Here is a 72,089-nt window from a genome sequence, read left to right as displayed (position 1 = left end):
AGCCTTTTATTTGGAAGAGATTTAAACATGCAGAACAAATCAAACAAGTAAAACACAGCAGAATAATAGAACAAACAACCATCCAGTTGACTGTTCAGAATTAACAAATATTTAGATTTCCTTATTTTGCCTTACACTCAAGAAACAAAACATCCCACAGGTAAAAATAAAGCTCTACCTCACACAGCTCCCTCCTCTTCAGCTCACCAGAATGTTACATATGTGACTGTGTGTGTCTGCGTGTGTGTGTGTGTGTGTGTATGTTCAGCGGAAAAGGCTGTCACACATGCCTTCCTTTCTTGCTCATGGCACCATTCTTACCAAGAGGTGAAATCTATTTCCCTTCCCCTTGAAACTGTGCATGTGACTTGTATTAATCAGCAGAAGGCAGAAGAGGTGACAATTGGGGTTTCTGACCCCACGCCTTAAGAAGTCTGAAGGCTTCTGAGTCTTCCTTCTGGAAAGCTAGCTGCCATGTAAGATGGCCAACTTCCGTAAAATTGCTCATTAGAAAGGAAACCCAAGCTGGTCACATGGAAAGCCCAAGTGGAATAACATCCAGGTTCCAGATATGTGAATGATGTTTTAGAACTTCTAGCCCATCTGCAGCTGAATTCAGGTAGGTGAGAGACCCCATTCAATGGCACATGGAGAGCAGAAGACCCTCCTGGATAAGCTAGTTCATCAATAGAATTGTGAAGAAGAAAATGTTATTATTTCAGATCACTAAGTTTATGTTGTAATATGTAAGTGAAATACGCTTATGGGTGTATACCAATAGAATTATAATAGCGTGAAGCACAATAGCCACTGCCACTATTGGCCAAATAAACCTCTATCAGACTGGCCTTCTCATGGATGACAATAAACAATGGACAAAATGTAAAAGAAAAAAACAACAACTTTGAGGCAATGGAGAATGACCAAAAGCAGGTATGTCCTGGATGGTGAGTTAACACTTGAATGAAAAATGGCACCTCCTTTTCATTGTTTATCTTAGCATGAGGACAGTCTCTAGTCTACATCGTGTAGGGTGGTTAAAACTCTGGGAGAATGCTCACAGTCCTGCTGTGGCTTCAAAAGCAGAGGTTAGGTAGAGTTTGGAGCAATCTTATTTGCTAGAAAGTGAGGGGTAGATCTTTGAGAGGACAGAGCTAGAGAAGGAAAGCCCAAATTCTGTACCTACACTTTCCCCAAATCCCTTATGCACGAGTGATTCCCCAAATCCCTCATGCATGGAAGAGAGCTTAAATAAGCTGCCTGTGGCTGAAAGAACTGAACTTTGAGCTGCTATCCAAGAGACAGACTTTGTATTTGGCCCAACCACATCATCTGCTAAAGCAAAGCAAACAAAATGCCTCCCTCTTGGAAAGAATACAGCAGAATCTACCATCTCCATAACATAACATTTTCAATCTCCAGGAGATAACCATAGAATATTCTATATAGGAAGAAACAGGAACATGGAACACATCCTCAAGGGCATAATAACTGTTCCAATGGCAGAAGCTGACACTGAAGGGAAGTTTTCTATGTACCAGGGCATACCTTTATGCTTATGATATGAATCCTCATGCCAACTTTATTAGGTTGATACACTTGCTTTATCAGTTAATATGGAGTCAAGAAAGCAGAAACCAGTTTAGGTACTTTAGGCAAAGAGAGATTAAATATACAAATACATATAATTGTGTTACTCAGTAGTTAGAAGGACTTTCTGACAAAGGGCAGTGTTATCCTGATATAAAGACGTGTGAGAAGCCGCTGATGCCCTAACTCACTTCGCCAGGTCATTTGCTGCTGCTGTTGCAAGAGGTGGCTCTGGTGTAGCTACTGCAAGAGGCTGCTACTGCTGCCACCTCCACTGGATGAAAATGTCCTGCCTGTTGCTACCAGCATCCCAGCCACCGCAGGAGTCCACCATAGGCGGCTGCCACCACTGAGGCTGGTATCAAAAGAAGAATGGCTCTTCTTGCCTCTTCCCTATAATCTTGCAGAAGTGCTTTTCTTTGGTGGAACCTAGATCGGAACAAGACCGATAAGGGGTATAGGAAATATAGTTTCTAATCCTGCAGGCCTTTTAAGAAAGGGGAGAAATTAGAAAGGCAGGAATGATGTAAATATGAACAGACACTATTCAGCACAACTGCCATCATTATGTTACATTTGAGGAAATAGAAACAGATTCTAAGGTGTTGTCTAAGATCACACATCGAGGAAGTGGTGGTTAGCATCTGAACTCAGGAAGAGGCACTCCAGAGGTTGTGTTTTAATATAACGGACATTTACCCTGTTTTTAATTATTTACAAGTATAAGCAAAGTCACAGAAAATACATTTGTCTTTGGGTCCACATGCTAATTATCATTTTGATGATAGTCTGGAAGTAATTAATGTTGGCATTCCTTAGATTTTCTGAATTGCAATATTATAGCCAAGACTACCATTTAATTTCAAAGCTCACATTTGTATTTGTTTTTCATAATTACATCAATGCCAGGTTATGATGCCAAGTGACAGCACTTAACTTTTAATGTATTGGTAAGCAAGTATGACAGCATGTAGTTTGCACGTCCTAATGTCAAAATGACAATATTTGTTCTGCATCTGCAATTGTAGTCATTAATACTTTAACATTTGTAATACAAAATTACTCTTTCTCAGCAATGGGTTGTAATCAAAAGATATTTTCATGGACTAAGAAATTAATTTATTGATTCAGTTCATAAATTAAGAATTTAATTTGACATCATGAAAATGATTCAGTGAAGGGGAGTGTCACACCATCTTAAATGTTGCAGGCTAATGAGAAAACCGTACTGTCAGACACTTTGTAATAAATGGTACATTTGAGAGCCAAGTAACCTCATGATAATCCATAGGGACAAACAGTCCTTGGCAGTTTGAACAAAGATAAGTAGTGGGAGAGTTGAGTCATAAGAAGGTATACAATGGTATTCCTAAAACAAAACAGAATAGAACAAAATACATGCCTTTGTACTTATTCCATGTTCTAGTTTTGGGCAAAACTACAACAGACCTTTTCTTTGTACACATTTAGTATGAATTTAGCAATAAATTTGTGAGTAAAAACCTTATAAAGAATTTATATATATAAATGTGTATAAATAGACATATACACATTTAGTTACCCATTGTATTTTTACTGAGGCTAGTTCTGCATAGGAACTGGTAGATTCCAAAATTTTAGTTTGTAATCCAATAAATGTTTATTTCTCACTGACATAAGCATCTATGGGGACTGTTCCGTTTGATATGTGTCTCATGTGCCTAAGGTAATACAGTCTTCTTATACCTTGAAACTCTGCTATTCCTTGGGCCTCCTCAACCTCATCACCTTACTTCCAGCAAAAAGAAGGAGAGAACTTGGAAGCTTACATGAGTGAGCACAGAAGTGAAAAGGGCTGTTTTTGTTCATATGCTTTGCAGATCAAACAGAATACGCAGTCTGATTTGCCTAAAAAAATCAAATGACAAAATTTGGGGATAGCAGAGCAACTGGAAATTGAAGGGGAGGAATTATGGAAAAAGGGGAGCTACAGAAGAAGGAATTCTAAAATCTGAATGTAAGCTTCCCTTGAATCCCTGATTGACTTCTAAGCTGTGCAGTGTGAACATTAGTAAAAGGAAACCCTCACTATAATGTAGTCAGGGCCAGCAGAAGGAAGTCTCATGCCCTACCACTCCTTGTCAGTTACAGACCCAACAGGAAGAGACATACCTTGCAAGTCCCTACTACATTAGCTATTACTTTACTATCCCAGAAGGAAGAAGAAAGATCTTCTCTCCATCCTGGCAACAGCCCAGCCAATGAGACATTGCTACAACTCAGCCAATAAAAAGCCACTATCCTTCAAATTCCCAGCCTACTGCAATGAAATTTTAGTGTATAACAGCCCTTCCCAATGCCCCCCTTCCTCTGTAAAAGATCGTATCCTCTATTTTGTTCTCTGGACTTGCCTATGGTTTTGCTGTAGCCTGATTGTCCTATATTGCAATTCTCTGCTACTCCTGAACAAAATTATTTTTGCTGAGAAAGAGTAACTTTGTCATTACAAATGTTAGTGAATATAATGAAAGATGCAAATAACCGGCCGTTTTATTTTTAAGGTTAACAGCATCAGTGGTACCTGAATCCAAGTAGTATTCAGGCAAAATAGCAACCAAAAACCCTAAATTTCTTCAGAACTTCAGCAGCAGCTAAAATTTCAGAAGCTCCCTATCTCATGGGAGGCAGATTTTTGGATTCAGTCAAGTTATATAAGAGGGAATTGGTAAAAACCTTGGACTTTCATTGAAATTAAGTGGTTGAACAAAATAACAAGTCTCAGGGCTAGAAGATTTGTTATAGAACTCAGGGAACAAACAAATCTATAATTAATCATTTTTCTAAGCCCAAATTTAAGTCTTCAAAAGCCAGTAGATCTCTAATAATTTAACTATCTAGTAGAACAACACTCAATACTCTATAGAGGAAGACAACAGAATCCAGAACCTTCACAACTTATTATCTACAATATCTGGTTTTAAATTAAATAATTAATAGACATACGTGAAAATAACAATGTGATCTGTGGTCAAGAGAAAGATCAGTCAATAGCAAGAGACCCACTGACAATCAAAATGTTGGAATTTGCAGACATGGTATTTTTTTAAAGAAAATACATTAAGAAACTTTCAAAAATTGATAAAGAGTTGTGGAATTCAGGAAAAAATACTAAAACCATAACAATAAACCAAATAAACAAATAAATATTTATTAATAAATATAAACAATTATAACAAATACATAAATACAATATAATATATAATCATAAATATAATGAATAAATAAATATAAAAATTTGTTACCTGAAACTAAAAAAAAAATCATTGGAGGGGATTAGCAGTAGCTTGAACAAGATATAACAGAGCCTCAATGACCTGTGAAACAATAGCCAGGCTCCACACTGTCAGCGCAGAGCCCGACACGGGGCTTGAACCCAGGAACCGCAAAATCAAGACCTAAGCCCAAGTCGGATGCTCAACTGACTGAGCCACTTGGGCACTCCTATAGTCTGTTTATCTATGTAATCAAACTAACTTCTACCAGTGATGAGTACATAAGACCTATACCAAAGATGGAGGGAAAAGATATCATCTGTGACATACTTTGGAGCACAAGAGATTGGTGAAATAAAGGCAGATCTGATAAATAAAATGACTTGAGGAAGTCAAGGAGAAAGTCTAGAAAAGGCAAAGGAAGGAACAGAAGAGGTTAAATATCTTTTCAGAATAAAATGCTGCACCACCCACTCTCTGGGTTGCCTGGACAAGACTCTCTCCCTTCCCCATCCATACAGTGCGGGAAGTGGAGAGACAGATCTTAAGGATGGAGTCCAGGTCAAAATTGCCATCCTTCTTCAGGCCCGGACTGCCAGTTTCCCCATGCCAAGCACAGTGGCCAAAAATGTACTGCAGGATCTCGGCGAATCTGTAGCAGCAGGAGAAGCAAGGTGGAGAAAACCACCTCGGGCCAAACTCGTTAACAGTTGTTTCATTAATCACAGTTTGTGTTTCAAATCCAAAGACAATCTGTCCAATTAACATTAAAGCTCTGGCAGCCATGGGGAGACCTTTAGGAAAAGGCAATTTGATACAATTGCTAATAATGCTCAGATTCAGGAAAGTGGCTCCCAAATAGAACATTCTCCTGGTGGCAGCTTGAGTCCAGTCCAAAGTAGGAGCCCTGGCTTCAGCCGCCTCTACAACTCGACCCCTTCTCTCTACCAGCCTCACTGGCCTGGAGGCTTGTCATGTGGCTGCTGTCTCAGAAGGGCCAGTTTTCCAGAACACACCACTATCATTCGCACCTTGGTACCCTGTCCATTTAGACCCACAACCCACATACTTTCTCAATATTTCTGTGGCCTTGTCTACAGCTCATATTACATTTCTAGCAGCACTTACTTCAACAAAAATTCTCAACAGATGTTGAGACTTGAGTGTGTCACTTGAATTTTTGTTTTTATTTTTTATTTTATTTTATTTTTTAAATTTATTTTTATTTTAAAGACAGAGAGAGACCATGAGTGGGGGGGAGGGGTGGGAGGGAGGGGGAGAGAGAGAGAGAGAATATCCCAAGCAGGCCCTGCGCTCAGCATGGAGCTCTATGCAGGATCCTGGGATCATGGCCCAAGCAGAAACAAAGAGTCAGATGCTCAACTGACTGGGCCACCCAGGTGCCCCCAATCAATTTTTTAAAGAATTTTAAGGTTTATTCATATTTGAGAGACAGAGCATGAGTGGGGAAGGTGCAGAGAGGGAGACACAGAATCCAAAGCAGGCTCTAGGTTCTGAGCTGTCGGCACAGAGCCGGACATGAGGCTCGAACCCATGAACAGAGAGAGCATCTGAGCCTAAGTCAGATGCTTAACCGACTGAGCCACTCAGGTGCCCCTAATTTTTAATGTGGGCATGCTTTAGTTTTTGTTGTTGTTTTGTTTTTCAGTTTTCATATGCACATATACATATACACAGACAAAAACATTCACATTGTATAAAGGGTTACAGTGTGAAATCCAAATCTTCCTTTCTCTCTAACTTCTAGAATTCTCTCTGGATGTAATCTTGTATTTTCTTCAGAGTTGCTAATACAATAGTGTAAATAAATAAGCTTTCCTTGATACACAAATAGTAATATATTAGTCATACTATTTTACACCTGGCGGAACAATGTATCTTGGAGTCTGTTTCATATCAGTACACACAGAGCTTACCAGTGTCTTTATAACCTTGGGCACATAAATGACTTCTTTGAGCATCAGTGCCCTTATAGGTGAGAGCGTGTAATAAAATGATTGAAGACTAACTCGTGGGTGTCTACTCTGGGTGCATGCCTACTCCTGGGTACATAGCACTTAGGGTACATTATTGCTATTGTCTGTTAGTATTTTGTGCAATGATGCCAACCAATTATTGATATTTATGGACTGAATGACAGTGAATCTAAGGAACTCTCTGCGTATGTGATGGTTACTTTTATGTGTCAATTTGACCTAGCTAGAGGAGGCTGAGAAAGAGCTGGTAAAGCATTATTTCTGGGTGTGTCTGTGAGGGTGTTCTGGAAGAGATTAGCATTTTAATTCATAGACTGAGTAGAAGTAAAGGTCACCCGCAGCAACATGGGCAGTGTCATCCAATCCACTGAGGACATAAGCAGAACAGAAAGAAGGGCGATTTTGCTGTCTTTGCTTGAGCATCCGTCTTCTCCTGCCCTCAGACATTGGTGCTTTTCCTTCTCAGGCTTTCAGAGTTGGACTAGGGCCTACACCATGGATTCCCCTGGTTCTCAGGCCTTCGGACTAGACATGAATTACACTGCCAGCTTTCCTAGTTCTCCAGCTTGTAGATGCAGGTCCTGGGACAACTCTCCTCCATAATGACATGAGCCAACACACATGATAATGTCCTCAAGAACATCTATATGCCTGTATCTCTATCATCTCTCTATCTCTCTATCTATGTATCATCTATCTATCTATCTATCTATCTATCTATCTATCTATCATATATCTATCAACTATGTCTGGTTGTGTTTCCCTAGAGAAGTCTGTGTACTATAGGAAATTGCACAAGATCAATGCACAGGCATCAAAACAAGACCTGACAAGTGGAAGGTATGTAACATGATAGTCTGCTTCCTTTTCTCTGAAATTCCATAGTAGGCATAGGCTAAACTGCACACTGGAGTACCACACTCTATTCTGCCCTATTAACCAGTCCGGTGCACGTGGTACATGCGTGTGTGTGTGTGTGTGTGTGTGTGTGTGTGTGTGTATGTGTGTGTGTGTCCTATTCCTGCCATGATCTAATGACACATTGGAGGCACCAAGACTGGTTGTGGCTTCGGTCGTGGTAATTATATCCAGCAATCTTAGGACTTCTCTTAGGATGTGTCACTCATCTGCATAATGGGAGCAAGGGACCTTTCCTGGGTTGGATCACTGTGAAGCCTAAATCAGATAATACATGTGAAATCATGTGAACGGTGAAACAGCTTTAATGGTGACAACATTATTGAGGGGATCTTGTATTTGATCTTGATACAGTCAATCCTTTCCTTGGACACTCTTGCCAGACTGTGTTCCCTACTTCTAGGATATCCCCAAATAGGGACCAGGTAGTAGAAGATTCCAGGCAGACAGTAAAAATAGAGATTCAGGCAGAATTGCAAGGTGGTTTTTGTGACTATCCCATTCATAACAATAGCAATTCCTCTTAGGGATATGGTGAATAGGAGGCCACTGTACCAGGAATATGTACTTCTTTTACAGATAATCTCTTAGATCCTGGCATAGTTTTTGGCACCGATACAGAGACAGCCTATTTCACAGGCGCTGGTTTATTTCAGTGAGAAGTAGGGTGACAGGGAGGGGAAGAAACTTTGCAACTTTGAAACTGCCTGGTATATGTCTGGCTTGCCCAAGACATCCTGAATATGGAGTCTGGAACTAATGGTATATTTCCTGTCCTGGAAAGAAACAGCTCAGGTATTGTTGAGGGGCGGTGTCCTTTGGAAGAAACGCATGTAGAGAAGGAAGCAGGGATCTACCAGGAAGCCTCAAGCATGGCTATAAACTTCCCCAGAGCCTGGCCTTTTTGGAGGGTTGGGCATCCCACTTCTTACTGGTAATTACCAGATGCACTCAGCTGCTTGGCAGGCTGAGATGTCAGGCGGTGGTGCCTCCCCCACCCCTCCCCCCTCTTCCCGGTGGCTGACTCTCCTTGGGCACCCTTGCCATCTCATCTGCAGACTTTTGCTGGCCCCGGGGGGGGGGGCAGCAGACAACACAGGCATATCTTGTTGATTATTTTCTCCTTTCCACATGGAATAATTGAAATACAGCTAGGGAAGAAGAGTAAAAGGAAATGAAGCGGTCATTAGATACTGGGAGAGGAGGGGGCAGCCTTTGAAATAATCTTTTCTGGGTGACACCTGAGCAATCCAAGCCTGCAATTTCCTCCATGAATGTTCAGCCTCTTCACAAGAGTCCCCTAATGACAGTGTGGGCGATGGATGGAGACAGGGCAGTCGAAGCTTAAAATATATGCTAAGGAAATATTAAAAGCCGTATAACCTCCTAGGAGTGGGGGAGAACAGGCAGGAGAGCAGCAGAGATGGGACAGAAGTTCTGCCACTTGCCTGTTAAGATGCTGGGATCACCTTTTGTTCATTCTTCTATTGTCTGCACACCTTCATACTGATTCCTCATAATGCCTTCTATATCTCTCCACGTGTCTCCACTCCCAAAGACACCATGCTAGCCTAGACCTTAATTACCTTTCTCCTTGACAATTACAGTAATAGACTCCCTGCCCCCAGGCTCTGCCAATTCCAGTCTACCCTGTAGATGTCACCAGATTGAACTTCCTAAAATATCTCTTTGCACATGTCAGTTTCCTGCTTAAAAACTTCAACGGCTCCCCACTGTCTGCAAAGTAAAGGCTAAATTCTTAGTCCGGAAATCAATGCTGCCCAAAGCTTAGACATTTTGTGTCCATCGTCAAGGCTGTGACCAGATCGTATTCATCTTTCTGCCCTCCATTTCTGAGATGTAAGCTCTACAAGGGAAAATAAGATTTATTCTTCGCTGCAGACCCATAATAAGCATTCAGATGATAGTTGTTGGATGAATACATTAATTAACTCATTAGTAGTGTATGGCATATGGTAGATGCCTAGAAGTCTTTGTTGAAGAAATGGATGAAGGGAGACAGGCAGAGAAGAAGGATGATGCTGCATTAAAAGAGGCACAGGTTGTAGATGGATGGCAGCTGCGGTTTGGGGCCTCTGGAACTGGGACCAGCAAGGGAAAACTTAACAGAAGGCATTAGAGGTATGGATGAAACAGGGGCTTAAGACCTCCTGAGGTTCAGACCAGGTATTGGCCAGGGGGAGACTGGTATGTTGAGAGAGACCACCAGAGGGACTATATGGGAAGACTGGTAGCTATACAAGCAAGTCCGAAGAGGGGGTTTGGGAGCCTGGGTAAGAGGACCCGGAAGTGATGAGCCGATTGGGTGAGGAGCCAGGGACTCAGAGTTTGCACATCAACCAGGATGTGCTGAGTAGGTTGTAATAGCCATCATGTGTAACTTTTATATGGGGGACACTTCCATTTTGGATATCATGAATGTCTGAGATTTGGATGACAGCTGAGGACCCATTTGTCAGAAAAATAAATAAACCCGTATGATTTTGCATACAACCGAGTTGAGAAATTCCCCTGAAGTCAATCCCCAGGTTAAGAAAACCTGTGTTTATGTAGTCTGGAAACCTCTCATTTACATTTTACCACCTATTAACTTGAAGGTTTGTATCATCTGGTAATACATTGAATCCTTGCAAGTCTCTGAGATTGGTAATAAATTATTCCTATTGCGAGATCTATGCCTTGCCCAAGAAAGAAGTAAATGGTAATATATTTAGAGTAAAAATCAGACATTTTGGTTTCAAATTGAGTGTTTTTTTTTTTCCTATCAACTATCCCCCAATACAAACTGTGCTAATATTTCTGTGTGGGTCAGAAACCCCTTACAAATACCAACTGAGTACCTGCTATGCATTGGCACTGTGCTAGGCACTTGGGATACACCAGGGAACAAAAATAGACCAACGTTACTCCCACTGTGGAGCTCCAGACCCCAAATGAGGTCAGTGACTTCTCAGCCTGAAAGCCTGGATCGAAGCATGTTCTGGTCATGAAGCATTGATTTGAGTGTTTGATGCTTGAAAAACTGTAACCCAGTAGGTATCATCCTAGGTACAGTTCTTGTCAAAGGTAAGTTTTGTGCCCCCTGACACTGCACATTCTGCGTCTTTCATCACTGACTAATCATGAACTCCACAAATTTTCATTTCTTTTCTTTCACTGTTCTTCCATTTGAAAGTTTTAAATCTGCAAATCTCTCTGTTTCCCATCTCACCAAAAGAAATGCAGCCCCAATACAACATGGAACTCATGGTTGTTCAGAAGGAAAACCAGACTGAGTGCTGAGGGACCCAGCTCCCTAGCACTCTACTGGCTCTTTCGTTTGTGGTGTTCCTGTCTCTTCCTTGGGCCTCAGTTTCCTCACCTGTAAAGCAAGTCTGTGTGATTCTATGCTCCTTCTCTGTCTAATAGGCTAAGAGGCTACAAGATGCCCAAGAGCATTGAGCCTGAGAGAAAACATTTATAACTGCAGGGTGGTAAAACACAGATGATGAGAGAAATATTGGGCTCACAATTAGTAGCTGCCTCCCTGGCTCTAGGAACCAAACAGCTCCTAGCTGAGTGGGATGGAGGTGGCAGAAAAGGTGAGAGGAGAGGCAGCATACAAGACTTTTGTTTTGTTTTTTTTTTTGTTGTTGTTGTTGTTGTTGTTTGTTTTCCAGCTGAAAAGGAGCAGGACAGATCAGTGGGCCGCTCATGAATGCAGGATGTCAGGGTGTATTTCTTCCTGAAAAGGTCAGTACCCTGCCAAACCTGGGCTGCCACATGGTGGCCTTTTAAAAAGCAGACAGCCAGAGAGGCTGCCACCGGGCTCGAAAGTGTGGGGCAAACTCAGATTCCTGGCGGATCCGAGCAGAAAGGGGTCTGACTGCGTTGGTGCAATCCCCATCATTTACTTTGCAGGTAGGGATACTGAGGTCCAGAGGGTGGGGCGGGGGGAAGTGACATGTCCATGGTCACAGATCTTGCAGTCAGCAAAGATGTGCCTACAGCCCAAGAACTTCCCGTGCTTGTCTAAATCAAAGCAAACTTTTTCTTTGTTCTGCTAATTGCCGACTTTAATAAAACCATTATTTTTCTTACTGGCTTAGTGTCTCGGAATAAACAAAATGCAGTAATAACAGTTATCCCTTCTTGACAGCATGGGAACTGACACTTAAAAATTGAAGGTGTGACTCATTAGACATCTAAGTATGTTTTTAAGGGTTTTGTAAATGATTAAGTGTTTATGATGAGAGTTGACAAAATTATATCTTTGGTTTGAAATTTCAATTTACATATATTCTCCTCCATTTAATTTCTTTCTCACTCTCCACCTGGCCCAAATTATCTCTCCAATGAAAACATTAAAAGCTTTTCTCCATGTGTACCTAAAACATCACATTGGATTCTCACAAACCCCCACCCCATTCATGCTTGACCCTCCTGAATTGATTTACATTCCATGCCCCTCCTCTCTTGCCAACCCTCCCTGATCTACTGAAATGCAGTTATTGGATAAAGCAATCCAGAGGCACCTATGTGGCTCAGTCTGCTAAGTGTGGGACTCTTGGTTTTGGCATAGGTCATGATGATAAGGTTCATGGGTTTGAGCCCCACATTGGACTCTGTGCTGTCAGTACAGAGCCTGCTTGGGATTCTCTGTCTCTGTCTCTCTCTCTCTCTCCCTCTCTCTCCCCCTTCCCCACTTTTAAAATATATTAATAAATTTAAACATAAATAAAGCAATCCAGACAGCCCAACTTGCCTTTGTGCCTTGGGAGCAAAGTAACCCTGGACAAATTATTCAACCTCTCTGTGCCCAGTACGATCTTCTGAAAGATGAAGATCAGGATAATTCTTATCAGTCAGGTTATTTCAGGGCTAAATAAACTAATACCTAATGTTTCTCCAACACCTGTTCTGTGCACAGCAAGCATTTTATGCATCTGAATTAACTCACTTATCCCAATTTTTCTTGCCACCATCTCCATTTGATAGCTGAGGAAAAAGGGTCAGAGAAACCTCAGGACTGGCAGGTGGCACAGCATTTGAATAACCAAGTCTGTCTAAGCTGAAGAACCATGCCCCTTTGCTAGCATATTGCATGAATTACTATAAAGCATTGGTTTTCAACCTGGGCAATCTTGCCCCCCAGAGGACATTTGGCAATGTCTGGAGACAATGTGGGTTGTCACAAATGGGGAGAGGCACTACTGGCATCTAGTGGGTAGACACCGGGGATGCTGCTAAGCATTCTATAATGCGCAGGACAGTGCCCCACAACAAGGCATTATCTGGCCCAAAATAACAATAGTGTCAAGATCGAGAAACACTGCTGTGTTGTATTTCATTGTACGGATTTACCATCATTCATTCTGCTAAGCGGACACAATATGGTGCATGCAAAGGGTCAGGTGCATGGTAAACATTCAATAAATAATAGCTATCATTATTATTATTGCTATTTCTTGACCTCCTTCATCCTTTACCTCTCCTCTTTTCAAGTTATTCCTGATACCTGCAGGACAGAAGTAACATTTCCCTCATCTCTTTCAATTACCCTTTACTTTCTTTAGTATTTGATAGTCATTATTTATTATAGCTGTTTATTCATGTTCTTTGTTCTCTTTGACAGGTTGTGAGTTTCCCAAGGGAAGAAGTTGTGTCTCTTTTTTATCTCCCACATGTACTTAGTACAGTGCCAGTCCATCCTCACTGGTTTCAAGAAACTGAGCAATTTTCTAAACAAAAGGTAGGCAGGAACTATTATCCCTATTTTATATCAGAGGAGACAAGCTTAGAATGTCCAAGTTATTCAAGGCTGCTGACTAACAGGTGATGAAGCTTCTCCTGGATCCCACCTCAGAGTCCAGCATTACCTTGTTTAGCTGCTGTTTATATAATCAACTAGAAACCACCAAGATTGTGGCTCGTTCTTTTAGAGAGAAGCATCTAAGACAACCTTTGGAATCAACCAGCAAAATAGATAAGGAAATCAATTCCAATGTGCATCTGATCGGGAGACGTCTGTTGTGGGGTCCACAAAATATAGCTGGGGAGAGGGGTCACCACAAAGGCCAAACTATTGCAGAAAACTCATTGTAAGGGGGTCCAGGCATCTGGATATGAACCCAAATGTGACTTAACTAGTTGTGCAGCACTGAAAAAGCTATGGTACCTCTTTGCCCCACACTTTCCTCATCCGTCAAATAGGGACATAATGCCCATCTTAGCTAGCCTACTGGTGGCTCTGGGGAAACGTATGTCAGGTATGGCCCATCTGCATTATTTACTATTGTCATGTTCTATAAAATTGTTGCAAACCCTGAATTGGTGAATACTGAACCATTGCTCCTAAGGGAAACACAGGTTTGCGTTGCTGTGAGGCTCTGATCGCATTTTCATCAACCAATCAATATATAAACTTGGTTTATGTGTGTTTATTTTAAAGACACCTTATTTACCATATATTGTTGATTATTAACATTGAACTCACAGCTAACAGTACTATAACTCATGCCTGAATGAAGCTTATCTAACATACTTATTTTCTCAGTAAGGCAGACCTTACAATAGCTTCCTGAGCTCAGGAACACTTGGACGGCATTTCAGCACTATGCTTGGGTGCCATTTCAAACAGCAAAATCACCAACAAAAAGCACAAAATGTGACAAACACAGCACCAGATGTATCACAAAAAGGACACTTGTTTATGGTATGTGAGCCGCAATAAAGCAAGGCGTGGCGACCTCAGCTGGGAACATGCATGTCAGAATAAAAGTTTCATCACTCTGCACATGTCTGTGAATGACCATGAAAGCACGTGAGTGCTGGTTTGGGGTCACAGATAAATTTTAGCAAGTAGGAGAATTTGAGAGTATGAAACTCACGAATAATGAGAATCAATTGCAAGTAAGTTTTAAGAATTTGGGTGTAAGAAAATGATGGCAAGTAATTCACAAGGGAAGATAACAAAAATGGCCCCAGTAAACAACATATGGGAAGATGTTCAGCATCACTACACATTGAGGAAGGGAGGATTAAGATCAAAATGCAATACTGCTACACGTCTACCAAAATGTCCAAAATGTGAAAGACTGATGACATTAAATGTCAAAGATGCGAGCAATGAGCACTCTGCATACTGCTGATGCTCATCTGCCATTGGTGCAGCCATTTTGGAAGCCATTTTACAGAATATATGGAAGTTGAACACAGGCCAATGATATGGCCCTAGAACCCCACTCCTAGATAGGTACTCAACAGAAACGTACACACATGTTTACCAAGTTTAAAAAAAAATTTTAATGACTTTTATTTATTTTTGAGAGACAGAGACGGTGTGAGCAGGGGAGGGTCAGAGAGAGAGAGGGAGGGTCCAGGCTCTGAGTTAGCTGTCAGTACAGAGCCTGATGAGGGGCTCGAACCCACAAACTGTGAGATCATGACCTGAGCCGAAGCCAGAAGCTTAATCGACTGAGCCACCCATGCGCCCCCACGTTTACCAATTTACATGTGTATGAGGCAGTTATTTCTGATCGCCTCAGAGTAGTCAGAAACTACATGTTCACCTGGTAGAATTTAAGAAAACAACAACAATGAAATATAATACAAGGGCAAGAATGGAAAGTCTGCCGCTATCCTCAATAATACGGATTCCTTCCATAGCATAATTTTGAGCCAAAGAGGATAGACGTAGAGAGTGTATGGTGTATAATTCGATTTACGTAAGTTCGAAACCAGGCAACATCTACCTATAGATTTAGAACTAAGGTGAGTGTTCGCTCTTGGGGCAGCAATGACTGAAGTGGGCATGGGTCCCCTTCCAGGGGGCTGGTGACTCTCTGTTACTTGATCTGGGTGTTATACAGAGAGCATCCTCAGTTTCTGAGCATTTATTGAGCTGCATACTCATGAGCTATGCACCTCTCTACATGTACTTTCTACTTCCATAACTTTTAAAAACTAATTTGGTTAGTTTTGGAGGTAGAGACAAAACACTTACTGAACACCTACTATGTGTCAAGCATTTTACTCTGTGTCTCCTTTAATTCTTATAACCACCCTATGTGCTTTCATAGCTGGTCTAATAATAAAAGTCACTGATAATACTTCTTAAAGTTAGAAAAATGACAGATCTCGTGCCAGGTTTAGGGGAAAATATGGACATCAGTCTTTTAAATAGGTGATTTTACATTCAGCCAAGTTTGACATACGTTGACTGGTATGTGCATGGAGAAGTGAGATTTAATGCAATGTCTAACACATAATATGAACTTAAAAAATTATAGCCCTTTTGTAAAAAAATTTTAGGTGCAATCGCCTCCTGTTATAGATGAAGGACTGAGTAGCAAAGAGGAAAAATGACTTTACCTAAGGTTGTAGCCAGAAACGAATGTTTTTGTGAGTTATCTCACTTTATGCTAATAACCACTCAGGAGTAGATTCCATTATGTTCACGTTACCCAAGAGCAAACTGCAGCTTGGGGAATGTTAAGTAACTTGCCCAGGGATATTTAGCCAGGAAACGGTGGAGCTGGGTCAATCTAACACATGGAGCCATGATCCATTCAATTCTCAAAGTTCTGCTGTAGGTTAGGAAAGGTAGAGAAAAGGAAAATTCAGGAACACAGAAGACAGACTTTATTATTTTTTCATTTCGTGTGCTTGGTCTTTAACATACAGTCTGTTTGCTACTCAGCATCTTCTCCTTTGAACAATTAGGGCAGGATGCAGACTTTCTCAGTTCCATCTGTAAATAGGACATCAGGGAGAGAGTGGGCTGATTGCATGCTTGGCTGGTATCCTTGGTGCCTGGGGTAGTTGTAATCTGTGCTATTTATCTTCACAAATCACATACCTCCGTTCGGCTGCTGTCACAACTAGGGGGAGATTTGAAGCTAAAAGGCAGCCCCACTAGGGATCTGGGGAAATCCTTTAGTTTCTTTTGGAAGGTAGCTCTTGGAAAGCCTCCATCTGAAACAGAGCTTTCTCTTTTTCTTGGCTAAGTAATATCTTTGAGGGTTGAGATGGTGGCTAGAATCTATTTTGCAATGTCCAGTGTCATGATCACTGTTTTACCATTATTATCAAAGAGTGAGAATGTTTTTGTCTCAGGCTAGAGTGATGACAAAACTTTCTTTTTTTGCTCATAGAGTAGTCTTCAATTTCATTACCTATCACTTTTTACTAGTTCACTGTCATTGGTTACAAATCAGGGCCATATTTTATTAGTGGGTAGGGTCTTCATACCTTAAAGAAAAGAAGCAGGCATTGCTCTACCTTTTTTCACCTTGTGTACTTCTGTGTCATCCATTTCTAATAGTCTGTGCTCATCTATTTGAAAGGACCAGGACTTTCTCCTTGAGTGGGAGGCCAAGAAACGTCTACACTGTTCTTGGTGGTATGTTTCATAGGTCTAGACACAGGCTGCACAGTTTAGGCCATATTAACACTAGAGAAAATGTATTCTATCTAATTTATCTTGCTTTTTTTTTCCTATGACACTGGTGGATGTGATTTTAACTTAATTTTTATGACATTGCAAGAGCAAGATCTTGATCTTGAATAAAGCATCAGTGGGAAGGAGAAAGATGCTCCCATGTAAGACTACTGGTCAAGCTAAAGGCCCTAGTCCAGTTTTCACTAAGATAGTCACAAATGGTTTTTAGCTTGCTTGGTGCTCCTGTGCAAATAATCCCCAGCCGGATGACCCTCTGTCAGATGCCCATATTCTACCATCATCATGGTCATCTCATTTTCACTGTAATTATCTTTATTCTCAACATGGGAAAGCCGTGACTGTTACTGACTAAATACCTTGGTCACCACTGACTGATATCTTACCATGGTGGCAGCATTCTGCTTTGTACTTTGAGTGATTCCCAGCGGCACAGAGATGACTGACATATTCCAGTCTCCACTCTGCCCTCCTCCTGGGGCATCTTTCACAATGCACACCTGACCATTTTATTTCAGTTCTGGATGAAACAGGGGATGGCAAAGAGCTCTCAGGGCTTATTCAATCCTTCCTTCCCTGGGAGGTCCTAAACGGAGAGAGGTGCTGAGCATTCAGCTAGGGAAGTGGAAAACCAACCAGACTTGGTGCTGGAAACACCAACTGCAGACATTTTTATAACATTCTGGCTTTGATCAAATATTGCAGTTTTGCTCCAAGCAATTTTGCTCCTGATCATTTAACTCACATGTGGTGGCGAAAGGTACATTAATCGATCATGTTTTAAATTCATTGACATTCAGCCCAAACATTCTGGCCTTGTAAGAACGGTCCAATTTCCCAATGCCTGCAGGCAGTTGCTAAGCTGTTGCCCTATGCATCAGAGAGAGGAAAAATTCTCCCTTCATGGAAAAGACAGAAATTCCTAAATCAAGAGAATGGGAAGGAGAAGGAGGAAGGGAAAGAGGAGGAGGGGAAAAAGGAAGGGGAGGTAGAAAGAGTTGAAAACCCTTCTGTGCCCTTGCTCAGCTTTTCCTTTCCAAAATTAGGGAGGAAGGCACCTGGCTGAGGAGTGAGGGGATAAATGGAACCAGGACAAGCTTAGAATTAAGGGCAAGGTGGCACAAAGAATAGAACATTGGTTTTGGAACAAGGCAGACTAAAATTGCCACTAATCTGTGTGTCACTTTGAACATGTTTCCTCACTTCTCAGTTTTCTTGGCTATAAAATGGGAATACAGATGCTCACTTTATAGTCAATGAGATGTGATGTCACCTGGTTACTCTGCTCAGGCAAGAAGATTAGAAAATATTTGATTACAGTATGATAATCATTTCTGTCCTCTAAGTGGAAAGCTTGAGGTCATCTCAACTCTTTTCCATCTCTCTATCCTGGATCTGATAGTCACTGAATCCTACCACTTTTATCAGTAAAATATTTCTCAAATCAAACCTCTTATTTCTCTCTGTTCTTCCTGCCCTTGCCATAGTTCTAGACATAATTTTCTGTACCCAGGGCTACAGTTCTTCCTGATTAATCTCCTCCAATCTTTCTCTAGTTTGTTTTCTAAATAAGTTATCTTTTTGACACAGTTAAAATGCTAATGGACATTTGAGTGTCCTATATCATCTACTAAACAGAGTTTTATTGTTTGTCTTAGTAATCAGGATTGTCAACATTTTGGTTCCAGCCTCCCTTTTACTGGTGGTTTTCAAGCAGAAGTGATTTTGCTCCCAGGGGACAGTTTCAGTTGTCACAAATTGGAAGGGGGCATGCTACTAGTATCCAGTGAGTAGAGGTCAAGAATGCTTTTGAAATCCTTCAATGCACAGGACAATAACCCGCAACACAGAGTCATCTGGCCATAGAAGTCAAAAATGTCAAGATGAAGAAAACTTGCTTGATGGCTGAGGTGATCAGAATCAGTCTGGAAACAGAGAAACTAAGTGCTGAGTTACTATTCCTAGTCAACAGATAGGATGCTGGGAGGAAGCAGATGGATTATGGACTATGTGGATGGGTTCAAGAAAGAGGATGGCCCTCTGGGAGGAGCCTGGCTCCACAGCAGGAAATGGGCATGAATGACAAAGGGATTGGGCTGCCCTGGAATGCTGGGTTTAAAATGACTTTCCAAGGAACACTGGGGCAGTCTGCAGGAGAGGTTGTTGGGATTGGAAATGAAGAGGAATGTGGTGTTTGCTCAGGGCCACCTCCACTTTCATTTTCTTTAAGAAAGTACATGTGGTAAACAAGTTAATCATCTCTCCCAGAAGTTGGGACAGAGATTTGCGATAAGCAAATGCAAAAATACGTAAGACCATTTCTGGGACTGCAAATTTATAACATCAAAATATAAGGTCAAATTAACTCCAGTAACAGAAATTCAACAATAACGATGATGACAATACTAACAATTATGATAGTAGTTTAGATTAATATATTGCTCTTAACCTGTAGAGTTTGAGGAAATAAAGGAATCTGAATTAACTTTCTATAGTGACATAAGAAACTTTGTGATAAAACCTTTAGTGATGCTATTTTCAGATAAAATATACATTTCTAAAGATCCAGATGCAAGGCAGGAGAAAGTTTTTTTTCCCTCCAATAAGCCCCGAATGTGAGTTAATTTGAAAGGAAAATTTAATGATAAGATTTATGCAACAAAGATACTGAGAGGGTCACAGACACATACCTTCTCAGTATGTGAATAAGCAGAGGTGAATTTCTTAGGGTGCTCTGGCTGACTTGTGCTTCCATTAGGACCTCTGTGAGGTGACATGCATAATTAATCACTAATATTATTATTAATATCTCTTACTATAGAAGATGGATCATTGTGTATCTAAATTGCACCCTGCCTCAGATGTTACCTAATTAAAAAACTGAGACCAGCAGTCAGAGAGAAATATTAATGGCATGCAATTTAGTTTAAATCTCAGTTCACAAAGAGATCTCAAAAATAATTGTATGTTTTCCATGAGGAATAACTGTTATGCAAAAACCATTTCAGGACCAACTCCCTTGCTCTTCAGATCAAATAAATGTCTGTTCTATATTACCATGCTTATTTGATCTCAGGTTGTCAATAAGACCATTAGAGAACATTCAGCTTTGGAGACTGGAGGGAACAGTAAAAATACCAGTGTAAATTACAGGGTGATACAAGGAATTTATTTTTAACCTCATGGAGGATTGGACTTTAATGAGACACTACTTTAGGTCTGAAATGAAAGGTTTGCAGCAAGAAAAAAAAGGAAAGTTGAATGTGATTACTAACCCAATCTCGTTTTTACAAGATGCTTTCTAAATGGCTATATAGCTTACATTTGGGTAATATGGAGCATTTTCTATGCAGCATCTATACATGGGTTATTTTATTTGACATTCATAGCAATCTAGCCATCAGGCAGGGCAGAAGTGACCATTCCCACTTTACAGATTCAGAAACAAATCATTCAGAAAAGATAAGTGACTTCCTTAAAGGAAATACTCCAGTCTTTCTCCGCCTTAGCTAAAGTAGGTTTTTTTTTTTGTAATAGAAGACTATTACAAACTAAACTTGGTATATTAAAATAAAATAATATGTGTAAAAGGCACTGTCCATTATGAAAATACTTTATGGTATTTACATTGTTTCTGAATCTAGGACCTCATTTGCTCCTCAGAACAATCCTCCAAGCTGTTTTTATTATTTCTAATTTAGATGAAGATACTGGGGCTCAAAAAATATAAGGGATTTGCCCAAAGTCACCTTTTTTCTGGGTGGGGGCAGGGCTGAAACTCAAGCCCATGTGTTTTGAACCCAAATTCAATGTAATGTTCAATTATTCTAAAATGCGCTAAAATGTCAGTGAACAGGATTCCTAGGACTATTTGATTTTCTGTAAGACACTTGAACTCCAATGCCTTTAAAGAACAAGCTGGATGAATCTGTTATCTAAAATTTCAGGTTCTGCCAGGGATAGAGAAGGACTTCATTTCTGTCTAGAATGCCTTTCCAAGTGTCCAAAGCCCCAGTGTGTAGACTTAGGACATCCTCATGGAAAAATTGACAAATATGATTAAAAATGGAAAGAAAGAAATTTTAAAAAGTAAACATACAAAACAAATATGCAGTAAACCATTTTTGCCCCTGGGAGACTGGCGTAGGGAGAGGCTATAAGGAAGTCATTTATCATTTTAAAGGTGGCCATGTCCCTTTAAATGCAATCTGTAATGACTTATGACTCCAGCGACCCTTCTTGATTACTGCCTGTTGCCATTCATTATCACCATGGAAACAGCACTGTTGCCAGCTGTGTGCTTGGTGGTGGGGTGGAGGCGGTGCTGTTGACTGGGGACAAGAGGCTAGTACGTGTGAGACTGGGGATTTATGGAAGTTTTTTTTTCTTTGCAAGAGCAGAGAAATTGTGGGGACCTGGCTCCCTCCCTACAACAACCCTCCCCCCAAGTGGAGTGTAATCCAGAGGGGAACACCAGAACAGATGGTCTCATGCCCTCTTCTCTCTTTGGGAAGAAAATTAGATGAGATCAGAAACACTCCAGTTTGGATGATAATGCACCAGGCAGCAGAAGGCATGAGGAAGGGGCAAACTGTGTGCAAATTTCATTAACAAAATTTCTCATGGAGATTCTTCAAGCCTGTGAGACAATCTTCTCAGCTGCCTCATTCCTAAGCCCCTAGTGTATCACATCTCTAAGAGAGACTGCAAAATCCATCCAGTTTCCCCATACCTGCCTCAGTCTTGATTTCATTCCTACCCTCACTCCAGTGTGGTGTGGTTTTCTGCCCCTCTTTTCACTCCTTGGATATGCCCCTTAGCCTTTTCTTCCTGCCTGCTTTTTCTTATCCCCCTTCATAGTAATGAATGATCCTAGCAAGATAGACAAGGAATGGAAAGAAACAATCTATTCTAACCCCTTCCTGTTACAGATGACAAAAATGACCTCCAAAGTGGTTTCAGGAATTCCCCAAAGCTATCAGAGATTTCTTGGCAGACTCAATATGAAAACCTAGGTCTCTAAAGTCCCAGCTCAGTGCTTCTTTTTAGGACATGGTGTTGCTCTATCCTATTTCCTCCTCACTTCGCAGGCTAATGCTCTGCCATAAGTATAGTCAAATCTCAACTCTCTAGGCCAATTATTATTTAGTGCAGAGTAATCCTTGTTTTCATAGAGTATTTCTCTCTGCAGAATTTGGTTTGCTCCAGAGATTAGAAGGTTCATTCTCATGAGATACTCAAGATGGAAGAGTGTGGGGCAAAGACAGGTCAGTCATCTTCCTACTTTACTTAGAGTGAGCCTTAAAGTTCCAGGATATGGAAAGACTCAATATGGGTAAATATATAAAAAAAAAGGGTAGGGGTGCCTGGGTGGCTCAGTTGGTTAAGCATCTGACCCTTGTCATTGGCTTACATCATAATCTCACAGTCATGAGATCAAAACCCCCATCAGGTTCCTTGCTGAGTGTGGAGCCTGCTTCTCTCTTTCCTTCTCTCTCCTTGCACCCCCATCTCAGAAAATAAATAAATAAACACCAAAGAAAAGTCTCAAAAAATCAGAATATGATCACTCTGCACTACTGAACTCTGCTTGAGCTCCAGGCTGCTGGGGGGAATAGGAGCCACCATTTCAGAGTTGGCTGCAAAAATGTTTCACAGAAACATTGTTTGGTTTGTAAAGGGAGTTTTTACACACAACATGGCATTCAACTTCCAAGAGCTCTGGAGGATGCCCACAATTGATGTCTGGTGTTAAGCTGGAAGCAGCTGGTGAAGTAAAAGTGTACAGTACTTGAGAGACTGTTGATCTGGACCCCAGTCCTATCTCTGCAGCTGAGCTCACAGCAGAGCTGTGATTAAGTCCCTCCCTTCCCTGGACCTCTGTGTCTTTGTGATGTCAGGTTGTGGGCCAAGGTTATCTCCTACAAGACCTTTTCCAACTCTAGCCTAATAGTAATGACAATAGCAGAGGCCTGGAATTGCTACCCTTTATTTTTCCCTACTGTGTATCTCAGGACTTTTCATCATGATCTCATTAATGCTTACAGTCTCTCACGCAGGTAGGTATTCCCTCCCAAATTAGAAATAAGGCAAGGGGTTCAAAGAGATTAAGGAACTTGTCTATGGCAATTACATATTCTTTTAAACAGCAGAGCTGGGACTCACACCCAAGTCTCTAAGGCCAACACCACATTACCAAATGACAATGTCTTTGAACATTCTGTGATTTTACCATTCGACATCTTAAAAGTCAAATATTGCCCCACAGCAGGCTCCGTGCTGACAGCATGGAGCCTGCTTGGGATAGTCTCATTCTCTCTCTCTTTAAAAATAAATAAATAAACTTTTAAAAAGCTACATATTCATTTATTCCATGAGTGTTTACTAAGTGCCTAATATATGCAATGTTTTTCTTTGTAGTATTTTTTATTTTAAACTTACACAAAGCAGTAAATACTGCAGGTAATTTGTCTCTCTTGATGATATTTTGTTTGATATTAATAGAGCCAAGCCCACCTTTGATTAGCATGGATGTCTCATCCTTTTACTTACAATCTGTTTGAGTCTCTGTACCTAAAGCATGTTTCTTGTAGACAGCCTATAGTTGAGTCTTGTTCTTTTATCCATTTGGACAATCTCTGCCTTTGAAATGGAACATTGAGACAATTTATATTTAATGTAATAATTAATATAATTTCCTTTAAGGCTACTACTTGCTATTTCCTTAGTATTTGCCCCATTTTTCTCTTTTCTGATTTGTTTTGCGTTGAGCAGTTTTCATGATTTCATCTTATCTCTTTTTTTAGCTTATTAGAGAAGGCTCTTTGCTGTGTTATTTCAAATTTTGCTTTAGAGTTTATACTATAACATATCAGAATTTACCTTTAAATGACATTATACCACTTCATGTATAGTAGAAGAACCTTAAAATAGTATATTTTCATTTATCTTTGCTGAACTTCATTCTTTTTTTTCTCATGCATCTTACTTCTACTTATGCCATAAACTCTAATATATATATATGTATATATATATAGCATTAAATTATGAATTATTTTTTTAACTTTAAGACTTTATTTTTTTCAATGCAGCTTTAGGTTCGTGGCAAAATTGGGAGGAATGAATTATATGCAACCTTTTAAGGAGCTGGGGGTACACGGATGAACAAAAGACAAAACCTCCTGGAGCTCACCGACTATTTTGTGTATGTAGGGCACAGTAATTAGATAATACGCACACAACTTTAGATCAGTGCCCTGATAAAAATAAATAGGACGGTGGGATAAAGCCAGTTTAAGTGGCTCCCCTGAGTGGGTGACATATGGGCTGACACCTGAAACATAAGAATGAACCAGCCATTTAATGACCTAAGAGAGAAGGATGTCAGGTAGGGAAGAACGAAGACAGAGTCCTGGGAGGGAAAGAGTTTGGTGTTTCTGAAGAAGGGCAAGTAGATTGGGAGACAATGGGGGATGTGTCCTAGTGGGGAAAGCAAAAGGTGCCGGGTGGTTTGGTCAGAAGTTTAGACCAGAGTCAGCTGAGTATAGCCTTTTAAGGTGCTGTAAGGTCATGGGGCTCCATTTTGGGTGTGAGGAGACATAAAGAAAATCTACACATATACAACCAAGACATAGGTATGTGAGTATATGCTCCCTGGAGTATAAACATGAAGTAGTTTTAATTATTTCTACAACTACCCCAATTTCACTCAGCAGAAATCTTATTAACAACATCTTAGTAATGTCCCTTTACTTCTGAGCCACTTTAAGATATCAGAACACCAGCTATTATATTTAATTCTCAGTTCCAGATGCTTGCATGTTAATGTCAAACTCTCCTTGAGATTTTCATCTTCCCACCTCCCCACTACAGACTAGACCTATCCAAGTTTCTAGTCCAGCAACCAGCAAAGTTTTTCTGTAAAGGGACAAAAAGTAAATATTTTAGGCTTTGTAGGCCATATGTTCCCTGTCGCAACTACTCAACTCTCCAGTTCTAGTGTGAAAGCAACCATAGACAATACATAAATGAATGAGTGTGGCTGTATTCCAATAATACTTTATTTATACACACTGAAATTTGAATTTCATATGATTTTTAGATGTCTTGAAATTTTCTTCTTCTTCTTTTTTTTTAACCTGGCTCATAGGCCAAATGGAAACAGGATTTGGCCCACAGGCCATAGTTTTCAGATGCCTGCTTAGGGATCTTACAGTGAGAAGATGTGTATGGTGTACATGGTCCACTTTTGACACAATTTATACCTCCTGTGTTTTTACATCTCCTTTCTGGTAATCTGAACCAGAGGAGATAGAAGTCTTCTATATGCTGGCCCTTGGCCAGTTTACTGTATTTTCACTGTTGGATGTCACCATTTGTCAACTTAACATTGAATGGGAGTAGCAGAAACTATCAATGTCCATCTATGTCCCCTCAGTCCATATATTCTCCATATAAATTGGCTGACTTTTGACTGCCAGTTTCTGTATTCCTTTGAGGGTTTTCTCTGGCTGCTAGAGTCTACTCTGCCTATGCAGTAGTAGCTTGGAAGTGATTGGAAATTAATATTCCTCTAGAGCAGCCCTCTAGCATTCTGTAAGCAATGACGGACAGGAGAGGTGGATAAAATCTGCAGCTTCCCCTCCTCATGGATAGTCCTGGGACATTCATTCCATATTGACCCCAATAAGACTTAGTGACAATTGTTTCAGTGGTAACTTGCTTCATAGCTCTTGTTTATTGGTTGCCTTCCTAACCCCATTTCACTTTTTTACTCCTTATGGATTTTTTTTTTTAAACCACCTCTCTACTAAACAACTTGAACTTGAATCCTTGTCTCAAGGTCTGGTTCTAGGGGAATCTAAATCAAGATAATGTGTATCTAGACCCTGTGTGTCAGCCAATATCTAATGCTGACCCCATTTAGGAACACATCATAGGAGCTTTGGATGTTTCCTATAGGTTCTGTCTGTGAATGGTTAAAAGTGAATGTTGTCTTCAAGTATTTGACATGTTATCACAGAGAGAAAAGGTTTTCTTTTATCCCATGTAGCTTTAGAGGACAAAAATAGGACCATTAAATAAACGTTATGGAAGGTATAGTTAAGATAAAGAAGTTAATTTTTTTGTCACAGTTATCATGAACTAACTTGTTCTAGCTCATGAGACTGTGAGCTCCTAATCAATGGCTATATCCAAATGAAATTTGGTGGCGGACTTCTTGGTAGGAGTACTAAAAAGGATCCAACCAACTGACTGAGGTTAAACTGGAATCTCCTTTAAGGTAACTTCAAACTCTTGCATTCTTCCTTCTTGGAATTAAACATAGAAATCCTGAAGCACTGGGCATGGCAAACAAACCAAATGTCAGGAATTGAGGCATCACAGAAAAGACACTCTATCCAAACTCTGATGACAGAATATAGGAAATGGTTCCTTATCCAAAACCTCATAAATCATTTCACAAGATAGTTTCCCAAGTATTTAGAAATTGTTAATGTGGAGAACAGTGACTCCTAGCCCAGTCTGACACCTTTTCATACTTGAAGAGATAGCTTTCCAGAGCTGGACAACCATAATCTTCTTTAGGAAGAATTATGGCACTATTATCTTGCCCTCTAGTGTCTTTTTCTCTCCTTCCTCTCAGAGAAAACTGTGGGCAAAAAAAGTAAAATATTTTATTGCTCTCAAAATCATGTCAAAAATTTATTGGGGTAATTCTCCAGTTGTCACCACCAATTGCAAGCCCTGGTCATATTTTAAATCTGATCAGTGTCATCTTCACTGAAGAGGCCAGTCTGACTTGGGCACTTGGGCAGCAGGTCTTTCTTATTCCCTAGAGGATGGGCTTTTAAAATTTCAGGTGGAAACTGGCATAGGTGTGGGAGATTAGAGGTTGACCAAAAAGTGCCAGGAAGAGAATGAATCATTTAGAGTCTTACAGGATGGAGATAGAGACATTTCAGAGAATGTCAAAGCTAAATCTTGTGCTTCAGCTCATAGCGGGAGGAACAAAATAGCCCATAAGCCATGGTGCCAGCTGACCAGAGTTTTTGTCTCAATTCTGCTCCTATTTCACCAAGGGAACAACAGGTAAGCCACTTCCCTTCTCTGACTTCTCATTTTTCAGCTGTAAAATAAAAGGAATTGACCACTAATTGCTAAGTTCTCTTTAGCTTTGAAATTCTGTGATTTACAGCTACATTTGTTATTAACCTTTTCCAAAGTATTTTCCTATATATTCACTCAATAATGTGAGATAAATACACATATGATGCATATATGTGTGTGTGTATATATATACACATATATATACATATATATGCACATCAGTTTATACATGTAAGTTTAGTGTAGATGGTTGTTTGTATTCATATAAATATATATTTACAAGTAAATACAATAATGTGTGTGTGCATATGTGCACATACATATATATATATATATACACATGTACAAATATGTATATGTGTAAAAGAAAATAAGAAAGGAGAATGAAAAGTATCTAGTGAAGGAATACAATGTTAAAATAAGTTAGGGGCACCTGGGTGGCTCAGTCAGTTAAGCACCCGACTTTGGCTCAGGTCATGATCTCGTGTCATGGTTCATGAGTTTAAGCCCCATGTTGGCCTCTCTGCTGACAGCTCATGACCCAGTCTGCTTCAGAGACTGTGTCTTGCTTTCTCTCTGCCCCTCCCCCATCTGTGCTCTGTCTCACTCAAAAGTAAATAAATATTTTAAAAAATTAAAAAAAAAACATAAGCTAGAAATAAAGTATCACCTCACCTTCATCAGTTGAAGAAAGCTTCCTGAAAGAAGTAGAATTTCATTAATTATTTAACTGATACATTCTAAAATCTAGATGGGTTGATGGTGATGAGTAGTGCATAGTTATATCTTTAGCACAAATAATGTCTTGATACTAGACTTAGATTTGGTGGGGCAAAATTTTTAAGCTGGCATTAAGGTCACCATGACAACGGGCATGGACAGAATGACTTCGTGTGGATTAGTAGACCATCTTGATATTAGATGGGTGTCAGCAGTCTACTTTTGCTGAGTATGTTTTCACCCAGGTGCTCGGAATACCTGGAAGTTAGGGAAATGAACAGGATTTGTTAGGAAAAGAAGAGCTAGAAAAATAAGATGCGGTTTCTGTATTCAAGAATCTGACAATATGGTGAGAAATAAAGACTGAATCAAGAGTTTAATTATTGAAATGTGTACTAAGTTCAGAGTAACATGGAAGAAACATAAAACAAACAGACAGCATAAAAAGCTTGATGGCAAGTAGCAGCGACAACTGGGTGAGCGCAGAGACCATAAAGAGTCAATGTTGGTGAAGCACGAGGTGAGGGAAAAGTGTGGCTGCAAAATGGGTAGAAACATGCATCCCAGAATCCTTGCACCTGTCCTCACATGCTGGTGCTGTGATTCTCCTTACAGACAAAAACTGAGGTTATAAAAAGAGTTTTTGATTCAACAACACAAAGTCAGTGGCAGAACTCAGATTCAAATGCGGGTCTGTCTAACTCAAGAATGCATGATGTTAGGCAATCTCTATCCCGTCACCCTTTTGTAGAGCAGTTGGAGAGTGAGCACAAGGGGGAGGGAGGAGGCCATGAACAAAGAAAGTGTCCACTGGTCCTAACAGAGATTGGATGATAAAGGAAAGATAGACACTGAATGGTTAAGAGAGAATAACTGTAGGTCTGATAATTTTCTAAAGGATATGTGAAACCTGACCATGTTTATAGGGTGAGGAGGAAGATTCTAAGAGTAAAGAAGTAAGTATAAAGAGAAGACATATTACTGACTGATGACCTCAAGGCTGTGAAAGAGAGCAGGGTTCAAAGGTACAGGTGGGTGTACCTGCTCTTGAATCTCAGTTTTCTCAGCTGAAAAAATATGGACAATAAACCCACCATTTAAAGAGAGTTGTGTAGATTAAATGAAATAAACCCTCAGGAGCACTTTGTCAACTGTTAATTACCATATTGGTTTGTTATCTTTAAAAGGATATCCAGGGGCGCCTGGGTGGCTCAGTCGGTTAAGCCTCTGACTTCGGCTCAGATCAGATCTCACATTCATGGGTTCGAGCCCCGCGTCAGGCTCTGTGCTGACAGTTAGCTCAGAGCCTGGAGCCTGCTTCCGGTTCTGTGTCTCCTTCTCTCTCTGCCCCTCCCCCTCTCGTGCTCTGTCTCTCTCTGTATCAAAAATAAATAAAACATTAAAAAAAAAAGGATATCCAGAGGAGATGGATTGGTCGGTGAGGGGGAAGATACCTATTCATGTGGGTGACTAAGTTCTTGAAGTTGCACATGGCAAGAGATGAATGGAGAATGAGGGGATTTAAATCAAAACAACTGTGTTTCTTGGAAAACTAGGAAAACTAAGTGGAGTTGCATTCTTTCTGCCTTTGCCTATCTCCTGACAAGAGATAAATCTAACCTAGGAACATTGCTTATGAGGGCAGAAGGGGCAGAATATACTAGTGAGAAGCAAGGTTGGACTGGTATGCCAGTAAGTGTTTAAAAACTGGTTCTTTGGGTACAAAAGGCTCTTATCTAATATTTCCTGATGTCCTCTGAAAAACTGCCTCCATTATGGCAAATTTCAATCTCCCACAGAAGTGGAGTTGTGAAGAGGTGTACATAGTCAGGTTTGTGAGCCAGCATTTGCTGTACGGGATATTGTGGTTTAGAAGTAAATACTTTGAATCCCATTCTCAGGGAAAGAAACAGAAATTAGCATGGTGGAATGTCTGTCTTACCTTATCTTGTATAGCTAGTCCTGGGGTGGAGCAGAGGCAGCTGGTTACCAACACTGTGACACATGTGGAACACTCTCCAGCATATTTCATTTTGTTTCCATTGCCCTGTTCTTGACTTTTTTTTTTTAAATCCAAGTTAGTTAACATACAATGCAGTATGGGTTTCAGGAGTAGAACTCAGTGATTCATCACTTGCATATAACACCCAGTGCTCATCCCAACAAGTGCCGTCCTTAATGGCCATCACCCATTTAGCCGGTACTTCATTTTTAATCTTGACCCAAACGTTGAGATTCCAAATCTCATATTCTTGCTGTTCATCTCTGTTGTAACTTTTAGATACCTCTAATTATTTCTACCCTTTTTCCTGGGAGACATAATCAGAGTTTTCTGTTTTCAATATTGTTAGAGTCTAAGAGGACCCCAAAGATTTATGCTCATAGATTAGAATAGAAGAACAAATATTGCTAAAATTTCTAGACTTCCCACAGCAGTCTACATGGTGAATGCAATCCCTGTCAAGATGCCACCAGCATTTTTTATAGAACTAGAACAAACAATCCTAAAATTTCTATGGAAGAATGACTCCAAATAGCCAAAGCAATCTTGAAAAAATAAAGCAAAGATATAGGCATAACAATTATGGACTTCAAGTCATATTACAAAGATGTAGTAAGCAAAATAGTATGGTACTGGCCCAAAATAGATACACAGATCAATGGAACAGAATAGAAAACCCAGAAATGAACCCATAATTATGGTCAATAATGGTCAATTGATCTTCAACAAAGCAAGAAAGAATAACCAATGGGAAAAAGAATGTCTCTTTAACAAATGGTGTTGGGAAAACTGGATAGCAACATACAAAAGAAAGAAACTGTACCACTGTCTTACACTATACACAAAATGAAATTCAAAATGGATTAAAGATGTAAATAAGAGATCTGAAACCATAAAAGTCCAAGCAGAGAATATAGGCTGTAACTTCTTTGACATTGGCTGTATCAAATTCTTTCTAGATTTGTCTCTTGAGGCACAGGAAATAAAAGAAAAATAAACCATGGGACTACACCAAAATAGAAAGCTTCTACACAGCAAGGAATAACTTGCTATAATTTTACTTCTATTCATAGTTGGGGAGCAGGGTAGTAGGATGGAAAGGGGAGTCAGGCTGGCTAAGAGGACACCCACTTAAGTAGATCTAGTTACATATCCTAACAAAATAAAATCGCTGTCTCAAAGAGATATCCGCACGCCCCCATGTTCATTGAAACATTGTTCACAATAGCCAAAAATGGAAACAACTTAAGTGTCAGTTGAGGGATGAGTAGATGGAGAATATGCTCATACACACACACACACACACACACACACACACACACACACACACACACACTGGAATATTAGCCAGCCATAAAAAGTAGGGAGTCCTGCCATTTTTTACAACATGGATGAACCTGAGGACATTATGCTAAGTGAAATAAGTTAGAGAAAGACAAATACTGTATGATCTCACTTATATGTGGAATCAAACAAAACAAAACCCCACAAAACGCATAGGAACTAAGAGTAGAATGGTGGTTGCCAGGGTCAGAATAATATGGGAAATGAGATGTTGGTCAAAGGTTACAAAATTCCAGGTATAAGATGGATACACTCTGGGGATCTAATTACACCATGGTGACTATAGTTAATTGAATACTTGCCAGCTGATGAGAGTAGATCTTAAATGTTCTCACCCCCATCACTACAAAAAAAAATAGTAATTATATGAGGTGAATGATGTGTCAACTAACCTTATTGTGGTAATCATTTTGCAATACGTATGTGTATTAAGTCATCACGTTTGAACACCTTAAACTCACAGAATATTGTGTCATTTGTATCTCAGTGTAGCTGTAAAAATAAAAAGGAAGAAGAAATGGAGTGGGACAGCACTCAAAAGAGAAAAAAAAAAAGAACTAGAAGATTCCCCTAGCTTATTCTATGACAGCTTATACAATCCTGGGTAAGTCATGAATCTGATTCCGGCTTCCACTTCCTTCACCTGTAAAATAGAGCAGGTGAATTACATGATCTCTTTTATCTCTAAAGTTCAGTAGCTACAGTGTGGTGGTGGTGCAGAAGGCATGTGGGAGAATGCCACGTGCAACCCTTTCCGTATATTTGTAGACCTTGTTTGAATACAAGCTCCAGTTTACTTCCACCAAAGGTAACAAGAGGAAAGAACATCACCATAATGACACACTTCCTTTTGGCTCTAAAAACCTTCCAGATTGTGTCTAATTTTAGATCACTTTCTGGAGGCCAAAGAGGTGCCTGTGGACAGCTTGACGATAAATCTTTCAGCACACATAACTCTTCTCCTTGTCATCTCAGTGTGAGGAATGTGAGCACTTCAAGCTTCCTCCTCCAGAGTCGTCAATCTGGCACCTGTCACCAGCATCTGATTCATTATAAAAATATTTAATTCTTCCAAGATGAATTGGCACCATGTCCAAAGAGAGGGACTAAATGGCACAGGGAAAATGGAAAATACTCTTTACAGAGAGGGCTTGTGCTTGGCTCAGTGTCCAATAAACATTTTTAGAAGGAGGCCAGACCCAATGCTTTCCTTCATCATCAATGTCACCAGTGCCATTTTGGTCAAATTCAGTAGGAATTTTAACAACCCACTGACTGTTCTAACCTCATAGTTCTCTAAGATTGTCTTCTGTGGGAATCCTTATTTCCACTGATCTTTGGTAGAGCCACACATTCAAAGTCTCAGTAACCTGTTCCACTTTTAGGATGTCAAACAAAGGAGACCTTTTTTCCAGTTACAATATTTAAAGAACTTTGATAACTTCCCAAACCTACAGGGAAATATTCAAAGTCCTTACCTTCAAAGAGTATTTGTCATTTGCCTTCAACTTATTTTCCCCTGCATCAAGACATTACCATCACTCTGAACAGACCTGACTCCTGGCTTTATATTCACCTTGTTCTACAATGTTCTTCCTTAAAAGCTTTACTTCTGAGGTTCTCAATCTTATGACTATAGGCATTTGGGGACAGATAATTCTTTGCTGTGGAAGATGTTTGTACATTATAGGATGTTTTTATACCATCCCTGGCACATTACAAGTTATGACAAGGAAAAATGTATCCTGGAAATTAAAAATGCCTCTAATTTTTAAATTTTAAAAAACTTTTTAATGTTTATTTATTTTTGAGAGAGACAGAGACAGAGTGTGAGTGGGGGAGGGGCAGAGGGCAAGGGAGGCACAGAATCCAAAGCAGGCTCTAAGCTGTCAGCACAGAGCCTGATGTGGGGCTTGAACCTATGAAATGCGAGATCATGACCTGAGTCAAAGTTGGAGGCTTACCTAATTGATGCACCCAAGTGCCCCCCAAAATGCCTTGAATTGAGAGTGAATGCTCTACTTGAAATATTTCTAATCAATCTTTCCTATCCAGTTCAAATGCCACCTCTTCTATAGAGCCATTCTAACTTCTCTAAGGAAACCAACACATTTCCACCCATGACTTCATGATAACTATGGTCAGACATGCTGTGTTGTATTATGTCTATAGATGTTTGTCTCCTCAACTAGACTGAGCCTCTTTAGGATAAGGACCTTGTCTCAAATCCTACTCTAGTACCTGGAACTGGAACTATGGGTAGTGATCAAAATCTGTTAATTTATCTGGTATTTATATCAGTCCTATGAAGTAGCAAAAGCAAATATTATTTTTTAATAAGGCAGACAATTTCCCCATTAGAAACGTGCACTTCCAATTGCAACTGACAGGAATATAACTCAAATTGACCTGGGGAAAAAAACAAGACATATGATGGCTCATACATTGAAAAAAAATCCAGATTTGGACTTCAGGCAGAGCTGGATCCAGGTGAATAGGTCCTGGGAATGAAAACACACACGCACACACGATTACTATAAATGAGTGTTCAGAAACTTGAGTATAAAGGTGAAGGAATTTTAGAAAACTAGCCTAAAACACAGAGTTGAATCAGGCAAGGACTGAGGATGGGAGAAAATGGCAATGTGGATTCTATTCAAGTTTGCTTTTGTTGGCTCTCGGAGTGCCTCTGCTAATAGAGAAACTGGAGTATTTGAGAATAACAACTCAGGAGATGAGTGTGGATCCCTGTCATCTCCATTATCTCAAAGAAATGTGCTCAAGGTTCAGTGACTTTCACATCCTGTGTAAAGTTCAAGGTTTTCAGGTTGAAGAAGCCTAGAAAGGTATGATTTTATGGTTTCAGGTAGACTCTTTCCTAAGAATAACTTAATTTATTCAATAATTCTGCTATTCATTGATCCCTGTCAGCTAGAATTCATGTCTGGACTCTAGGCCTTAAAGCACTTACTGTGCTATTGGTGGGTCATTCTCTTTGATTGACTGGTAGGCTCAGGAATTTTATTTTTTTATTATTTTTTTATTAATAGTTTATTGCCAAGTTGGCTTCCATATAACACCCAGTGCTCTTCCCCACAAGTGCCCTCCTCCATGACCATCACTCCCCTTCCCCTTTCCTCCTCCCTCTTCAGCCCTCAGTTTGTTTTCAATATTCAAGAGTCTCTCATGATTTAGGAATTTTAAATCTGTGTGCTCTTAGAATATTTTTCCTGAGAGTCTAACCATAGACCACCCAGAAGAATAGCTAGGACTTGAAACTAGATCTCTTGGTAGAGGAGTGACTGAGTTGTCTTTATCGATATGGTGTAAATTAAAATTTTATAAACTTCATTCACAGCAAGAGAATACCACAGATAGGGCAGGTAGGTGAATTCCCTGGGACACAGATCAGATGTGAATTTTATGGAGTTCTAGAAAAGGTTGCCATTTGGAGATACCACACAAGGCAGCTCTTTCTTGGAACAGGACTCCTCAAAAAGCCATAAAGTACACATCTCCAAGCTGAGATAACGTATAAAGTAGAAATATCCAGACCAGGAGTGTGGCAACCCAGGTTTTATTTACCTTGCCAGGACCTTAGTCAAGTCACAGAATCACAGAGTATCAGAGATAGAAGAGATTTTAACCATAAATTACAAGCCTCTTATTTGTGATGCCTGAATATGGGTCCAAAGAGATAAAATGTCTGGGTCAAAACCGTAAAGTGGCAGAGTCGGGATTCGAGCTAAGAGGTGCTAACACTGCGCTTGCATACCAGTATTTCCTTTGATGTTTATAATGTTCCTGATGTTTGTAATGTTCCTGTTATTACTATTATTATCTGCATTTTAGAACAATACCAGCTGTATCCAAAGTGACTTAACATTTAGTAAATATCAGGGTTGAAATTACAACACTGGACTTAGTCTCTTTGTTGCAAGTGCAGATATTTACAATACCGTCTATAAAATAAGAGCTGAAGACTAAGGTGTCTTCCTGTTCTAGGGTTGCATGCACTCTCTCTGCGCAATGAACCTTCCTCAGAAACCATCTCATAGAGCACAGTGGGTTTATGTGAAAGCAGCCTCCTGGGAAACCCAAGGCAGAAGCACTCTGAGGAAGGAGCTTTTTGAAAAAGGCAAGGGATGATCTAATAATAAGGGTATACTGCGAATCTGAATGTGCTAAGCCTTTTAGTCATTATCACATTTAATTACCACTGTCATTCTCTGATTAGATTCTGTCTTGCGCTTTACAAATGAAGGAGCCGAGGCTCAGAGAGATGGCAGGATCAGTACAAGTTCACTCAGATACTCAGCAGAGATTCAAATATACATCGAGGTGGTGCAAGGTCTGCCCTCTCCCTAATGTTTTGCAACTAGTCCATTGAAATTTGCAGAATAGGAGCGTAGATAAGCTGACTTACTTTCCTGCCACAATTAAGATTAAATTGGTACAGTTCCCCAGCCACCTGTTCACCTCTTGTCTGCCTGTCAGCCTCAACGTCCTCGTTTTCTGCCTGCAGCTGAAATCACGCTGAAGCCCCGTTCAGTAGATCACCCTTGTCTTTCTTCTCTAGACCCAAAGTTGGTTTCTGCCAAATGGAATCAAAGGGATTCCTTATCTCTATCCCAGACTCAGCTAATAAGGACTTGCCCTCTCATTTTCCAGAAACATAAGCTTCCTGATCGCTCCTCGACTTTTTAAAGTTACATATTTTGTAGGGATTTTACGGAAGGTGTGGAAATTTTTTTTTTTGATTTGATGATAGCTGAATTGAAGCCATTTATAGTGTGTTGAAAAACAGAAATGGCCTAGGAATGAACAGTATCTGGGTCCAAATATTGGAACATTTTAAAACTCAATCTTACTTGTCTGTAAGAGGGTGATATTCTTTTGTGAAGTTGCAGAAGTGGTCAAATAAGATCAATACAAAGCACCTAGTAAAATGCTGATGGGTGTCTAATGTATGTAAATTGACAAGTATTAAGAAAAAAGTCAAACAATTAAATGTATACATGTACGCTTCATGTGCCTTCTTTCCTCCAATCTGTAGCCTATATTCCATCTCTAAAGGACCACATTCCTAGAACTATTTGCAGTAGGGAAGCACTCCATGCATAGGGAACTCTATCACAGAGCTGGAGAGAGGAGTTAGTTACAATGCCAAGGTTTTCTAAGGAAATTAATCAGAGATGTACAGTCGTCTGATCATCACAATGTTATTTCAGTATTAAAATATCATTAAAACCCACAGTCTACAAGCAGAGAGAACTGTAAATTAAATTGTGAAATATCTACATAATTAAATCTTACACAGCCAATAAAAAGCATTGTATATAGAATATTTGACAAACTTGTCTGATCATCGGAATCTCCTGGGGTGATTTATGAAAGCACAGGGCTGACCCTAGACTTAATGAATCAAATTCTCCATGAGGAGAAAATGGATATATGTATTTCCATCAGGTTGCTAGGCGGTTTTTATAGTGAGGAAAATATATAAAATTCTTTTATAGGAAATGTATTTTTAATACTAAGAGAAAAAATGTGATCAGATAGTATGTACTATTCTTTAACATTTTCACAAAAAATAATAATTAAAAAAACAGAAGCTCTTTCTCTGTGGAGATTATTTTGCACAGTAAAGAGAAATATTTAGTGTTCTCTATGCCTAAGTTTCCTCATCCTTAAAATGGGGGAAATAAAAGTATATATCTTACATGTCATTGTGAGGATAAAATAATGTAACAAATACAGGTTATAAATATGAAACCCACTCTGCCTTAATGTCCTCATCCTTAAAATGGGAAAAATAGGGGCACCTGGGTGCCTCAGTCAGTTGAGTGTCTGACTTCAGCTCAGGTCATGATCTCACCGCTCGTGAGTTTGAGCCTCACATCTGGCTCTGGGCTGACAGCTCAAAGCCTGGAGCCTCCTTCAGATTCTGTGTCTCCCTCTCTCTGCCCCTCCCCTGCTCATGCTCTGTCGCTCTCTCTCTGAAAAATAAATAAACATTAAAAAATAAAAAAATAAAATAAAATGGGGAAGATAAAAGTGCATATCTTACATGTCATTGTGAGGATAAAATAATGTAATAAATACAGGTCATAAATATAGTTAATATTAATTATTATTTTATATATTATATTATATTATTTAACATTATTATAAGTAGTTACTTTTACTAGGGGTGTTTCCATCCCTATGAAGAAATAAGATGGTCTAGAATTATTCTCTCACAACTGGACAAACATAGGACAGAACTACTGCAGAAACTGGGTAGCAGGCAGCTGAGCACGACCCACCCTCTTCCCTTAGGGCATTCATCTGTAGCCTCCCTCCTGGGCACAGGCTTCTAAATCATCCCTATGCCTCTCTTCTTGACTTCTGCTATCAATTTCTTACAATGCTGCTAGAGGGATCTTTGTTTAAATTTGTCAATGGCTGTCCATTGTAATAAACACATTTGGCTGCCTAGGACAGTATTTCAGTCTCTATGTCACCCTGCAGGTTGAGATCTCCTTCCAGATGTGTCCCCATGAGCATTAGGACTGTGTCTTTAGTCTCTACTGTCTTTCTAAAATAACCTTAAATCAATGATCAACTGATTGAATGTTTGCATGTCTCTCCCACCTTCCCTTCTATAGCTCTCTTATGCCATCCAGATCCTAGAACAGGATTTGAAGATTATCTCTCTGTTCCATGCTCTTAATGTTGGATTTGTGTCCAGGAAATAGCATTAAATGCCGCCACCACTGAAGCTCCTTTGGGTCTCAGTTTCCCAGGTGAAGTGTTGCTTCTTGATCCATGGCAAAATAATCTCCTCACATCATCTCTTGCCAATGTCCTGGAGAAAAACACCCCTGCTAACTCACCTACCCAATAAGCTTCTAGGCTCTGTCCTAGGAATCCAGACTCCTCGTTTCTTTATAGGTCATTAGCCAAGATATTATGATTGGCATCTGTCTAACCCAATGAATGATGAAGTCCTATCATGGGCTCCCAACATCACTCAACCTCTGGGGATTTGGCCTGAGAATATATGAATGAATCTAATTCCATGAAGCTTCATCTTTAGGACAGAGGGAGAGAATCAGCTCTAATGCATTCTCTCACCAACCAGACACTGAGAACAGAAATAGACATTCCCCAAAGAAAGGGTTATAGTCCAAAATGGAGGGTAGTGACACCATAGTGGAAAAAAAGATACCCAGAAGTGTGACAGACCTTAACAGGAGCCAAAAGAGTCCCTGATAAGGTATGAGAACAACATGTGACTAGTCCTAAGAGGTTTGGCCAAACCCTGTGACAGATTGTCAGGCTCCAAAAATTCCAAAGGTGGTGATTGATCAAAAGTCAAGACCAGAATTCATAACACTTGGGAGACACAAAGCCAGATTGAGAGGACCAGAGAGAGTGGCAGGTGTAAGAGATCATGCAAAGACTGAAGTGAATTAACAGGCACTGACAGGAAAGGAGACTGAGATGGGCCTTGGATGGAGGGGATCTGTTTAAATCTTCAGTGTCTCCCTCTTTTCCTTAAGATAAAACCAACCACTCTGCCATGACCTTCAGAATCTGCCCCAGAATCAGCTTCCACTTACTTTGATCCTACCAATCTCTATGCAGAGAGTACTTCAAGCTGTAGCCTGAGGCCTCGGGATATTCCACTGCCTTCCTCAGAAAACTCTTCTACTCCTCTTGTCTGTGAGCAGGGAAATTCTCACTTATGTGTCAGGGCTCAGCTTATAAGTCAGTTCCTTCTGGAAGCTTTACCTGGCCCCTCTAGGCTGTGCTTGGTGCCTTTCTCCACCCCCATGTTCCATCCTGACACTGTGGGAAAGACAGTGAAAAACAATGGAAGGTTCTAAGAAACAGGACCAGTACCATCTCCCCTGGGGGAGTGAGAAGCAGAGGTAGGAGGTTGTAGGAGATCAGGAACAGTGATATGTAGGGAGAATATAGGAGGAACAATGTGAGGATGGGAAAGCCTTGGAGTAGAGTTTGGAGAAACCAACACAAGGAGAAGGGAACCAACCAGAGAGGATATATGGAGAGAAGTGTGGGAGCTGCCATCAAAGTCATGTCCCAAGGAGAATAGAGCAGGTCATGTCTGCCAGACAAGGAATATGGACACCGCTGGGAGTGTGTGTGTGTGTGTGTGTGTGTGTGTGTGTGTGTGTGTGAAGGGTGGTGAAAGGTCTCTGGATTTATAGGAAAATCACTTATTATTCCTTCAGAATCCCAAATCCTCCCAATCTTATTTCTTCAGCCTGGTAGAAGCTCATCTCCATGTCCTACAGTGAGCTTTTGTGGACCTTGGGATATTGACCTTAGAGCTCCAATACTGCATGGTATTTACAGCTTGAAATCCCAGAGAAGAGAAAGCATCTTTGCAGATAATTCTGAAAAAGTCCCAGGGAGTGCTCTCATTAGCTTGGCTTGGGTCACGTGCTTATCCCTGAACCAATCACAGTGGCCACGATGACTGGAGCTAGGATGTCTCTAATTGACCTGGCATGCACCAAGATGCTCCCTTCAATCTCTGATGGAAGAGTGCGTTTGGCTTCTACTTCTAAGTAACATGTCCAACATACACAATAGAACTTTTCACAATTTTGTACCACTATTTTCTTGTGCCTTTTGAATACTGCTAGGCTCACAAACGTCCATGTGAGAATTCAGAATTTAAAAATTAAGTCAGAAAGAGCCTTGGGCAGCTCTGAGAAAGACCTGGGTAAGTGTAAACCAATAACTAATAAATGTTCTTCTTCCTGTACCTTCTCATGAGCTAATAAACAGTCTCCTTTGGTCTGTCTATACCTTCGGGGTCAGGGTGAGTTTGATTTTTATTAACTTTGTTTTTCTTCCATAATTCTCCTTCCATTCAGAGCCAGGAAAATTACAGGCAAGTAGCCAAGTGCCAGGAAAGCCTTAGGGACACCTGCTGATTGAAGGGATATTTTCAGGCCTCACAGCTGGACATGGCCACCTGGACTGTGAGGTGACCTTGGGCAAGTGACTTAATCTCTCTGGGTTTCCCTATTCTCTGCTTTTGAAGAAAAAATAATCCATTTGTGTCTTCTCCCTGCATCCAGAATTGGGGCTAGAGAAATCTTAGATGGCAGGAAGTCTGGTTATATGCCAGATGGTTAATTTGTGTACTCTTAAATGACTGATTTTTTTTTCACCTGCACCCACCCAGTGCCCTGATTCTCCCCTGCTCCTACCATCCTTGAAAATGAGTTTGGCTCATGAGAAATTTAGAGAGATTAATTCTCTCTGGACTTATATGTGGGTGGGTGGTAGAAAGGTAGGAAAAAATAGGTGAAAACAGAAAAGAAAAGGGAAACAAAATAAAGTCTTTGGAACCTATAAAAGCTTCACTTCTGGCTGCAGGTTCAACCCTGGCATCAACCAGAGACTCAGTTTATTTATTTATTGTCCATAACTGCTAAGAAGATACTACTGTGATTGGATTGAGTTACCTGCTCTGTTTTCATTCTCTGCTTAAAAGGCCAACTTAACAGAGATAAGGCCAACAGAGGCATCAGGAACCTTTCTGAATATTCTACAACTTGAATAATTTATCCCTAGATTACTGGAAACAACTTGAATTTAAAATTTAAAACGTTAGTGGCTGCCACCTAAAAAGTGATAATGAACTAATTCATTCAGGAGATACTGACCAAGTAGCCAGACAAAGTCATTTCCTCATTAACAAATGCATATTGACTAGGTGCCCTCTTCTTGTCCATGGGAACACAATAACCAACAAAACAAAGACGATGTCATCCCTCACGGTGCTTGAATTGCAGGGCAAGGAGATTAGTGTAAACATTGAACAGATAAATAGGATAATTTCAGAGCATGCTAAGTGAACTGCAGAAAATAAAAGAGATGGAAAGTGAATGGAAATGGAACTGGTTGAGACATGGCGGTCAGCTGTCACCTTCCCAAGGACACAGTGTCTGAAAGGAGAATTGAAGCTAAATCCCCAGCTCAGAGTTGGGTGAGTAGAGCCAAAAACTCATAAGTAATCTCCCTTTCCAGTCAATCTCTATCATTAAAAAAATATTCTCTCCTTGTCTGTCCATCTCTCCAGAGCCAGGGTGAATTCGATTTTTATTAACTTTTTATTTCATATCCAGCCTAGCATTCAGAGCTGGATCAACGTCTGTTGGGTTCTGTGGAATTTTGGGCACACAGCTTTCCAGGAAGGGAGAGGAGCAAAGGCCTGAGAGGGGAAGAGGTTGACTCTGGGGACTAAAGTGAAACTCAGCGTGTGAAGGTAAGGGTGACCCATGGATGAGATGGAAGTCTTGTGCAGGGCCTAGTGCTTCATGCTCTGGTGGGCAGTTTGGGCCTTATTCTAAGTTTAAAAAGTTTTGCACAGGAGAGGCATCAGCATAAGCTGATTTATAAGCACATAGGCTAGGGTGTAGACATTGACAAGATAGCTAGGGTGGAAGTCTCTCACCTTACAAAGTCAAGGACTTACAGGAAAGAGAATCATCTGAGCAGATGACCATGCTTCAGGGGCAAGATTCAAAACATGTTGAATGCATTTTCTAGAATACAAAATATGGGGTGCACAATCATGCATATTTACTGATAATTGGACCGTGCAAAGGAGTGTAAAGTTCAGTGAAATATTGGCACAGAATGTACACAAATGATGTGATGTGAATGGCACAGAGGTAGGCATGATTCATTCTGCCTGGGGATGAATAACAGAGTCCTATAGACATGACGCCCCCACTTCGTCCTACATAATGAATAGGATTTTTCTAATTAGATGGGGAGGGATGGAACTTTCAGACAGAAATGACAATGTTAACAAAGATCCAGAGATATGGAAATTTAGAAAATTAAGAAAAAAAGTGATTTGAATGCTCTTTCTAGAGGATTCAATGATCGGAAGAATGGCTGGAGGGGATTCTGGAAAAATAAGCTGAGGTGAGTTTGTAACAGGCCTATTTGGTACTCTAAGGATTCTGGACTGTATTTGAAAGCATTGGGTTGCTCCTGAAGATTTTTGGACTCAAGAATAACAGGCTCCCTATTGTATTCTTGAAGGACCACACAGCTGGCTCTGTGGAGGCTAGATTCATGGATATCATAGTGGAGAACGGGAGCCCATTTGGCAGACTATATCCATAGCTCAAAAGAGACATAGGAGACCATGAGCTAGGACACTGCAATAGAAAGTAGAGGAAGAGAGGGAATGAAGAAACTTTCATCTGGTCCAAATGCCATAGCTTAAGAGCCAGGGACATAATTATTTACCAGCGAGTAAGACCAGTGACAAGACAATTATTTCCTGGCCTGAAGGGTCTCTGCTCCTGACAAGTGTCCAGGTTGTTGGGTATATGATGGCCAAATATGGCCATGTCTCTCCCGGTAGATGAGTAGTCATCTCAGACCAGGGGCATGCGTGAATATCAAAGTGCCCGACCTTCTTTCAGTAATAGCCAATCTTTTATTACTTTTTTTAGGGTTGGATTCTCTATTCCCACTTACTGAATGGTCAGTGAGGTCCGAGCTCTATGGGATTATCACAGATTTTTATGTGGTTTTATGATTTGTAAAATGCTTTCATGACCATATCCTCAACCATCACAAGAGTCTGGCGAGGTACGGAGAGGGAGAACCCCCATGCTCACCTCATACACAACAAAACTAAAACTCCAGGAGAGTAATATTTAAATAAAATTATATAAGCACTTCATAGTAAAGCACTCCCACTCAGTACTCCAGCCCAAATCCCAGATCATCCCCTACATTCCGCAGACTTTAAAATTGACTAACAGGGGGTGAACTTGACCTCTAAAGACAGTAGTTACATATATTTGTACTTGCTCCTTTCCTGCTCCTGCCAGATTGCACAACCCTAACTCAACACTGGTTCCTATTGACCTTGGACTTCCCCGAGTTGTGCTAACATGGTGCACCTGGTAGTCATTGACAAACCAGTGGGATTAGGTTTAAATAAAACTCATTTCCCATCCTGGATCACATGATCTGTAAAGTCCATCATAGTTTTAAGTTTTACAGTTCTACATTTAATGTTCACGATTCTAGATACTTGGTTTAGTCTAACTAAAATTTGTTGGGAGCCTGCCTGTCCTAGGCACCCTCTATTCAACATATGAGTAAAACATGCTTTAGAGCTCTGTGCTCACAGTCTGGTGGAGGTGATAGGCAGAGACCCAAGTAACTGAGGTCTGCATTAGATGCATAGCAAAATGTTAGAAGAATAGAAGAGGTGGGGAGTTGATGTCCCTTGAAGATAAAGATGGTTCTAGGCAAAAACAGACCTGGCATTCGGGTGGATAATTTGGCTTCTCAGCAGAGCTTCAGGGAATAAGGGAGACATTTTCAGCAGTGACAACCACTTAAGAAGAGGCATCAAGGCACAGCGAATTGGGTTTTTCAGACTGGAGTCTTTCTGAGTATGGCCTTCTAGTCTGGACCCCATAGCTGCTGGATTGATGCTAAATAGAAACACAATTCATGTATCGACTGAATCATTTTTAAAAATCCCAAGGCAAAAGAGGAAATAATGTTTATCCTTAGGAAACTTACAATTCAAAGGGAGAGTGGAGAAATATTTTGGATATCAGAAAATTCTGATCTTAACTGCTACTCTGAGAAGTCATCCTCCTAAGATCTCTGGATCAAAGGTTAGAAAATAGATCTGTCTTAAGTGCCAGCTCTGGTTAATCAGGAGCAGTGCTGAGGAGATGCTTTAAGACATAAATGGCTAGATGGATTAGCAGGGGCTGCCACGGGTGGGTGCCGAGTGCTATGTATTTGTCCTCCCCAGACAAGTCCATCTCCAACATCCTTGTGCACTCTATGCTCCCATGATTCCCGCCACAGCCTCGGCACTGTAGCTTAGAACTCCAAAGGCAGCAGGGTGACAAGGTCAGGTTATTTATCCCATTTCAATAGGAAAAGAGGCACATACCATATTGGTAAGAGGAAAGGAAAATTCCTGGCTACTCTCTTTATTTTGAGAGACATTTTGAAATATTCTTGCCTCAACATCCTTAGCTACTGGCTATCAGCCATGGTAAAATCAGCTCCTTCTGGTCCATTACAAATTAAATAATCATAACTGTATTCATCATGAAAACATACACAGAAGGGATGCATAAGCCAGCAATTAGTATCAAGGCTTCGAGCCTTTCATTGACGAACTCCAAGGGCCTCATAGTGACTATTTCACTCGAGACCATGAGTATCCAAGCTCCTGTGTTTCCAGAGTAATGATTCCTCAAGTGGTTTCCAGAGTAATGATTCCTCAAGTGGTTGCACTGGGAGCAGTTTTCTGCCTAGCCTTGTTCCTGGCTCATACTATGGTGTCTGATAATATTTGTAGGAGGAAGAGTGCCAACAGGCCATCGTGCCGAACAACTTTCTAAGCACATAGGATGGTTCTGGGCCAGTGCTAGGCACAGGAAGCAGTCTCCCTGAACATTCCCTGCTTTCTGTGCATCTGTGAAAGTGAGAGGTTGGGCTGGACTATGTCCAACAATGTATGAAATAGAATGTGACCAACCACAGAATTCTGCTTGGGTTTCTGGTCACAGAAGCAGGGTGATTTTTTTTTTTAGGCGATACGCATTTGGATTGCAGGTTGAGAGAGGCTTCTGAAGTCAGGCTGAGAGTCCATGTTCATGTTGCCACTGGGTGTTCACTGTTCATGTCTGCCTTGCAGTGTTTTCCTGAGCTGTCTTCTCCACATCTCAAACACCACCCTCCTCCCCTGATTCTTTTAGGGAGTAATGTAACTTGCCCTCTAAGAAGTGTTCTCTGAAGAGACCACTTAATGTCACCAGCTCTTGACACATATTTTTTGCAGCGTGTTTGTGTCAGGAGACAGAAAATCCAAATGTGATCATGCGTATCACGCAGTGTTGCATGATGTTGTCCATGCACCGTGGCTGTGTCACCATATTGTTTTTGTTTATTGCAATTTGTTTTGCCTCCATCAAATATTTTCTTCTGGATGTTTACTGAGTGCCTAATCGGTGTAACCAAACCCTGTGCCTTGGGGTCAATGGGGAAAGATTAAGACTATGGTGCATCTTTTCTCTTTGTACCTTCATAGTTCTACTGGTTATGCTATAGGTTTGTTTAACTCTACCCTGTCACCTGTCTGAAAGGAAGCTTAATGATTAGGTTGATTTAATCTTCTCTATGCAGTTGGGGAAAGTAAGGCAGAGAGAGGGAAGGGGACATGCCCAAGGACACATAGCTTCTATAGGCAAAGTCTAGTTCAGATTCCCAGCCCAGAAGTTCTTAGATATATGCCTGGCAATACTCACCACTGCACCGGGAAGAATAAGGAAGGGGTCATCAGGTAAGTAAAGGTGGGTAGCTAAGGAATTAGTAAGTCATTCATTTGCAGTATTTTCTCCTTCTTTCAGTATGCATTCAAGGACTTCCTACTATTGGCAAAGTGTGAAAAATCCACGGTCACTGCCAACTGTCAGTCCACTTCGTGGTAGGGAAGAGAGACACACGCACATTTATTTCCACACAGTTTAGAGTTTAGGTAAATGCCACAAATACAATAAATGTGTGAAGATTGGAGTTGTTAACTGTGCTTGGACATATGGGCAAGTTTCTTACAGCATAGTAGAGTACTTAGAGCAGCTTGGGCGGAAATGCATTCCATGGAAAGGGACTAGCAGATGGAAGGACGTGTGGAAGTCGTCCAATGTCCTTTGCAGAATATGCCCGCGCTCCTTACAGAAACAGGAAGGTACCCCACTTAGGATCTTCTGGAGGTCAGCCCTGATCTTCGACCCTGTCGCCTATTCCTACAAAAAGCCTCCATTGGTTTTCTAGGTTTAAGTGGCTGAAGTTCTAGCTTTGACCACACGATGGCAGTGCAGGGCCACAAAAGGGTTGAGCAACCTCTGGAGTCCTTTTGAAGGGTATGTTTGCAAAAAATGGCAGAAAAGAAGGGCGCCCCAGAGCAGAAGCCAGAGCTACTGGGACGGGATTCTGGGGGAAGGTAGTAGCCTTTGAAGCAGGGAAGACAGGTATTTTCCTTCTAAATCTCTGATCTGTTCATTATCTCTAGAGATAATTAGATGTGTTCTGAGGTGTAGATCATAAAGAATGATGCCCCTTTTGAGTCATATCCATTTTTTTTTAAAAATAAGAAGACTTGTAATGCCCCATCCCCCAGTTTCCTGAACTATAGTCTCTGTGGGGACTGTGGCTATGGTAGCCTGTTGTCACGCCAGGCAAGGAAAATGAGAGGGAATGGTGGAAAATGAAATAAATATGTGTCACCAGAGTCCCTAAGACTCTGGAATAAATATGAATTCCCAGAGATCCCTAGGGTTAGGGAAATGATTTGATTGGAGACTCTGGCAAAGAGTGAGTTTCAAATCAGAATTTTTTAAACCCCTGTACTTCTCTGACCTCTTAATTTCCACCCCTCCCCCACATATTCTCTCTCCTGCCCTTTCTTAGTATTTAAAAAAAACATTTTAATGTTTATTTTTGTGAGATAGAACATGAGCAGGGTAGGAGCAGAGAGAGAGGGAGACACAAAATCTGATGCAGGGTCCAGGCTCTGAGTTGTCAGCACAGAGCCCAACATGGGGCTCAAACTCAGGAACCATGAGACCACATAACCTGAGCCAAGTTTGGATGCCTAACCAAGTGAGCCACCCAGGCGCCCCACTGCCCTTTCTTGGTCATAATAGCCACACTCCCCACCTTTCACCTTTGATCATCCTTCTTTTCCACCCTATTTGCTGTTAGTCTCAAACAGAAACTTGGTGGGAGGAGGGAGGATCTGGGTCGGAGGCTGCTGTCCTCCAGAGAAGAGAAAGGCAGGCCAGAGTGCCAGCTGCCGGGAGGGGGGAACAACGTTGGAGGACAGGAAGAGCTCAGTGCCCCTTCCCCAGGTCCAGGAGAAGGGCTGCGCCCCAGCTCCAGAAGGGGAAGAGCAGGAGAACACCCAGCAGATGGGAGTGGGCAGAGCTGATGAGGCGGGGTGTTTGCATGCTGGGAAACTGTAGTTCTTTTTTATTTTAAAAAGGCAGAACCTCTCAATTTTTAAGTTACAATCAATTTCCAGAAATCGTTTATTTCTAAACATTGCCAGTCAAATTCCCCATTCCTTTCTGCTCGTTGAGTTTGAATGAAATTGATTTGTGTTTTGTAATTTTAAAGAAATCATGTCCCTCTGGCTTGGAAATTCTGAGCAAGGGTTTTTCCCTCATGTCCCTTTCTTCTCCCCTCTGTGTCCCCAACTCTGTCATCCACACTGGGGTGGGTCCCAAGGGTAGGGAGACAAGGCAATTGTTTTAATTTGCTTTTTTCTCTACTACTGATGATTCAACATAAGAAACATTTTTTTCCCCAGAAGTTGATATTAGTAAAGACCATTTTCAAAGAGATACAAGTTAAGAGAGGCTGCGTGGGCAGGATTCAAGAGAGAGTGCATTGTGGGGTTTTTTTTTTATCATTATTATTTACTAACCTTTTATTCAAGGACTGCAGTGGAAGATTGACAAAACAACTCTTATCCCGTAATCAATTATAGCTGGAAGACAATAAATAGCTATTCGATGTTTCTTTCGTGTTCTGGGAAAGAAGCATGCATCGACTAACTTTAAAGCTTAGGGCCTTTACACAGACTCTGGGTGGGCAGTCATAATTGGCATTTTTAATCCAAGAATCCCTACGAGCTTGGCATCAATGAAGCTCCTAATCGTAATGATACAAAGAATAATTTTCTTTGGCGTTAGCTGTTAGAGTTTACAAAACAATGGCATGTACCTTGTGAAACTGAACTCTTCCAACTGTTTGTGAAGTAGTTATTGGGTCCATTTTACCAATGAGATGACTGAGGCTCAGGGAGCCTGTACTTGAACCTGTATTTCTCCCACTACATGCAGGTTAAGAAGCATCTTACACTCCCTCCACACGGATGTGAACACTAAGGCTTAGAGAGACGGGCGGGGTTGGGATGGATACATCACTCCTAGATCCTCTACAGTAAGCACACCCAGAGGGGAGAACTCTTTTTCTCCTTTTCTTTCTTTTTTTTTTTTTTAATTGTAAGAATATTTAACATGAGATCTACCCTCTTACCACATTTGAAGTGTACAATATAGTACTGTTAACTACAGGCGTGGTGATACAGGGGATCTCTAGAATCATTCATCTTATATAACTGAAACATCACGCCTTTTGGAGAGCAGCCCCCCATTACCCCTGCCCCTGGACACCACCTTTCTGTTCACTGCTTCTGTGTGTTTGACTATTTAGACACCTCGTGTAATTAGAATCACGCAGGACTTCTTCTGTGTCTGGCATATCTCACCTAGCGTAATGTCTTCAAGGTTCATCCATGCTGCGGTGCATTGCAGAATTTCCTTCCTTTTTAAGGCTTCAAAAAATTAAAAATAGAGCAACCATATGATCCAGCCATCCCACTTATGGGTATTTATCCAAAATAGTTGAAATCAGGATCTCAAAGAGACATCTTTACTCCCACGCGCACTGCAGCATTGTCACACTAGCCAACATGTGGAAATAAATTAAATGTCCACTGACAGATAAATGGATAAAGAAAATGAGGTGTATACATACAATGGAATAGTACTCATCCTTACAACATAAATAGAGGAATTCCTTTTGGAGCAGACCTTCTTTCAAGTTCTGATTTCACCATATTAAGTCAGAGGCCTTGGACATATTAATTGACTTCTCTGAACCTTATAACTTCATCGATAAAATGGGAATGATGCTCTCTGTCTCTTAATAATTACACAAGTAAAGTGGTTAGTATTCCTTTGACACACGTAGTTGTTATTACGTGTGGACCATGTGGACCATCCATTCCTGGGTCCCCTTTAAGCCATTACCAAACACAGGTGAGAGAGAGATGATATAGTTATCTACTACTGCATAACAAATTAACTCAAAACACAACAGCTTAAAATAACAGTAACTCACACAGTTTCTGTGGATCAGAATTTCAGAAGAGGTTTACTAAGGTAGGTCTGGCTGAAGATCTCTTGTAAGATTACAGTTAAGACTTTGCCCTCGGCAGCTCTTATCTAAAGTTTGAGTGGGGCTGCAGGGTTTGATTCCAAGGTAGGTCAATTGGAACACTGAAGGTGATTGTTGCCGAGAGCCTCAGTTCCTAGCCACGAGGATTTCTCCATAGAGCTTTTGCACTTCCTCACAATATGGTGGCTCCCTTCCCCTAGAGAGAGTTACTCAATGATACACAAGAACAAAGTAGAGCCTACAATGTCATTTATGACCAGCCTCAGAAGCCACACTTTGCTCTGTCTGCAAAATGATTTCCTACCATCATGGAATATCCAGTATGGCAGCAGGATGGCTGGTGGATAGAATCTTCTGAGGCCGTGTTGAAAACTGGCTGCCACAGGACTCCTTCCTACAGACTCAGGGCTGATAGTTTTGTGCCAGGAATTGTTTCGGGGAGGCTTCAGCCCTTGTAGTGAGGTAGCCATGATGAGACGGCCATTGGTAAACATCCCCTCCTAAACCAAAAGTTGAACTTCAGAAAGCACTGCATGAGCCCAGACATGACAGAAAGGGTTTAAAACTGGCAAAGAAACTTCACGGACTGGGGCAGTGAGGCCCAGAGAGTTTACGTGACCAGCTGGGCTCCTGGTTTCTAATCTGGCTTCCTTCTACCCTGGGGGACCTGGACATTCTAATCCCTGCACCTCAGCCTGCCACAGAAAAGGGAATCTGCCCAAGGCCCTGATTCCCTACCTTCGCTGGCCCTACAAAACATCAGGTGTGTGTTGAATTTGAAGATTTCAGAGGGCCTCTGGGAGAAATTCTGACTCTAGAGACTTGGGACAGAGGCTGGGGATTCATTTTTAACAATCATCCCAGGTGACTGGTAGGGTCAAGTTCAGGAAGGCCTAAGGTATGTTAGTCAAGAGCTGACAGAGTTAGGAGATCCGAATCCCTCTCCCCGTCATACTGTGTATGCCCTGAAATCGTTCGCAACCCTGGATCTTTGGACACCCCGTCTTTGCTAGTCTCGTGCGTCCTCCATTGTCTGATGCCTCTGCTCTTGTCTAGTGCATGTGCCTTTCTGGGCTCATAACGCTTCTCTCCTGCACTGCCTGCACCAAATTAACAACCCGCAAAAACACACAGAGAATGTTCATGTGTTTTGTCAATTTGGACAGGCAGGGGGTTCTCTGGGTGTTTGGAGATAATTTTTTGGTTAAATTAAATATATATAGGTTTTTCCTTTCATGTTTGAAAAAGCAAATTGGCTTCTTTACAGTAGCCTCCCCTCTCTCTCTCTTTCTCATTTCCTGCTGTGGAGACAAATCTCCTACTTTGTTTTGTTTTGTTTTGTTTTAAGTCCCTAACACACATTTAATCAATCTTCTTGCAAACCAACATTTTCAGCCCAAATATTACATAGAGAGGAGAAGCGACTGGGGTGGGGGGATCCTTTGTTTAACCACAGAATATTTTTCTAGATTTCCATTGTTTGAGAGTGACCTCTTGGATGTTAAAATGAACACAAGAATTCTGCAGAAAAATTGTGAGGTCTGGTTCTGATCCACCATGTCTATGCTCTTATATTTTTTTTAATGTTTTATTTATTTTTGGTACAGTGAGAGGCAGAGCATGAGAGGGGGAGGGGCAGAGAGAGAAGGAGACACAGAACCGGAAGCAGCTCCAGGCTCTGAGCGAGCTGTCAGCTCAGAGCCTGACGCAGGGTTCGAACCCACGAATGTGAGATCTGACCTGAGCTGAAGTCGGAGGCTTAACCGACTGAGCCACCCAGGCATCCCTATGCTCTTATATTTATTGAGATCCTACTGTATGCTTTTTTTTTTTTTTAAGTAAACAGGTAAAACTGATGTGGATACAATCCTCACTCAATCTAGCAGAGGAAAAGGAAAAGGGACTTCCTTAGTGGAAGGTAGAATGTGAACAGCCTTAGGAAAAGTGCACTTAATGGGAAGCTCCAAGGAAAGGAAAACATTCCAGGGGGACAATCACAGAAGATGCTGAGCATAAAAATTAAGGGCATGAGATTCTGAGGTCATATCCTAGGGTTCAAATCCCACCTCTGCCTTGTATTGGTTGTTTGATTCAGGAAAGTCCATTAACCTCTCTGGGTCTCAGTTGCCTCATCTGTAAAATGGGGATAGTAATGGTGCTCCAATTAGGGTTGGCATGAGAATTCAGGGAGTTAATGCAAAAAGAGCATCCAATTAGTATCTAGGATTTAGCATGGACTCAGAAAATGTCAACTCTTCTTGAGCTGCGCCTTGAAGGATGGATGAGATCTGGGTGTGCATAGGGGAGGTGGGTGGAGAGATCACTCTAGAGTAAGGCAATATAAGAAAAACCAGGCTTTGGGAAGATTACAAGGCATTTATGGGATTAGGGGAAATTGCCTTTACTGGAAGCAAAAGGGGAGTGAGAAGTAGAGGGTGACCGTTTGGAGAAGGATGTGCCAAAACCACATCCCCCTCTTTTTTTCTTTTCTTTTCTTTTTTGTTTTGAGAGAGAGAGGGACGGGGAGAGAGAGAGAGAGAGAGAGAGAGAGAGAGAGAGAGAGAGAGAGAGAAGGCAGAGAGGAGGCAGAGAGAGAATCTTCATTTGGGTGTGGAGCTCAATGCAGGGCTGGATTTCATGACCATATCATGACCTGAGCTGAAATCATGAGTTAGACGCTTAACCCGCTTAACTGACTGAGCTACCCAGGTGCCCCACACCTTCTGGATGGCTCACTTATTCCACTGCTGATACCAATGCAGTAACATCTTAAAGGTTGAATTCTGGTGGGGGGATATGGTGGTAAGTGCAATCGTTGTAACTTTTCTTTTGGGAAGAAATAGTTATACTAAGATAGTCGTGACTTACATTCTTCTCTTTCACTTTGCTAAGTAGTTCATCTCGAGACCCATTTCTGGTAAAATGCCCTCCAGCTTGATGACAAAAATAGTCCATGGCTACAAGGCATTGTTACTTTTACCCCAGCAGCTTAGGCTTGTGTAAGGTTGTACAGGATTTAAATTCGGTAAGATGTTTTCCTTGTTTGAAGGCCATCTAATTGCTTCTTTCTCTTCTCTTTTAGTTAAAAGAAATGATCTCTCTGTTATGGCACAGCTGATATTCAGGGATAATTGATCAAGTCCATCTTTTCCCCAAATCGAGTACAATCCATTTCATGCAAATAGCCACTGGTCTCAGCCCACACAGGCACGGTTTTCAAGCAGCCCATTGCCCACTTGGGCCTGTAAACTTTAGGAATTTCTTTTTGAAAGGCATGGCATGGACATTTGAGAAGAGAGCCAAATGACTGAGAACAAGATATATTCTGTTTGGGGAGAAGACAGAGAAACAATGCCTGGTGGGATAGAGGGAGTATGAAAACAATAAACTGGAAAAGCTACTCTGGTTAAGATGTTCAGGATTGATGTGGAACAAAAATTATTAACACTCTACTCTGTCTTTATACGAAAAAGTGTAGTAAAGTCTAAAAAAGAAAAAAAATCAAGCAAGACAGGGTTGATTGAATAACTGGACTAAAGACGCAGCAGGACCCAAGGGCTGGTCCTGCAGGAGTGAGAAGGCTGGTCTACGTCTAGAGTCAAAAATAGTGGCTTATATATATATGAATATACACAAACAACAACCCTAGGAGGGGGGATCGGTTCTCCCATGTGTGAGATGAAGGGACGAGGGATTGGAGGCTTAAAGTGACTTGGTTGGGATGACAGAGAGGATAAATCACAGAGTCTCTTACGTGTGGGTGCTTCAATCTGCGCCCTAAAGTCTGTGGAACTCTTACCTCCTGAGCCTGGGCCTTGCCTCATCTATCTTTGTATCCTCTAAGCTAAATGCAAAGCCTGGCCCAGTAGATTTTCATTGCTCTTTTATTGAGTATTGTTTTACTATTTTTTAAATGTTTTTTACATTTATTTTTGAGAGACAGAAAAGACAGCGTGAGCAGGGGAGGGTCAGAGAGAGAGGGAGACACAGAATCTGAAGCAAGCTCCAGGCTCTGAGCTGTCAGCACAGAGCCCAACACAGGGCTCGAACCCATAAACCACGAGATCATGACCTGAGCCGAAGCCGGACACTTAACCGACTGAGCCACCCAGATGTCCCTTGAGTACTTTTTTAATGTTTTATTTATTTTTGAGAGAGAGAGAGAGAGACAGACAGACAGACAGACAAACTGACAGACAATATGAGCAGAGGAGAGTCAGAGAGAGAGGGAGACACAGAATCCGAAGACAGGCTCCAGGATCTGAGCTAGCTGTCAGCACAGAGCCCGACGCGGGGCTCGAACCCACAAACCATGAGATCATGACCTGAGCCGAAGCCGGACACTCAACCAACGGAGCCACCCGGGCACCCCTGAGTGAGTATTTGAAGGACTCCCTTGTCTCCTGTGTATGGCATATAAGTGGGTTGGTTAAATGGGGGAAGACAAGTACTTAACTAGCACTAACTGTAGTTGGTAGAGAGATGGAGAACGTTGATGCTCAAGAGGGTGCATGATACTGAGGGAGTGGTACCTCTCCAAGGCGTTGGCAGCGGATTTCACAAGTAACTGGAAGGGCCCATGGTAATGGGCTCTAACCACTTCCTGTTAAGCTCTTTCTGAGAGAAAGTGTGCATGTGGCATGTGGTGTCCATTCCAGTCCCTCTAGTACACTGGCCCAGAGCAGAGTGAGTCTTGACTGTAGCTTGCAAGTAACAGGCTATCTTCACAAGCCGTGTACCTAATTAGACTCTGATAATCTGTATAAATTAGCATTTGCTAGTGATAAATATCACACACAGAGCCTTAAATAATACATTAGATTTAATTGAATAAATGCATATATTATGGCCTTCTAATGCATATTTGCCATAACGAGTTATCTTTCATGCACAAACAAACAGCAATTCTGATTAATCAGGTGGGGTAATTGTGCTATTAAAAACTCCAGTTTCCCTGACAAAGGTCTCAGTGTCGGTCAGGTGACAGGAAAAAAAATATTTTCCTTGGTTATTTGGATAAACGTCCTATCTTTTGGACTCTTCCTGTCTTTAAACCCTTAGGTTTTTCAGTGATGTCAACGTGTGTACCCCTGGCTCACTTCCAAAATTTGGATTTGAGCTTCAAATCTGCTATTTCCTAACTCTGTGATCTTGGACAAGTCATTTGAGTCCCCTAAGCCCAGATGTCCCCATTAATACAGAGAGCACTGCCTATAAACTCAGGAGAATTAAATGTGTTACATGTAAAGCATCAAACCCAGTCCTAAGCACATAGAAGATGCTTGGTGAATGGAGGCTATTATCATTTTGAAGTATGAAATAACTTGCCATCTATTATCTCATTCAATTATGTCAAGAAATATGTGAAGCCAGAGAAGCTATGATTATATCCAATTTTTCAAATGAAAGAAATCACCCCAGAGATTAAATGACTTACTTGTTTATACACACTACAACTATTTTTTGCTCACGCAAGCCCAAGAGTTGAAAATATAAGGATAAAAAATATAAAGGTAACCCCTCCCTCCCTGGCCTTGGTGAGCTTACAGTCTAAGTGGAGGGGGGGGGGAAGAGAGGATGGCAAGAAATTACCAATTATTATAATATTGCCATAATGAAAATATACACAAAATGCAATGGCTGAATCCTGGAAATAGCACTCAAGTCATTCTCCGAAATCCTAGGAGGTTCTCATAGACATGACCAGAGTTGAGTGGAGATGTGTAAGAAGAGTTTGGTGGTTGTTTGGGATTGAGCTGTGCTTTCCTGGAAGAGGGAACAGTCCAATCAAATGGTTGGAACTGTGAAACCAAGTCGAGCCTGAGTAATTTACAAGAGATTCAGTGTATCCAAGATACGTTTCTCACCCTCCGTGCTCCTGGAATTTGGATTAGTGGTGGGGATGGTCCTCTGGGGACTGACTTGTGTATTGTAGGGTGTTTAGCCAAATCCCTGACCTCTATTTATCAGATGCTAGTAGCATTTTCTCCTCCCCCACCACTTGTGACATCAAAAGTGTTTCACATGATGTCCAATGTCCCTGGGGGTGGAGGGCAAAGATCTCCCTTAGCTGAGAACCACAGCTCTAGAATTTAGATGAAAGATGAGGCTGACATGATGGCCAGATCATGGGAAGCTTCTTCTGCTCTACTAAAGTAATTTCTAGTTTTCTTTTAGGTGATTGGGAACAATCTTTAATAAGCACATGGGGATACCCTCTTGTTATAACTTACATTGAATGCACATTTTCCCACATTACCTGCCTGTGAATTCATTAACAGCAATAATTCAAGTTGCACTCTCTCCTGCCACCAACTGCTGACACAGAATCTGCAACTACTTCCCCTCCTGCAAACCCTCCTCTTCTCCCTTCCCCCATTAAATGTTTCGTGTGTGTGTGTGTGTGTGTGTGTGTGTGTGTGTGTGTGTGTGTTGAGTCCCTGGAATTTTTCCCATATGCTCATGGACACATTTCCTGCTGCTTCCACTGCTCTCTTAGGAACTGCTGCTGTGCTGTATAGCAGAATTCCACACAGAAGGCCAAAAAGTCATCACTGGGATAACACTTACCAGAACCATGACCTTCATGGTCCAGTCTTAGTGCACCACAGTGGGCACTGTGCTCCAGTCCCCCAAACACATTTTCAGTATTAATTCATCTTCTTTACTTGCAATCCTCAAACCTCATAATAGCAATGCCAAGTGTAGACCGCATTCAGACTCATTAACCCCCCCCCTTTCCTTCTAGCCACCTCCCTTACACCCCATCAGTTTCCTGGCAGCATTCCCTAAAAACAAAACAAAACAAACCAGAAACATTCTCAATCCCATCTCTGTGCAGCCTCGGTTCGTGCTTCAAGAAAACTCCTCCAGCTCCCTTCATGCGCCTCTTGTCCTTATTTTCTACTTCCCTGTGGGTTCCCCCCATTTTCTTTATCATAAAAATCTAGAGAATCAATGAAGTGATATGGCATAATTCTTGGAGGGCAAGAGATGAATAGGTGAACAAAGCTGGAGCCCCCAGAGTGGACAGTAAGAAAGGCAGGGCTCAGAATGTTGTATCATGGGATATTTGGATGGAGTGGTCCTTGGACCGGCACGTCACTGAATCCACAATATTGCATTGGTGGCTGCTATTGCTTCACCGTCCTGGCAATGTCCTCTCTTTTCTACGAAGTATGGGTTTCCCGGGAGGGTATTCCTGCTCCTCTCTCTGCTATGAACCATAGTTTCTCCTGCTGGTCTAAAGTTCCCTTTGGAAGTTGCCACTGACCTGCCAAGTGTTACCACACCCTTGACACCGAGCCACTGCAAAGCAAAAGGTTCTCAGCAGGCTGAGGAGGGTTGACGGGGATATTTGATTCCCGCCCCCTGACGTGATGTTACGTTCTGTTAGAGAGATCCTACAGCGGTATTGACAATTCTACCATGCTTAAAAGAATTTACTAAATTAGAACCTGTATTGTTTACTTAAAGCCCTCACACCCTTCAAGTTGACTGGCTCGCAATGGATTTGAAAAACAACCATAGTGCTGTAACTAAAGTCATTATTCTCTGTTATGATTAGTTTTTGTTCCTGGGTCAGCTGATTCAGCTGTCCTTCTCTTGCCTGAGGATGTGCATAAACACTGCTCAATTCTCCCCTCTTCCAACCACTCCATGCCACCCTATAGTACTTTGGTTACAGTTGGGCCATGTGCTTTTCAGACATGTCCACCATGACCGAGCTCCATTTTTGGAGCAGCCTACCTGTAAGCAGATATTTGCACTGAAATATGTTCCCTGATCCTCATTTGTATGCGTTTATTTATTTTAATTTTTTAAAATGTATTTTTTCTAGAATCAGTGATCCATCACTTATATATAACACCCAGCACTCCTCCCAACAAGTGTCCCCGCTAATGTCCATCACCCATTTAGCCCATCCCTCCATCCACCTTTCCTCCAGCAACTGTCAGTTTGTTCTCTGTATTTACGAGACTATTAGGGTCTGCCTCCCATTCCCCTGTTTTGTTTCTTAAAATCCACATATGAGTGAAATTATGTAATATTTATATTTCTCTGACTTATTTTGCTTAGCATAATACACTCTAGTTCCATCCACGTTGTTGTGGATGGCAAGATTTCATTCTTTCTGATCACCAGGTAATATCCGATTGTGTGTCGGGGGGGGGGGGGGGTGTATACACCCATCACACCTTCTTTATCCATTTGTCAGTCGAAGGACTTTTAGGCTCTTTTCATAATTTGGCCATTTCTTACTATCAGTTTGCATGTTTTCCTACAAGTCACCTTGAGCCTTTTGTGGAATGAGGTAGGCACTAAATAAAGACATTAATGAACCTATGCAATAAACATACATGATGTGGATATGGAAAGCAGATAAGAACCAGGTGCAACTGGGTAAAAGCTTGGCTAACCTACTGGAAGGGAAAATAGGTAATTTGGGAAAAGACGCATAGAACCTCTCGTCAAGCGTAAAAGCCCAAGAAAGATTACAATGGTGGACACATAGAGGACACTTCTCGTTGATCTGGCATTCCCAGAAAATGAAGCATTCCACTTGAGTGACTTTAAAAAAACCTGAAGCAGGTTCTTTTTAAGAGGGCATTATGTTCCTTTTAAATAATTTTCTGGAAATCTTCCTAAATAGAAGGTGACAAACTTTCTGAAAGCTTCAGAAGAGACTGGCAAATTTCATTTTCTCTTCCTGTGATTGTTTGAAACCAGCATGATGAACATTTGTTCTGACACCATACTCCACCCAAACAGTGTCATAGTGCCTTCTTTTTTAAGTATCTTTTAGTAGCTTCTGTATATTGAGCATTTACACCGTGCTTGGCACTGCGCTACGATCCCACACACTGTCCCATTGGACTCTCACAAGGGACATCCTGTTGAGACACACAGAAATTTTTGCCTTTTCACCAAATCGCTTCATTTATGTTACTTCTTAAATTCTTATTGCCTGCATTTTATGATATTTATGTCTTCTTGATTATTATCTGGAAATCACCTCTTAACTCAGCTTCTGATTTTCTGCTTAATCTTCTACATATTAGGAAACCTGGAAACCACACTTCATAGGATTATGTATTAAGGAAGTTGGGGGTCTAAATGAGAGTCTCATGGTTTTGTTGTATTAAAATGGATGCATTGCTCTAGATCCTATAGCTACTTGAGAGACCCCAGGGTGCTAGGTATGGGGACCAGGTTGAGCAAACCCAGAGTTCCCCAGCCAGCCCCTCTTCCTATTTACAGAGGTGACCTGGCTTGGCTTTTATTCAATATCCCATGAATGCATAAACTTCCAGTTCTTTTGGGAAAAAAATCTTCTCTTATATATGGTGATACTGACAGATGAGGAGGAGCTAATAACCACTTATTAGAATTTAATATGCCTGAGCATTTATCTTTTAAAGATGAATCTTAGAATTTCAACCACATGTATTTCTGTGTACACATCATTTGCTTGAACTTAATACAGTGGCTAAAAAGGGTTTTGAAGAATTGTTTGTACCTTTGGGTATCTCTTAGTCACAGACTTTTAATAGAATTTGGTTAAGCCTTATGAAAACTATACTTAGTCATGGCTTGATACAAGTTGCTCACTGGATTCATTAGGGATTATATTTAAGGCTAAAATTTACTGCATTTAAAATAAAATAGTACAAATGAAGAAATAAAATGTCAATGTTTTGTAATATCTATTAGAATGTGCTAGAATGATACATACTATGTGGATATGGCCAAAAAATTAGGCTACTAAATTCTTGATTTCAGCCTTTTTCACAGTTCTAGGGTTCTTTCTTTCTAGACTGGCAGACACCACAGTGAAGCCAAGAGAAAAAGCTGTGAATGGATATTTTTGTGAAGGCCTTGAGTTTGGGGATGATATAGGAACATTCAAAGTCTAGTGCTATATGGACTGTTTAGGAGTAAGGGCATAGACTGTATGACTTAGGGTTAGAACCTAGGTCATCACTTCTCATTTGGTCCTTACCTGAGGATAATCTTCCCTCAATAAACTATGATCCAGACAAAAATAATGATATGTTAAAAAGACATCTCCATTTCTGGAGTTGTAGCTCATTTCATAACTCTTGGAGACAGCAGACTCAGCATGGTATAGAAATAACAGAAGGCTGGGGAGTGGGTCTAAGGGTAGGTCCAGGCCCTAACTCTATCACTTCCTAACTTCATGGTTTCCAGCAGACGACTTTCAATTTTATCTCTAAGTTGAAGGGCATAGAAATGTCTGTCTCACCAGGTTGCTGGATGATGATATGTGTCTGAGAAAGACCTCTGGAAACTTCAGTGTATCATCTTTGTCTTTTCTTAGTATCATTTAGAATATCCCAGAAGATTTAATCTCCTTTCACATCAGCATGTGGATGTAGGTAGGAGTTACTGTGTGAATAAGGGTCACCAACGGAATTGAGATTCACCGCACGCAGTTTAATGAACTTTTAATGGGGTTTCTTTGAAGTGAACATCCACCCATCCTTTCATATGTCTGTTGAAGTGGATCGTTCACAAACATATTGATTCATTAACTATAGTTGAAAATACATTGTTTCTGCTTCTCTTCTATAAAAAGACCCAGTGCAGGTGGTCGCCTAGGCAAACTAACAGGGACTTTTCATTTTGGTCCTGTCCACCATTAGCCTAAATTGCTATCTCCACAATATCCCAGGATCGATCTCTCTCTCTCTCTCTCTCTTTTTGGAAAGATCACTCTGCAGTGATTCCATTCTTCAGAAGGAAGGTAATGAAGAGGTAACATATAATATACTTAATATGTACAGGTACATTTCAAGCTCCACCATAATTAGTCATCAAACTGATGTTGGGAAGAAGAGAGTATGATGTCATGTTATGGCTGAGGGAGCTTGTGCTTCTAAATTATTTACTGAAATTCATACTGATGGGCAGAGATGAACTGAAACTTTTCTCTCTGATGCTTAAGTAGTGTTGGCTTCACCAGCCTGGCCACCTCCCAGAACATTAGGATGCAGGTGGAACATGCCTCATGCTTAGGAAGGGCCAGAGGATTCTACTGCAGTAATTATAAGACACGTATTATAATATTTTTGTTACTTTGTACACTTAAGAAAATAAGGTAACTTCCTTGAATCCGTCCCCTGCCTCTGCTTGCATATCTCTCTGGCATGCTGAGGATCAAATGGAATAACAAAAGCAAAAGTGCTGCAGGCTGGTAAGTGCTATGTGAAAGTAAAAAATTGGTATTATCCTAAGAGGTCTTACCTAATTTTGCTTGATGTTTCAGAGGGTACAGGGGAGAATTTCACTCAACTTCTACTTCTAGAAAGTGACCATTTTCCCTTACCCTGTAGGTTGGCATAGGAGAACCAGTTCCTTGTGTTCCTGGCAACGGCTGGTGCCAGTCAAGCCTTGGTTAAAGCTACTGCTGATTTATCAGGCTTGCATTGGATTTATGGTATAATCTAGTTTTAATGGCAGCCTATCTACCACTTGTGGTATCTAGGCTTAGGGAGGCTGGATTCAACCTCTCAGTTTATTAACTTCTTAATCTGGGCTAGAAACTGTGGGGTATCTCTTATATTTTTTTTAGGGCTATTACAGAGAGAACAAAAATGGGATGGTTTACCATAGGAGTATTTTGATCCTCAAGTTTATTAGCATCATATACAATAATAATGCTAGAACTGGAAGGACAAAGGTACTGATCAGCTAATCATGGCTTTGCTTATCAATTTAATTCCAAACTTTATTAAGAACATCTGTGTGCTAAGGATCAGAGAGAAAAAAATGAAATAGCAGATCTCCTGTTCTTCACAGGCTCAAAGTCTGGAAACATAGTATATATTTAATAAATTCTGTAAGTTGTTTACTAGCGACCACATAATTACTAGTGGCCAGATCAAAGAAAACCAAGCCAGAACATTCCAATCCAGAAAATAATTTGTAGAGAACCTTTCTCCTCACTAACTCCTCGCAGACATTTGAATATATTCGTCTAAGGCTTGCATTCATTAGTCAGCATTTCAGAGCAAGATGTACAGTCACATCCTGGCATTGTAATTCATGGCTTGTTGCGTGTGTGAGTTTTTGTGTACATATTGGCAGAGGACGTGGTGAGAAGCACAGTGATGAATATCCCGGCTCTGGGTCAGCCTGATCGGCCCCTAGCACATGTTTATACAAGGACTTTGGCAAATCTTCAATCTTGCAAAGTTCCCCTTTCTTTCCCTGTAAATGGGAGTAATGATAGCTACCTAATAAAGAGTTGGGAGGAGAACGAAAGGAAATAAAAGGTGTAAATTGCTAGTTCACAAACATGAGTGTTCAAAATTCTAGTTGATAGGACGTTTCATACATGGATGCATGTCCCTGCAGCAGCTTGGGAAGAAGTCTGTCCCTATGATGATGCTGATATGTGGTATCTGTTCGATCTTGAGAAAGACACTTTGTTTCTTCACGACTCTGTTCCTTTCTCTATATAATGAAAATAAGAGGGATTTTAATTTATTTATGCATTTATTTCATGTATCTATGTCAAGCCCCTATTATGCACTAGGACATGTTCTAGCTGCTAGAGAATCAGGAGTGAATAAAGATGACATAACCATGTAAATTGCTTGGCAGATAGTAGGAACTTAAATGTCAGTAACCACATGTTACTAATAATTACAGCTGATCATCTATTACCATTCAATCCAACTTGGTTATAATTATAATTAGCATTACTATTATCTATTAAGAATGACCATTTCCTCTATTAGACATATTTATCTTCTTGTGCATGTGTGATTTTAATATACTGATAGTCCGAACAGCCCAGTGCAGGTTAGAGACCCCTGGGACCAAACATTTGAATTTCCAGACATTTGCATGTATTTCATCTTCCATTGGACCTTGAATTTGACCTCAACTCCAGTCTCTGAATTTCCATTTAATAAGAAGCTGAGTGGAAAATGCGACCTTCACCCTTGGAAATCCCTTTATTTCCACCTGTGTTTACAAAAATGATGATGCCTTGCAATGAACTTGCTCCTCGCACAGACTTCTCAAAGTGTGTTTGAGGGATCAGCAATGATAATTTAGTCCTAAACTCAATTTAAAGGATTGCACCAGCAACTGTGAGTTTCATTTCCTTCCTGGATCCATCTGCTTCCCAGAGCATTACATCGGTGTAACAGGTCTTGAGAAGGACCTCATTAGGCTCTGAGATAATATACATCATGGGCAGAAGAAGTCTGCCTTGGTTGTTTGTGAATGCCCTAATTCCTTAGCTGAGTGCTGGGGCCCCACAGATCTGCTGTGTCCCCATGTGGAGGTGGCCTGAAGTCACACAGTGTGAACAGCAGTGTGGTGACCTCTCATTGAGGTGCAGTCACAGAGAACTCGTGCTTTGTGACTGATGTGCTCACTTGGTTTAGCTAAGGACAAGGCCATGAGTTCAAGTCACTTCCTCCAGCCCCACACATCCTACCCCAGTTGATCTATAAAAACAAGGGTATCTAGGCCAGAGGTCTTCAAAGTCAGGTTTTGTGGAGGTGACCTCAAGTGGGTACAGGTGGAGGTGGGGAAAGGCAGCTGTGGAACCCTCTGCTTTTTTAGGCAAAAACTGCTCTGAATATATTTGTTTTATATTTTGCTTTTCTGCAAAATTTTATTTTTAAAAATTACTCGGGCCCATTTACTTAGGTATTTTTGAAAACAACACTTCAGGGTAATTGTTATGACTCTTCTCCCCTCTTAATCCTTCTCTCTCCTCTTAAGTATGGCTATCTTCAGGACTTCTGCACAGCTTTTGGGGGTATTGCTGCTAACATAAAGTTGGTGTCCAGAGTGACGTGTGAGGGGTCTCCCTTGTCCCTTAATTTCCATCACTGCCTTGAAACAAAGATTCTGATTGAGCAGATCCAGAGTGATACCTGAGATTCTGCATTTCTAACAAGTTCCCTGGTGACGCTGATGCTGTGGGTATGTGGACCACCCCTTGAGTTGGGAAGGCCTATGTAATTATAGTGCGTTTGGTACAGGAACATAGCCCCAACACGAAAGCCCCCTTACTCCAGCACCAACTGAACTGCATGCAGCTCCTTTCTGAATGCAGAAATTCTGGGGTTGCTTCTGCTCCTTCATACTAGCTTCCTGGGAGGGAGTGCTTCCCTACCCTCACCCCAACCAGGCCAGCGGCTCCCCACAGTGCGGGGAGTATGACGGTAGCAATCACTTGGATTTGCTCTTGAAAAACCTGAAATAGAGGTAGGAATCTTATTGAGCATTTGCTATAGGACAGACCCTGTGTCAGGCACTTAACTTACAAGATCACACCTGATAGTCAACATTTCTGAGAGGCCCATGCTTCATAGCCATTTCAAGTTTAAGGAAACTGCAACAATGCAACTTATGCAGCAAAAAGCAATGGAAGACATCCCTAGATGTTCTTAATGCCTGATATCCAGCCTCAAATTTTATCTTTAAAATGTTTATTTATTTTGAGAGAGAGAGAGAAAAAGAGAATGTGTGCATGAGTGGGGGAGGAGCAGAGGGAGGAGAGAATCCCAAGCAGGCTCTGTGCTTGTCAGTACAGAGCCCGATGTGGGGCTCCATCTCATGTGTTGCAAGATCAGGACCTGAGCCAAGATCAAGAGTCAAACACTCAACTGACTGAACCACCCAGGAGCCCCCAGCTTCTAATTTTTCAAATATATATTTTCTTGTCCACTCCTGTGAGCCTCCCAGATCCTGTGGCTGTTTTATGGAACTAGTAAGAGCCATGGCCAGAAAGACCCTGAATTCTTAGTCCAGGGATCTTTCTCCTGTGTATTGTCTTTTCTATCTGCAAAGAACATTAGCTTCTATCTACAAAGAGTGATGATCTTTCAAACAAAGTGCCAGTGGCATGATGTCATGAAGTGGTTTTCAAACTGAGGCTTGAGAATCATCTGGAGAGATTGTTCATTTTGATTCAGATTTAGTAAATACCGGGTGGAACCGATAAATACACATTTTTAATGGTGACTGGGGAGATTTTCATGTAGATGGCCACAAGGTGGCCCTTTGAGAAATACTGCTTTGCGCTCAGGACTGGGAATCGGGAGACCTGGATGTGAAACTTGGCTCTGTGCCTTTCACTCCTCAACCCACCTCCTCTGCCTCAGCTTCCTCATAAAAATATTGGGCTAGAGCAATGGGCCTTAATTTCCCCAGTGAATTAGAATCATCTGGGAAGTTTTACAACAATAAATACTCGGACCTCTGAGATTCCAATTCAGAGGTCTGAGGAGAGCCTGGACATCTGTTTCTTCCCAAAGCTCCTGGAGTAAAAGATCATAGGAGTTACCACCACCTTTTTTCAGAGTAGGCGGGTCTCTATTCTGCAATAAGGGGTATACAGAAATTTGTGCCTTTTTTGTGCTCCTAGCAGTGCCTGGACATGGTAAAATCACTTTCATCCCTGGCTTCCTCACCTTGTATTTGCCGTTGGTGACAGCAGTATGCCGGAATGTCCATTGGGCTCTTACTATTTTCTTACACTATTTTCTTCCAGGAAAATATTTGTGTTTTACAAACAGTGAAGCCACGTCTCCAAGGGGCTACACTGTCTTTATAAAATCTCATTTCTGGGGGTTTGAGCAAAGGCTTAAACCCAGGTCCGTCAAGCTCAAAGTGGTCATTTGTCTCGTGGGTCCCCAGAACCAACTGTCGCTCTTCAGCCTGCCTCCCGCTTTGTGAATATGGTGCTTTGGAGACGGGGCGTTTATGATTAGTCTGCCAGAGCGGCTGTAACAAAGTACCACAGACCAGGGAGCTTAAAGAACAGAAATTAATGTCCACACCATTCTGGAGGCTGGAAGTCAAGCATCAACGTGTCACCAGGTTTGGTTTCTGGGTCCTCTTTCCTTGTCCTGCCAACTTCTCACTGTGTCCTCATATAGGCTTTCCTCTGTGACAGTGCACGCCTAGAGTCCTTTCCTTTTCTTATAAGGACACCAGGCCTACAGGATTAGGACCTCACCCTTATGACTTCATTTACCCTTAGTCACCTCTTAAAGGGCCCTATTCCTAAATGCAGCCACATTATGGGTTACGGCTTTAACATATCAGTTTTGGAGAGACACAATTGAGTCCTTAATAGGGTCTTTGGTTTGTTTTATCTCATTAGTATATCTGAATCAACAACCTGCAGACCGGTTTATTAGAAATGGGTGAAGGAATCCTCAGCGAGTCACAATTTCAAATCACTTTACTCAGTCAGTTTTCAGATTATTAGCTCAGAAAACACTGGGCCAGACACTGTGGGTCCTTCACAGTTACCCTGAAAGCATATATGGGTCCCTGACATTATGTGTCATAATTGTATGGATGTGTAAATGCATGTTTTTATGGGGATAAAAATTTATAGCTTTCATTAGCTCTTCAAAGACTTCACATGACCTCCAAAGCTTAAGCAGGAATGAAGGCCTTTCTCAGCTCTTAAATTCTGAGATTCCAAGTAGAGATATTCTGTTCTCTTGAGGGCTCTTCAAGTAGTATCCCAAAGAGGTTATCATTCTGCTCTCCTTCAACCCCTGGGGCTAAGAAAGATTATGCTTCTGGACTAATCGCAGCAGGCTTCTTGGAGGAGGTGGGCATTAGGTCTAAAAGTCTGTTGGCCACACTTAGTGAGTAATGAGGGCATAGAAGGTTTCCTACATCTGAAATTGGGCCCGAAAGTTCTGATCTTCAATAGGAAAGAAGGAAAAGAATGTCTTGTTGAGATGACTTAGGATTTGCCACGCCTATGGGTAGCGTGTGTATTTTGCACAAGTATCTTAGGGAATAATCTCCCAGAATGCCTCAGCAAAAAAATGGTTTTGAAAGATTCATCATGTGTTCATTTTTTCCCATAACTACCTTCATCCAATGAATTGTTACAGCCTATAGATCCTCTGACTCTCCCACTTGGGTGGTTTCCATATTCCACTAACTGGGTCCCAGCCTCCTGCTTTGCCTACCTCCATCCCTCCTACATGTTGTTAGATTAGATTTTCTAAAAATCTTTGTTTCACTCACTCTCCTCCTCAACATTCTGAAGATTGTATTATTTCAAGACTATTAAAGCATTTTGAAAATAGTAACATGCTGTTTAGAATTATAAGTAGTAGTTACATTTTCCCCTTAGAAGGAATTAGAGGTATCTGTTCATTTCAAGCACACTCATGAACAACTAAGTAAACCATAAGCAGGGGCAAACACCATCCTCTGGCTCTGAAGTGTGGTAGGTGATGTGACAGAATTAATAGCCAAGATTTTGGACCTCTTACCATTTTCTAGAACTGTTTTTTTAAATTATGTGGGTTTTTATAAAGTTTATTTATTTATTATGAGAGAAAGAGATAGTGCCAGCTGGGTAAGGGCAGAGAGAGGAAGACAGAGAGAATCCCAAGCAGGCTCTACACTGTCAGCACAGAGCCTGATGTGGGGCTCAAACTCACGAACCATGAGATCATGACTGGAACCAAAATTAAGAGTCAGATGCTCAACCAAATGAGCCACCCAGGCACCCCCCTTTTCTAGGACTGTTTTTACCATTTTGTGTCTATGAACTAAATTTAACTTGCTAAGAATCTTGCATAATAGATACGGCTTGTTATTCTCATTTATATGTAAGAAACTTAAGACACTAGGAGGTTAAGAAACTTGCCAAAGACCCCATAGCTAGCAAAGGTTGATAACAGGATTCAAGTTCAGGTAATCTGGAGCTACTGTTGCAAGAACGGCATTGAAAGAAAATATGAACATGGTAACATTGTGTAGAAAGTCATTTTAGAGTTATCTTTCGAATTTCTAATTAAGTACAGTTTAAGTTTCTTCCTTTGATAAAGGTTTATCAGCAGAATTTACGTTTATTGGCCATCATTAGAGAATTTGGAGACTCATAAACAGAACCTGGGGAAGAAGTAGAATAGAGAATATAGAGGAATTGGGAGAGGAAGGGGCTGGCAATCTATGGAGTTCCTTAGCCTGCTTATGGACAAAGGAGAATATATTAGATGACCATTGTTACAGTAATATCATGTAACAAATTACTCCGCAGATTTTAGTAGTTTATAACAAATATTTATTTCTCCATCAGAGGTCTGCAAGTGAACTGGAAGACTGCTTCAAGCTGAGTTGGTTGAAGTCAGCTCTATCTATCTGTCGTTGTAGGACTCAGGTTTAAGCTATAGGGTTTACAAGAGTATAATCTTCTTATGGTGAAGGGCAGAAGTGCAAGAGGCCAAGTCAAACAACGCAAGCTTCTGCAGAGTCTCTGGTTGCTGTGGTATACTTTAGAGTCATACACATCTCATTGGACAAGCAAGTCTGTGGTCAAGACTCAAGTCCCCAGAGTCGAAAAGCATAATTTGTCCACAGTGAATAATGACACAGATTGAGAGGGAAGGGAAATTATTACAGTCTACCACAGAAAAGACTATATGAGGTTGAAATAACCCCTACCTAGTGAAAGGTCCTATGACTATCCCCATTGGAGGGGGGTAGAAAAAATTTTCAAGGGAAAGAATATTAAACTTAATGGACAAAAACATCACCACTGGGTGGTACTCTTATTCCAGGACAGCTTTTTGCAAGATAGATGTGTTTGAGTAGCCAAATAAGGAAATTTTCAAGAGGACTTTACAAGTTGAATTTTTATAACTCAAGCTATGAATATATTTTCATTTCTACTTCACAATGTTAATATGTGTGAAGTAGTCAAAACAGTGCCTGGAAGAGAATACTGCTATGAGAGTTTGCTGTGGAGATGATGATGATGATGAAGATGATGTCAAAATTGTGCAGCATTTCTGTTCTTTGTATATTTCCTGTCTCCTGCTTGAACTCCACAACAGTTTCTGCAAGATACTCCCCCCCAGTGCTTACATCCTAATGAAGACCTTTTCTAAGTCTCATGACCAAGAAACAGAAAGTAATAACTTTGGAGAACGCTGGACATTTTTAACAATATAATTTTTCTGAAGCATCAAGGATGAGTTACAGGGCACCTGGCTGGCTCAGTCGGTTAAGTGCTTGACTTCAGCTCTGGTCATGATCTCATAGTTCATAGGTTTAAGCTCCTCATCAGACTTTGTGCTGGCAGTGTAGAACCTGGAGCCTGCTTCAAATTCTATGTCTCTCTCTCCCTCTCTCTCTGCCCTTCCCCTGCTCACTCTCTGTTTCTCTGTCTCTCAAAAATAAACATTAAAAGAAAAGGATGAGTTACAAAGAGATTTGGGGGATTTAATGAGAAGTGTGCAAGAAAGATCTATCTTCCACCCACATTGTTTTAACAGTCAAATATAGGATAGCTTCTACTAAAGGGAAGAAAGTGGGGAGAGAAATTTAGCTCTTAAAGTGTTGGTAAAAGATATGGCCAAGAATGGCCCAACATGAAAAGATGTGCAGGTAATCCTCAATTTATTTAGGCAGGATAAAGTTTTTAGAAAACACACAAATCTTGTGAATAATCAAATTAAGTAGCCAGTGTCCCAAAATATTTAGCCATTTCCCCTGTGTGAGAGGTCTCCCACACAGCAAGAAAACAGAAAAGTTTCTTAAAAAAACACACAAAAAGCATAGGAATTGAAGGTCAAGGTTCTAATAGTATCATGGAAAAAACAATCTTGAGATTATAGGGGTCTATTCATCATGATGTTTTCTTTTTATTTGAAATACTAAAGGAGAATTTGTTTAGAAACAGAAAATCCTTCCAACTCCCTATCCTCATAGGTTTGGCATTAAAGCTAATATGTTCTTTTCTTAATGAATGTATCTAATCAGAAAAGAGTCTCAGGATCCCAGAATGTCTTCACTGACAGCCTTTGGAGACCACTCTGAGATACTGAAAGAGAGTTCATGTCACTTGCTCAAGTGTATCGTTAGTGGCAGAGCAGGGACAAATTACACAGATGTTTTTATTCTAAGTCCAGTGTCCAGTATTAAACTGGATTTAATATAGTTTCCCCTAGCTGCTTATCTGTGGGAAAAATTACTTTCATGTTTTCATTTTCCTTGCCATCAAAGTGGAAGGACTAATCAGTGGCTTTTCTAAGGGTATCCCATCCAGTTGTTTCAAGGCATGCCTTGTGGAAAAATGCTTCTTTTGTTTATTTGGTTGTTATTTTTTGCTTCAGGTCCAAAGACTTACCAGTCAAAGGGAAATTTGAGGGAGGAGAATTTTTGAGGATTCTACATTTAACACAATGAACAATGGAAAGATTTCTTACTGGTCTCCATTCCATTCAAGACTTACTATTTTCATACAAACAAAAGCAAAAATAAACTATTAGGACTATACCAAGATGAAAAGTGTTTTTTTTTTTTTTAGTTTATTTTTGAGAGAGAGCATATGCACATGTGGGGAGGGGGCAGAGAGAGAGGTGGACAGAGGATCTGAAGTGGGCTGTGTGCTGACATCAAAGAACCCAAGCCAGGGCTCGAACTCACAAACCTCACAAAACGTGAGATCATGACCTGAGCCAAAAGGATGTTTAACCAATTGAGCTACCCAGGCACCCCCAAAATGAAAAGGTTTTGGACAGCAAAGGAAACTGTCAACAAAACAAAAGGCAACCTAGTGAATAGAAGATATTTTCAAATGACATATTTAAAATTTCAATACAAAGAACTAATGTAACCAAACACTAAAATAAATAAATAAATAGCAACAATCTGATTAAAAAATTGGCAGAGGACCTGAATAGACTTTTTACCAAAGAAGACATACACAAGTGGCTAACAGACACATGAAATCACTAATCAACAGGGAAATGCAGGGGCGCCTGGGTGGCTCAGTCGGTTGAGCGTCCAACTTTGGCTCAGGTCATGATCTCACGGTCTGTGAGTTCAAGCCCTGCGTAGGGCTCTGTGCTGACAGCTAGCTCAGAGCCTGGAGCCTGCTTCCGATTCTGTGTCTCCCTCTCTCTCTGACCCTCCCCTGTTCACGCTGTCTTTCTCTGTCTCTCAAAAAAAAAATTTTTTTTTAAAAACCAGGGAAATGCAGATCAAACCAAAATGAGGCCATGTCTTCTCTCTTCCAAAATGCCTCTCTACACATCCCCACATAGATGGGGAGAGTACTAAAGGGATAAGAAATAACCAGTATTGGCGAGGATGTGAGGAAAAAGGAACCCTCATGCACTGTTAGTGGGAATGTAAACTGGCACAGCCATTGTGAAAACAGAATGGGAGTTCCTTAAAAAACTAAAAATAGAACTACCCTATGATTGAGTAATTTATTACTGGATATTTAACCTCTGGGAAATGAATTAGTAAAGATATGCATCCCCGTGTTTAATGAAACATCATTTATAATAGCCAAAATATGGAAGCAGTCCAAGTGTCCACTGATAGATGAATGAATTAAGACATGGTATGTATAAACACTCACACACACACACACGCACACACACAGGAATATTACTTAACCATAAAAGAAGAATGAAATCTTGCCATTTGTGACAACATTGATGGACCTAGAGTGTATTATGCCAAGTGAAATAAATCATATTGAGAAAGACAAATATGATGTGATTTTAGTTATGTGTGGAATCTAAAAAAACAAAAGAGCAAACAAACAACAACAGATTCTTAAAAACAGAAAACACACTGATGGTTGCCAGAGAGGAGGTTGTTAGGGAGATGAGCAAAATAGAAGGGATTAAGATATACAAACTCCCAGTTTTAAGTAAGTCAGAGATGAAAGTACAGCATAGGGAATACAGTCAATAGTATCATAATTACATTGTATGCTGACAGACGGTGACTGTACTTATCACGGTAAGCAATGAGTAATGCATAGAAACTGAATGTACACCTGGAAATAATTTAGCATTGTATGTCAATTATACTTCAATAATTTAACAAATCATTATTTTTCTGGAAGACAAGTCTTTGTGAAATTTCTCAGAGAATTAAGCTTTTGAAAGATATCCTATTTGGGATGATGGAGCTATGTTCAACCTGCTGAATTTACATAAAAGTACTTAATACATAATCATTCAATGCATGCTTTCTGGTGCATGAATCAGCATTTTGAGGTTTGAATCTCAGAGACTCTTCATTGTTGGCAAATATTCAACATTTGTCTCTCTTAATCTTTACTATTAAACTTTTTTGACCTAATCTTCCATCAGTCTCTCATCCACTGTGTTCATTATCTAAAAACAGACACTTGGAGAAATCAGTGATAATCATTCTCTCAATAAAGCTAGAAAAGTTCTGAGCTATCATCCTGTCTCATCTTCAGATTAGGGCACTGAAACAGAGTGGTTATTCAGGACTTCCATGAATAATTTCTGTTTGCAAGTTGTGATCTTCAACTTCTCCCTGGTTTTTTCTGTGCCACAAAAGCCTTCTAGTAGTACCTATTAGGAAAGACAAACTCCTAGTCCTCCATCCTTCAGTCCTTGAAGGGAGTTTCATTATTAATCATTTATATATTATCTCTACACTGCCTGCCTCCTTATTAATCACCTCCATGGAATCTACTGTGATTAATCATCAAATGTGTGTCTGAGCATTACTGGTAATTATCTTTGAATGTTTGTTACCTGTCAGTTTAATTACTTGTTTTCCCCCGGGAGAACAGACTAATTCAGGTCCCTGACTCTACTGTGTGCCCG

At 40.8% G+C, this 72,089-nt stretch overlaps 1 long non-coding RNA gene across 3 annotated transcripts; it reads left to right on the top strand.

The window, feature by feature from the left end:
- The first annotated feature begins 23,182 nt into the window (after window positions 1-23,182).
- Window positions 23,183-52,835, top strand: LOC115277020. 3 transcript variants are annotated; one of them, XR_003902173.1, is made up of 6 exons: window positions 23,183-23,275; window positions 24,308-24,420; window positions 26,375-26,499; window positions 27,212-27,308; window positions 31,880-31,996; window positions 35,398-35,524. It is a non-coding gene; the product is annotated as an uncharacterized LOC115277020 (long non-coding RNA). The 3 variants fall into 3 exon arrangements; XR_003902174.1 differs by lacking the exons at window positions 26,375-26,499; window positions 35,398-35,524 and adding an exon at window positions 52,532-52,835; XR_003902172.1 differs by lacking the exon at window positions 26,375-26,499.
- The last annotated feature ends 19,254 nt before the right edge of the window (window positions 52,836-72,089 follow it).

This window comes from Suricata suricatta, chromosome 13 (assembly GCF_006229205.1).
Source record: "Suricata suricatta isolate VVHF042 chromosome 13, meerkat_22Aug2017_6uvM2_HiC, whole genome shotgun sequence".
Taxonomy (NCBI): domain Eukaryota; kingdom Metazoa; phylum Chordata; class Mammalia; order Carnivora; family Herpestidae; genus Suricata; species Suricata suricatta.
The sequence above is the reverse complement of the archived record's forward strand: the minus strand, read 5'-3'. Positions and strand labels throughout refer to the sequence as shown.